At 32.2% G+C, this 72,089-nt stretch overlaps 8 protein-coding genes across 9 annotated transcripts in view; 6 read left to right on the top strand and 2 right to left on the bottom strand.

The window, feature by feature from the left end:
• Positions 1-1,927, bottom strand: part of LOC132718504 (corepressor interacting with RBPJ 1-like) — a 5,792-nt gene extending 3,865 nt beyond the window's left edge. The window contains exons 1-2 of the mRNA XM_060702203.1: positions 1,858-1,927; positions 185-268 (exon numbers count right to left, since the gene is read on the bottom strand). Coding sequence (XP_060558186.1) covers positions 185-268; positions 1,858-1,867 — 94 coding nt within the window. The 5' untranslated portion in view covers positions 1,868-1,927. The remainder of the gene's footprint in view (positions 1-184; positions 269-1,857) is intronic.
• A 758-nt stretch (positions 1,928-2,685) lies between these two features.
• Positions 2,686-5,501, top strand: LOC132718496 (uncharacterized). The gene is made up of 7 exons (XM_060702193.1): positions 2,686-2,926; positions 3,306-3,491; positions 3,675-3,764; positions 4,236-4,289; positions 4,576-4,644; positions 4,940-5,053; positions 5,278-5,501. Exons 1-7 carry the CDS (start codon positions 2,749-2,751, stop codon positions 5,499-5,501), a joined length of 915 nt encoding a protein of 304 aa, XP_060558176.1. The 5' UTR covers positions 2,686-2,748.
• Positions 5,502-8,356: 2,855 nt separating this feature from the next.
• Positions 8,357-10,717, top strand: LOC132718495 (cysteine-rich motor neuron 1 protein-like). Its single transcript, XM_060702192.1, has 5 exons — positions 8,357-8,480; positions 8,869-9,018; positions 9,576-9,725; positions 10,023-10,067; positions 10,527-10,717. Exons 1-5 carry the CDS (start codon positions 8,357-8,359, stop codon positions 10,661-10,663), a joined length of 606 nt encoding a protein of 201 aa, XP_060558175.1. The 3' UTR covers positions 10,664-10,717.
• An 11,751-nt stretch (positions 10,718-22,468) lies between these two features.
• Positions 22,469-33,527, bottom strand: LOC132718502 (UDP-galactose transporter senju-like). The gene is made up of 6 exons (XM_060702201.1): positions 33,375-33,527; positions 29,794-29,911; positions 29,204-29,250; positions 27,164-27,303; positions 25,181-25,348; positions 22,469-24,409 (listed from the first exon to the last, which is right to left on the bottom strand). Exons 1-6 carry the CDS (start codon positions 33,457-33,459, stop codon positions 23,930-23,932), a joined length of 1,038 nt encoding a protein of 345 aa, XP_060558184.1. The 5' UTR covers positions 33,460-33,527; the 3' UTR covers positions 22,469-23,929.
• A 4,290-nt stretch (positions 33,528-37,817) lies between these two features.
• On the top strand, positions 37,818-41,394 carry LOC132718484 (uncharacterized). Its single transcript, XM_060702183.1, has 3 exons — positions 37,818-37,970; positions 39,021-39,426; positions 41,016-41,394. Exons 2-3 carry the CDS (start codon positions 39,137-39,139, stop codon positions 41,359-41,361), a joined length of 636 nt encoding a protein of 211 aa, XP_060558166.1. The 5' UTR covers positions 37,818-37,970; positions 39,021-39,136; the 3' UTR covers positions 41,362-41,394.
• Positions 41,395-44,720: 3,326 nt separating this feature from the next.
• LOC132718483 (uncharacterized) lies at positions 44,721-46,161 on the top strand. The gene is made up of 2 exons (XM_060702182.1): positions 44,721-45,366; positions 45,795-46,161. Exons 1-2 carry the CDS (start codon positions 45,014-45,016, stop codon positions 45,991-45,993), a joined length of 552 nt encoding a protein of 183 aa, XP_060558165.1. The 5' UTR covers positions 44,721-45,013; the 3' UTR covers positions 45,994-46,161.
• Positions 46,162-48,813: 2,652 nt separating this feature from the next.
• LOC132718500 (uncharacterized) lies at positions 48,814-51,402 on the top strand. Its single transcript, XM_060702198.1, has 2 exons — positions 48,814-49,389; positions 50,482-51,402. Exons 1-2 carry the CDS (start codon positions 48,974-48,976, stop codon positions 50,684-50,686), a joined length of 621 nt encoding a protein of 206 aa, XP_060558181.1. The 5' UTR covers positions 48,814-48,973; the 3' UTR covers positions 50,687-51,402.
• Positions 51,403-51,443: 41 nt separating this feature from the next.
• On the top strand, positions 51,444-55,297 carry LOC132718501 (uncharacterized). Of its 2 annotated transcripts, none has more exons than XM_060702200.1 (3): positions 51,444-52,352; positions 52,693-52,831; positions 54,741-55,297. In XM_060702200.1, exons 1-3 carry the CDS (start codon positions 52,297-52,299, stop codon positions 54,867-54,869), a joined length of 324 nt encoding a protein of 107 aa, XP_060558183.1. In that variant the 5' UTR covers positions 51,444-52,296; the 3' UTR covers positions 54,870-55,297. The 2 variants fall into 2 exon arrangements, with proteins under 2 accessions (XP_060558183.1, XP_060558182.1); XM_060702199.1 differs by adding an exon at positions 53,452-53,479 and having other exon boundaries at positions 51,469-52,831.
• The last annotated feature ends 16,792 nt before the right edge of the window (positions 55,298-72,089 follow it).

Below are 72,089 nucleotides of genomic sequence, written 5' to 3'. Positions count from 1 at the left end.
ACTAGGCTTTATCTATATTTATATGCAATTTATTGAAATATAAAAAGAATAAAAGAATTAAAAAAACCTGTGAGGATTCAAATCCATAGCAGTGAGGGGCAAATGATTTCAAGTCAACAACCTTAACCACTGGGCTATGGATGCCTCATTATAATTGTATAATTTAAAAAAAAAATGCAAATACCATTATCCTCATCTTCAACATCTACAGAATATTTTCTCTTTTCTCTATTTTCAACATGATGTCTTTTTGTACTCTTCTTCCCATCTGTAAATGAACAGGATTATATTAATAATACTTCAAGTGGCATTTAGTTCATGAAAATAAAATCTACAACTGAAGTAGTATGTCTTATTTAGGTAAAAAAATCCTGAACAATGTTTATCTTTGACAACATTTATCATAATGCATCAGTCATATGTAATCATGACTGTCCCACCCAAGGGCTAACATCTATGTTATATTTTTCTGCTATCCTGCCCACTTACATATTCACTTCCATCTTGCATACATTCAGTTGTTTTTGTTGTTGGTGTTGTATAGTTGATTTTTAGTTCATAGGACCCCATTGGAAATAAGCTTTCTAGCTTAATGGGTTATTCTTGTAATCATAGATCACTTTAAACAAAATCATTGTATTAATATTTTCTGGCTTTTTGTCATGATAATCTTATCTGTATTTTTTTATAACTTAAGACTACATGTCTTATATCACAGTCTATAATTTCTTTTATTTAAATAATTTTTTGAAATGACATTTTTATGTATATAAAATAAATGTTTGTTTATGTTAACAGTTTATGTCTAACTGTAATCTATGATGTTGCAAAAAAAATAAAATATTTACTTATTTTTATTTATCAATATCTTAAATTATTCTGGATATTAGATGCATTATATTTTTGTGCTATCAGCTGCACACCCTGCTATTTTGTCACAGATATATATACAATATATTTAGCTCCATGATTTTGTCAAGTTGATTGATGTCAAAGTTTTGTTGTTGTTTTTTGTCCATAGTAAATGGTGTCAATAGGAGGATTTACAGACAGTTCACCCCTCAGACACCTCTTACTGATTTTTTTTTTTTGGGGGGGGGGGGGGGGTGAACTGTCTTCAAAATTTGAGAAGTGAATTGTCTGGGGGTGAATTGTCTGTGAGGGGGAGATGAAGTGTCTGGGTGTGAAATATCTGGGGTGGTAACTTGTCTGGGAGGGGGATGAAGTGCCTGGGAGATGAAGTGTTTAGGGAGTGAAGGGACTTGGCGTGAAGTATCTGGTGGTGGTTAAGAGTCTGGTGGGGGTGAAGTATCTGGGGGAATGAAGTGTCTTGGGCGTAAATTGTCTGGGAGGGATAGGTGAAGTGTCCCGGGCTGAAGTGTCTGGGGAATGAATTTTCTGGGGCGTGAATTGTCTGGGAGGGATCTGAAGTGTCCGGGGGGTGGGGGTGAAGTGTCTTGTGCCCAATTAGAGAAATATCAGCTAGGTAGCTGTTGTTAGGAAAAAATATCAACGTATTTATTCAGAGAACTGTTATCTAAATATGATTTAATATTAAGTTTATCGATTATCGCCTGTCAACTGGACACCATGGCAAAACCGCTTATCTAGTCAGTAGTTACATGTATATACTTCTCCCGTTTTACATGTAGTCTTATCGTGTAATGATGCACTTTGCTCAAACATCCCACTTCCGGGTTTGGAAAATGGATTATTCAGGCTTGTTGCGACATTGATAAAAAGCATCACGGTTATAATGATATATTTAACTATGGGAACGCCTTAAATAAAGCTAAAATCGAGTAGATATTTTCAAATAAACCGATTTAATGTTGAAAAATAACAAAAAATACTAACCACTTGACATTTTGTTTGTGATTCATAAGAACCGTCTATGCGTGCAAATCACTAAAGCCTGAGGTATGATACCACTATTTTTTGCGGCTGCATTGTTTATTAATTGCCTTACCATTATGTATCTTTTTAATATTTAACTGTGAAAGGGCGGGTAGTAATTCAACAACAACTGAAAGAACCAATAATATGTATTATAAGTCTTTTGGTGTTTAATTCTTGGGTACAATAACTTATAAGCCGCTTTGAAATATTTTGTCATTTCAAGAGACTTATGATTATAATACATATTTTATGATCTGTGGTTTCTTTTATTTGCTGTGATAAGTACTGCCCGCCCTTTGACAGTAAAATATGGATGGACTGGCGGAAATAAACTATAGGTTGTGTCAGTGAAGATATGTAGAAGAACTGTCTGATAACTCTAAATTATCGTGGATATTATCAGGGAGCGTCCATTCAAACAACAACGTACGCACCTGTCCATTTTTACGCATGATAATAGATTATTTCATTTTAACCTAACATTTAATTAATATTGCAATATTATATTTAACATTTAACATAATGGAAATCTTTTATTTTTCACTCTCTTGTGTACTTTTGCCATCGCTACTTTGTGACCTTATTGGTTTGTATATTTTTTTTCATAACGGCATTTAAGATTTTTTGGAAGACACATTGCGAGAGAAATTGTTAAATTTGAGAATCTTTTGATTCCCTTAATTTTCCTATAAAACGTATATATATACGATTACAGCATGGGCCACCCATTCTTAATGACTTACGCATTGATATTGATATTCATATCCTTACATCGTAGAAACTATTGCAACACATGATGGACAAACCAGCAGACGCCATTTGAAACAATATTCACGACCTCGAAGAAGCATGCAACATCCGGCTTTCTCCATGATAATGGGCTCACCTATGTCATTTCCGGGTTTCTCGATGCACGATAGCTCCAGGTCTGAGACAATGGCTGAATGTATTACAGACGATATTGTATGTCCAGCATGGTGTTTGATGGAGGACGATTGGGGATGTAAATATTGTCCTTGTGGTCCAGGTAATTCATTTATTGAAGTTTAATTATATCTACATGTATACATGTACCTTTTGTATTAATTTGTCAATTCCTTAAAATTAAAAGGTACAAACAATTTGTCAATTCCTTGAGAAGTAAAAGCAATGTCATTTCCTTAAGAAGTAAAAGAAAAAAACTTTCTTTAATTCCAAATGATTTGAAACCTTTTTAATGATTATAAAAACAGTTAACAACAAAAAGTTAATTATTCTTATTAAATGGAATTAAAGATACAATTTGTATACATGAATTAAAATATTTCGCATTCTTTAATTTTAAAGAAGTGCAATCTCAACTCTTTGTGATTATAAATCGGTTGTAAATATTCGTTAATTGCTTGCTGCATTTCATCATGCTACAGCAAATGGCATGTCACCACCAACTATATCAGAACACAGACAGACAAAGCCGCGACACGATGAAGATTGTATAGGGACTTTACTATGTATGCTCAGTTGTAAAGAAGGATATAAATTAGGACCACGTGATAGTGAACATGGTTGCCAGTCTTGTACGTGTGTCAAGAAAAATGAGACAAAAACAGACAGTAAGTTGTTTCGTTTCACTTAGAGAAAAGCTGAACTTTCTTCGCAGTCCTAACATGTTCTTCAGTTGCACATCAGTTGCTTTTATATGCATGTATTTTAAGTTAAGGGGTCAGAGTAACATTGCTTTAAACATTCCCTAACAAGAATGATAAAGAGTAATATATGTGATACTTCTTTTCAAGACAGCATGAGCAGTTATAATACTGGAAGCAACAACACAGGAAGTCACACCAGTAATCAACCGTGTGCATGGCCATTGTGTATGAATGGCAGTAAGTTGTCATATTATGTTTCAATTTAACTCGTTACGATTTATGATTTTGGCGGCGTTTGGATATTTGGTTATAGTTTTGTTTCCGTTCTTTTGTAGAAGAGAAAGGAGATAATGCAAGAAGCATGAATCGTTCTTTAACCTAACATACAAAGGATTTATTTCTCGATTCAAGGGACAATACATCATTTTAAGTCGTTTCCTGGGAGTCGAACTTAATCATTGCAACAAAAAAGACTGATTTATAAAGAAATGTGAAGTCCTTTCTCATAAGTTCAGAACCGATCGCTTATTTTGAAAGAACTTGGGCCAAATCCGTTTGCTAATTTTTAATTAAAAAACCTGTTGTTTTAGTGTATATTAACATGTATATATGAGCAATTAAATATGATTTAATATTAGTGCAGACAAAATTAATATAATGGAATATAAGATATGCATATATAAACAAGCATTTATTCAATGTTTATAGACGGACCGAATAACGGACCTGGCAGCGGAGCTTCGATGACGTCACTTCCAATTGGTAAGTTTGATAAGTCAAGAAATACAAATAATTGCAATATAAGAATTTCGAACATGAGTTCATATATATATTTTTAATTCATGCAACTAAGAAGTAAAAATTCAATTCAATTAAGTATTTGAAGCAATGTGTACCACAAAAATCAGAAGTATAAACGGACTACTATAATGTTTTTATGAGTGAATTTGCATCTACATACACGGATTTATATTGTAATCTAAATCCGTGGTTTATATATAAATATTTATATACTGATACGTTAGCTATAATTCATATTTAATAACAGGGGGCGTTAAAGCAGGTGGCTCATTACCAGGGGTTGATTGTATAGGAGCAGCCTGCTCCGCAAAGAATGGTAATTCTCTAGTCTTATAATTGTATGTTTCCAATTTGCTTGTCATTTCGGCTATACATTATAAAGGTAATACATTGTTGTTTGTTGTAACCTGTCTTTAAAACATTTTTCTGCATGATAATTTTACATGAATTTCGATTTCAAATAATTTTTTCCGAGTCAATAAACTGAACTGTTTTCATTCCGCAAAGATATAAACTGTAAAAATGTAAATGATTATGTTACAGGTTAGAGATAGTTTAATCATGAAAAACCTCTAATGGTACCTAATGAAAGACATTTTATTAATTATCAGGAATGCAAATGATGAACCATGGATCCCTTCCTATAACACCATCAATACCTCAACCCCTACCTATATCGACACCATCTCCATGGCGACCAACTACAAAGAGATCACTTGCAACAGGTTAATTTATGTTGTATTATTAGATCTTTAAATAAAATGTTTCGGATATGTTTGAAACGACTTTGCGCAGCTCTCTAAAAGGCAAGATATATAGATCTTCGTTTTTTTCACTTCTAAACAATGGTCGTTTCATCAAACCGATATTTATTATAACATTAAAATTGTGATTGGAAAATACGCTCATGTATAATAAATTTCCAAAGTTTTGTCTTTTTATTTTACAGTTCCACCGAAGAAAACACTGCTTCTGATGTCGCCTACCAAGCCGACTCGACATTTGTACTTGGTACCTTTACCCACGGAGGTACCAAAGAGAACCTGCTCGTCACTAGAATACTGCATGAACAATTGCCATCATGGGTTTCAGGTACAAAACTCAAGGAATGAATGCCCAGATTGCACCTGCATTTTACGTAAGAACATAGAGAAATACTTTGTATCATTATGAAAGTAAAAACTGCATTAATTCTTTTTAAGCAGTGCACTAAATAGATGAAATTTAAATCAAAACTGTAGCGAAGATTTTTACCATGAAGCAAAAATTGTGCATTTTTCATCAACTGACAAGACACCTAGCTCAAATAATGCCCTGTTTTCCTATACATGTAATGATTTTTGATTTGGTTAAGATGAAAAACTAGTCGCAGAAAGTTTCTATGCGTTAAATTGCGATTTATTGCAAATTCACTTAAAATTTCAATTAAATAATTGCTTTGAATTTCATGAGGCAACACATCAGTAATATATCCAAAAATGTGTTAAATATAGTATGATCCAGGTTAAATGCGGTAAAAAAATCAAAAGATGTAATATATATATATAAACACACGGGAAAGACATACCAAACTCGTGTTTCAGACAATTTTATCATAAGTCAATTCAAACACCACTATCATTTTAGCAAGGTCTCCTCCAGTACCAACAACTTCTACACCAAAACCTGATTTTATCGCCATAATGCGCGTTTGTCCTGACGCCGTACATTGTATGAAGACATGTAAACAAGGATATACATTATCCTCGTCTCACACAGAAACCTGCCCGATATGCACGTGCAATAGAGGTATATTCCTCCGCTTACTGTTATAACTTTGAACTGTTCATAACTTGATATATATATATATGACAAAAAATATTTCAAACTTTTTAGGCTATATCAAAACTTAGTAGGCGATAAAACTGTACATAAAGGTTTTCATGCTTCAGTTGGTATTTAAGGATTCAAATGAATAATTTCAATTATATATATAATATTTATTTCAAAAATAAGAAACATTCTCATTTTCTACTATAACATTCTAATGCTACCGACAATATATTATTAGTAAGCCTGAAGTGGTGGTTACGTGTTCGATTTTTTTTTTAAGAGCCGAAGGTGTTATTGCTCTGCGAACGGCCCATGTCTTGTCCAAATGGTTGCACCGTCGGCTATAAAGGGGACAACATTGGCTGTCCAACATGCAACTGTGTTTCACCATCAGGTAAACCCTTAACTTACGTCCACGATGTTCCTCTGTGAAGTTATGCCAAATGGTTGGAATATTTAATTTGAACATTTTTCTGCATCGTGATTTGAAATTAAGTCCTTATCATTTTAACGAAAACATAGTATCTTTGAAATGCTGCATGTTGTTAATACAAATATATGGACTAGAAAACCCATCAATTTTAACTTTTTATTACACATGTACAGTATACAATATTACGTCAGTATAATACATGGTTTGACTGCATATATTTCTTATTAAGCGAATCTCTTCATATTCTACTAAGTCACCAATGGTGTTTCAAATTCTATAGCAAGTTTATTTTTATACTAACCAATTAATGTGTCAAAAGCGTTATTAAAGTATTTGTTATAAAACATTTTTAGAATAATGTATGGTGATATCTACCTAGCTATGCATGATATGATTTTATAACAATGTGTGTTAAAAACTATTAATGTAATCTATATTTATTACAGAAACAAAGCTGCAAGTAGACGTTCTGACTACTAAAATTGACTATGCATTAACATGTAACCGGTTGTTTTCATGTGTTGATAAGTGTAACCTTGGTTACAAGACCGGTGATAATGGTTGTCCAACTTGTGTCTGTCTGGAACCTGTGACAGGTAAATGTAGCTTGGTGTTTGTATTGAGGTTATAGTTAACTCAGCTTCCTCGTTCTATTAAGGTTATATTATGAGGTTATTATACATTATTGAGTGCAATATTACATTTTATTGGACGAGTACAAATCTGTCAAACCTATATTGGCCGATGTGCAAGCCTTGTAATCGAATAAGTATTTTAGTATTTTTCTGTATAATATATACAGTAATGACCTCTTTCACACCACCATTTTTTACCTTTTTGTCTGAACGTTGTTGCTTAAGTACAAAGATTTGATATGATTTTTTGGGCTCTGAAAAAGAAAGAGGCTAGTAAAGTACGATATTTACTAAATATATATAGATATCGTGTGTTCTTAGGATGAAAACGATATGATATTATTTGATATGGATTGAAGTTTTGGACTCTAGAAATAGTTCTAAACGAGGCTAGATTAGATACAATAATGGAACATTGCCTGGTTCAAACAATACATGTATATAAAAGTTTATTTGGTTATATGGTGTGAAATAAGTATACTTATCCATAATTTAGCTTTTCTAGATCTTTGTGAATACATCTGTGGAAATTTGTGAACAAAATACTGTGGAAATAGCTTCTATAATTGCCTTACAATTTCACATTTTTATCCAATATTTGGCAGGTCATCATCAGATTGCGGCACCAGTGATTATTCAACCTTCAAAACTAAACTGTATTGGACCACAATGTTCAGCAGTACACGCTGTCCGTGAGTAACTTAAATTATTTTGTCCAGCGAATTGCTGGAGGTATTCATTTCAGTTTTTAACGATGTATGTGGAAAAAAAGAACTGTTTCATAAGTATTTCTTGCTCAATTTATTTCACGTAAGACTTCAAAGGCTTTGTCGCTGTCAGCAAGTAATGCGCATGTATAAGTCAATATATTACAGTAATTGGTTCATATTAATAGACTATTGCAACAAGACAAACCTTAAGTAAAAATTATTTGTTAATTTTAAAGTAATATTTGTCTGTTAAAACTCCTCTTTATTGCAAAAAGTATCAATTACTAGTATTCACTTTCAATGCATTTTGACATAACTAATACATGTGATAAATCTACATTATTTTATGAATGTAACTGCTTACACCATTGTATTTCCGTTAATTGTTAATGCTAAATAAACATATTTTGAAATAGCTATGATAATAGTTCTTTAAACATGCTTTTAGCACCACGATTGAGATTACTTTGTGAACAACCCTTATCATGTCCCTATGGGTGTACAGTTGGATATAAGTGTGATAACGAGGGCTGTCCAATATGCAGTTGTATAGCGCCATCTGGTAAATGTGACTTTTTTTATATCAATCTTAAAATCAATAAAATAAAGGAGAGTTTATATTAAGTAACATTATTCATGAAGGAATTATGATGTTATATTTTAATTGCGTTTAAAGTTGATTCAAACTAATATACTTATTAAACTTAAAGTTCATTCAAAAGTTCAATATTTCATATGATGTAATTTTAATAAATTCTAACTTAAACCATTTTATAATAAGTGACTAAATATAGATATATACAGATAACTTCAAATACAGAAAGAAAAAAACCGATCCATTAGTAAGTATTATCTTGCTACAATGTCGTTGAGTTTACATTTTTCAAGAACTTAGTTAACGCCAACAATAACAGTTTGAGAATACTAAAATATAGCATTTTTATTAACAGAGACAAGTTATAAAGTTGAAGTGCAAAGAATTGTTGTAGAAAAGGTTTTGAGTTGTGGAGAGCAATTTTCATGCCAACAACGATGTCAGTTTGGGTTCAAAACCGGTACAGATGGTTGTCCAAGCTGCACGTGTCTGCAACCGATATCTGGTACTTAGTTCGTTCAAAACTGTCATTAACATCATCTGTATATCTTAATTTAAATAATGTTTTTTCTGTCATAGTAGTCTATAATTAACAAAACGTAATGTCGGGCACTTTTATGTTTCATTATATTTCGTATGGTGTTCTGTTTTCCCCGCCTGCCTCAAAGGGAAAATAATGTATCCATCATTACACCAAATGCACGTGCATACGGTGGATAAAAAACAACACGTTCTCAACCCTGAATAAACAAAACTGTTGTCTCCTTCGCATATTCGAACTGCTTAAAGAATTCTTACAGATTATATACAAAGTATTTTATTTATAAAGTAATGTATATACATGTTCATTTTCATGCAAAACATATTTTACCCAAATCTTTGTTTTGAATGCCATTGCTCATAACTATATAGACATTGCTTTGAATTAAGTATTGCCAGTCTTCATATCTGTGTAGACATTGCTTTGAAATAAATGTTGGCAATTTTTATAACTATGAAAACAATGCTTTGAAATAAATGTTGGCAATCTTTATAACTATGTACATATTGTTGTCTTTGTAGGACCTACAGAAACACCGGACACACAAAACAAACTCACGGCCATGGAGGCATGTCCGGATACTGTCAAATGTATAATGGATTGTAAAGGAACATACAAACTGGCACAAAAACCTGGAGAAGGTTGTCCGGACTGCCATTGTGTCAGTAATGGTCAGTCATAATATAAATAGCTTTACTATGGTTGAAATTCGGATATTTTGCTTTAAAGTTTTGTAACTATCGGTAACTTTTAAATGTGATAAAAATATTAAACAAGTCGACGTATCAATTTCCAAAAAAAGTATCTTTTGGTAACTTTTATACAGATGATTGGCGACAAATGGCTATACAAATCGTTAAAGACATATTTTCAGAAGCCATGTATTTGTACATAGACATATTTTTCAGTATGTAACATGCATAAATCGTTACTATGCATCTCAGTATGTATATCATGTATTTTTACAGGTCCCGGCTGCTTTGGACCATCTTGTTCTGCGCCTGGTTCCAGATGTTAGTATCGTCTGTTTATGTAACTTATTTAAAGTGATTTCATTCTTACAAACTGGTATCTTTTATTTCAACGTCACGGATAAATCTTGATAATAATGTAATATAGTTAAAAACAAATTGTGTGTAGATTAAGAAACAACTTATTACTACTAGGATTAAAAGTTGAGCAAAGTTAACGTTGTTTTTCGTTAAACTAACCAGAAACAATCATGTGTTAAGGCGGTCTGGTCGAGTGTATAACGCGCCGGAATAGTCATTAAGAGATTCAAACCACGTTAGCTTGTTCAAGGAAGCAAGTCACTTTATACTTTTTGCTTAGTATAGCTTGGCTCCAGGAACGGATCTAAGCGTGTATTTATAAATACAAAGCTTCGTAAGAAGCAGTAAACTAGTATTGATCATTTAGATGACAATAAAAAAGCATTAAAATAATAAACAATTTTGTATTTTTATTTTCAGACCCGGTGTTAGAAACTAGTACCCCTGCTCCTGGAGAATGTGTGGCTATATTACATTGTGTTATGACATGTCAATCAGGATATGATATCGGGGAATATAGCAGAGATGGGTGTCCAACATGTACATGTGTTCAATAAAAAACAAACCTATATACCATATTAATTCGTAATGTTTATCGTGCATAGTTCATTACCATAAAAACTCAACATAAAGTTAAAAATTTATTTCTTGGGTACTTTTTGTACATATTTCCGGTCATTACACAACAAGCTCATGGCTATTCTTTGTCTACATTCACGCCCATTGCAAAGTATGTTGGCTTTAGTGTGACAAGAAACGCATGAATGATTAAAAGATTATTTAAACGCAAAACAATAATGGCATCAAAATTATATGAATGTTTAATGGCGACGAATGAGGTTTCTCGGGTTGTTGGCAGGTCTAGCCGTTCCATTCGAAACCATTGGTAACGTTCTCAAGCAACAGGGCATACGATATAGATTTACTACGTAGTGGACGACATTACGCCTGGTCAAGACAGCTATATCGTGAACGAACACACACACACCTACATTATTGTTTTCAAACTGTCAAACTGCTACTCCTACTAACATCCCTGGTTTACATAATAACCGAATATCGGCCCAAACTGTACACACTCGTCTGCGTGAGGGTGGTCTACGTGGACGTCGTTCTTACATTTGCTGCGAATTGACGCGACGGCACCGCGTACATAGTCTTAATTGTTAGACACCATCGTTCGAGGTGGCAACAATGGAATAGATTTTTTTCTCCGACAATTCGAGAGTTTCCATTTATCAAAGTATCGGTAGGGTTCGTGTATATCGTCGAAGAAATGAACGTAATGCCGCCTGTTGTGATCTTGAATGAGATTGTTTTTGTGGGTCGAAGGTTCTGTCTTGGTCTTGCCGGGCAAGGAACACGCCCGTTTTTAATTTGAATACCTAACGCTACCGAAATGGGATTCATGTACGCAATCCCTCTGTTTAGAAATAATGTCACTGTTTCAACAAGATAATGCCATAAGCCATACCGCTACATATGAAGATACAGTAAATTTTCTCAAGACGAAAATATTGCTTTCGTTAATGATTGGCAGCCAATAGTCGAGATCTGAATCCGCTCGAACACGTGCCGGATAATTTGGACCAGCGAGTCCTACCACCGAACATCAAAGAACTAGCACAAGCCTTAATCCAAAGTGGAATAACGTTCTACAGGCCGAAATCTGAATACGACATTGTATCAAATAAGGAATTTTCTGGGACACTGTAGCAGACTGTTACATATTGAATTATACAGATACCACTCTATAATTGTAAATGTGACAGCATAGAATTGTGTATCGGCTAACTAAAGAAACAAGACTAAAATCTACCATAATAAAGATTTATTTGATACATAATGAAAGTATTTAACATAATTCTGAGAATGTGTCAACACAACAAAAAAAGAGCTGTCAGAAGGACAGCGCGCTCGACTTTTTTAGTGCTTGCCTATAAAACAAAACTTTGACAGTTAAGGGCACACAAGACTTTAACTAGGAATTTCTAAGTACAAATCAAGAAACATTTTCACAGAGTTATCTTCTCTTGCTTACAGATAGGTCTCATGATGGCACATAAGAACTCCAACTTCCAAACTAATATCTCAAATGGTTAAGTCAACAAGTGGACAAGAATGAAAATTTTAACTGAGTTTCTAAGTCAAAAAGGGCCATAATTCAAATAAAATCCTTAACAGAATTACCTTCTCCTGCCCATGTTTTGGGACCATGATGGTAAACAAGTATTCCAACTTTCAATTTAATATCTCAACCAGTTCAGTCAAAAAGTTGACTGGTACAAAAAAGTTAACCAAGATTCTAAGTCGATAAAAGGCCTTAATTTTTAAAACAAATCCCTGACAGAGTTACCTTCTCTTGCGTACAGATGGGGGTAATGATGTGAAATAGCATTAAAAGTTTCAAAGCAATATCTCAAAGGGTTAAGGCAATAAGTGGATTTTACCCATATTCAATGTATTTTCTAAGTCAAAAAGGGGCATAATTCTGTCAAAAACCTTGACAGAGTTATGTCCTCTTGTCTGTTGATGAAGGTCGTGATGGTAAACAAGTATGGTCAGTTTCAAAGCAATACCTCCAATGGTTTTGAAATAAAGTGAGGTGGTACAAAAAACTTAACCAAGCTCAATACACTTTCTAAGTCAAAAAAGGGCCATAATTCTGTCAAAAACCTTGACAGAGTTATGTACTCCTGTCTGTAGATGGAGGTTATGATGGTGAACAAGTATGGTAAGTTTCAAAGCCATACTTGTAATACTTCTGAAATAAAGTGGGGTGGTACGAAAAACTTAACCAAGGTGTGACGCCAACGCCGACGCTAACGCCGACGCCGACGCCGGGGCGAGTAGGATAGCTCCCCTTTTCATAGAAAAGTCGAGCTAAAAAGAGTCACAATCAGATATTTATCGCTCACCTGAATAAATAGAAGTTGATTATCTAGAGTCAAAAGTAGAATTTATTGATCACACCAATAAATAAAATGTTCTTCTGGACCCAAAGATCCTAACCTATAAAAGTTTTTTATAAAAACCAACTAGACGGCACTGCATATCAAACATTTCAGCTCTGGGACATCTATTTTTTCTAAGCTTTTACCATAAATATCTCAGAAAGCTATACATGTACCTATATAAATCTATATAACGGAAGGTACACCGAAGCTCAGGTTAGGTCTATATTTGTTTTTGAAGGATTTAAAACCTAAAAACATAACATTTGAATTTGTTATATTATTAAATGAGCTGGGGCACTTTAAACAGAAATATATGCAAAGATAGTTTAGAAATATAATTTGAAATAAATTGAACGTATTTTCATGCTTTTTTAGCCCGATTTGAGTGAAAAGCGTTTAAACGCTTTTCATTTTGGGTCATCTTTTTATAGTTTGAATAATTATTCTGGAAAAACGAAGTGCGCGAATGATCTGAAAGTTTGCACAAAGATTAGTGGTCTAAAACTACATCAAATGGTACATTTATCTGGAAAAAATATTTTCAGTCCCATCATGTCAAAATACCTCAGTGGAGTCCCTTTAAGTCACAGTAAAATGGTTAAGTCCACTTTCCAGCTTTACTGATGGAGGACGACCTGGGCACCCTATCATGCATTATTTCAGGCACAAACGGGCACCCAAGTACCCAGTATAACCATCAACTTTCTCTTAAGTATGCTTACATACCTTCCCCAGATGAGAGAATCCAATGTCCCTAATTCATATTTTAACGGGGTTGTAGCATATCAAAAGTACATGTAGTTATTTGAAGGTTGATTTTTCTCTCTATTTTTGTATGTTTACAGCAGATTCACATAATAAGTACATCAATTATACAAAGAGTATTCTGAATTTTTGCAATACAAACATTGCTTTATAGTAACTTTAACTATGTATGCACAACTTTATTAAAATAAAGAAATTTGTTCCTCCCTAACATGTTCAACAGGTTTCTACAATCTTAAATAAATAAAATTACCAACCCAAGAGCTATTAAATATAAAGAACATCACACAGTGAATAAAGTGTCAATGGGTTATTTAACATGGAATAATGATGAATAATATGATATCACATCTCAAATATTTACTATATCGTTTGACAATAATTACACAAGAAAGTTGATTTCAATATTGTCACAAAAAACATTCATACACCAATCAATGATTGTCTATCCCTTTCTGAAATATGAATACATTAACGCTTCCTGAAATATGAATACATTAACTCTTCCTGAAATATGAATATATTCACTCTTTCTTAAATATGAATACACGTCTGAAAAACAGTAATTTAGGGAGTTGGCTGCCTCTAAAAAATGTTCAACTTTAAGAACAGATATATAATTATATACTGTAAGTAGTGGTTAGAAAATCATATCATTAAATGTTTATAATTACACAATAAGCAGTCCGATAACAAAGTAAAAAAGTGCTGAGTGAATACAAAAACAACACATTAGACTAACAAACCTCATTCACACTTACTAGAACAAAACGAAGCATAAAAACATCCTGATTTCATGTTTAGTAGTCTATTTACAATTTTTTACAAAGAGTTAAGGGACGGATACAACTTAAAGTTGCCCAAATAATACTAGTACTAAGGAAGAAAAAAAGCAAAATATTGTATATTTCATATTAAATTAATTTTGTAGATAATTTTTTGTACATGTATATACAGCTACAAAGTTATTGGTCTTTTTACATGGATAGCAGTATCAAACTACAGCTATCACTGTGAAGGTGATTTATGCCCCACCCACCACTTTAACTATGTGTAATATTAGTGGTCTATAAACAAACTTAAGCTCCACCTCTATTTCTCTAAGGTCTCTATTGGACCTTAAAGTGATCTCAAAGTTCGGTCTCACATACATGTAAGCTTGCTATACACCAAGTTTCAGTACAACATCTCATCATTCTTAACTTATCATCCAGAAACCATGAAACAGAACAACAAGCCCACCCTTATACACCTCCTAAAACTTCATTTGGTGGGCCAAACAATTTAATATTCTAAAGTATTAATTGAAAAAGAAAAAAGCGGTGTAAAAAATAAAATAAAGTTTTGATCTTTGGTCTTACTAATTCCCTGTCATATACTCTTGATACAGAAAATTACTTCACTGTCTGTTTCACTTGTATACCTAGCTTCTTAAAACAAATTCACATAATGTTCAGAAATAGTTAAAAAAATATTTGATGTCCTTGGTAAATGTCTTAAGGTTTTAAGACAAACCAAGATAGCATTGGTCATTTACAGACTTTTACTGACAAGAGGGGGGATCCTGTGATGATACTCACTGCATTATTTAATACATGAACATGCATCTTGATACAACACAAGCTGGCAGGACAGTTTCACAACTTAAGACCCCTATGTCTCTACAACAATTCAAAATTGCATAATTATGTAAGTATTTCGAAGCAAACTTAAACATTCTTTACAAATTTAATCTAATCATGACATTTTTGAATTCATAGAACACAAACATACATGTTTATGATAAAACCTGGATTTCTTAGTACAGAGTAACATTTTCTTCTACATTTGATAATATCAAATATTCACAATAAAGACATCATTATTCAAAGCTTAAAAAATAATTATCATTATGATTCATATGACAATAAAGGCTAAATGTGAAACTATTTTACACCTTATATTATGAATATAAATATATACTAGTTTTGATTTAAGTCCCTTATTAAATTCTATAAAATAAATATAAATGAACTATGCCATTTTGGTTGATATTACAATAGTAACCTTACCAATATATGAAAACACATCAAGTTGAAAGGAAAAGCATGTGATATACTATATGTTATGACTTAAGAATATAAATGTTATGACTTAGATATGTACAATACAATGTGTTGGTAGTATAATAATTTATAAATTGTTTGCTTGTTCAAGTGACATAGACAAATTACTGGTCATACAAGACTGAACACTGTTCAGTTTTCAATTTAAAAAAATAAACAAAAAACTCACATTTACACCATTGTATTCAGTCATACTGTTCAATGTATCGTGACACAAAAATCAAAGTATTAATTGTTGTTGTTGTTGTAATAAGTAGGCCTAAAACGAGTTGGTGCAAGTGAGTAAGTTGAATCTTAGAATACAAGTTTGTCATCAATTAGGGTTTTGGATGAAACTGAGGCAAAAAGTTAATTACTTGTTATATGAATGTTGGTACTAAAAAATCATTTTTTTATTGCATTCTAAATATGAACTAATATACATTGTATCATGCCCTAAATAAGTTACAAACTACCCTGACAATATTTCTTAATACTTAACTTGTTGAATGTGTGTAAATGATTTCCTTGGTTTAAATTTGGAACTGTTAATTCAAATTTTAAGGGATATCAATATCAAAATAAAACAAGATTGCATTTGTAAAAAATGCTATGCCACCGCATAAATACTAAAATAGTAATGTAGGAAGACATTTTTTTTGTTTTGACCCCAGGGCTTTAATTTGAATAATCTTACTAAAGGTTCACTACACAATGTTTACTGCAAAATGTCTCACCTCTAGCCTTTGTTAATTCGAGAAGATGATTTTTTTACTATATACCTGTAAGGAAAACCTTTGACCCCAGGGCAGGGCTAGTTTTGACACTAGAGGCAAAATTTTAACAACTTTGGTAGAGTACCTATAGATGATATCATATACCAAATATCAAAGCTCTTAGCCTTGTACCTTCAGACAATAAGATTTTTTAATTTTTTACTATATGTACATAGTGAAAATCAATGACCCCCGGGGGTGGGGCCAATTTTGACCCCAGGGCTATAATTTGTTCAATCTTGCTAGAGGTTCACTACACAATGTTTCATGCAAAATATCTAACTTCTAGCCTTTGTCAATTTAGAGAAGATGATTTTTTAAGTTTTTACTATATACATTTGAGGAAAACCTATGACCCCCGGGGCAGGGCTAATTTTGACACTAGAGGCAAAATTTGAACAACTTTGGTATAGTACCTATAGATAATAACACATACCAAATATCAAGCCTCTAAGCCTGGTACCTTCAGGCAAGAAGATATTTTAAGTTTTTACTATATGTACATATAGTGAAAATCAATGACCCCGGGGCGGGGCCGATTTGGACCCCAGGGCTATAATTTGAACAATCTTGGTAGAGGTCTACCAGACAATGCCTTATGCAAAATATCTAAGCTCTAGGCCTTCTTGGTCTTTACAAGAAGATTTTTTAAATTTATTCTTATAATTCCTTTTGGTTGCCATGGCAACCAGAATTCAGCATGGAATGAAATTCTTTGAACAACTTTGAAAGGCCTTCACCCAAGGATCAATCCTGCCAAGTTTGGTTGAAACTGGACTAGTGGTTTTTCACAAGAAGATTTTTTAAGTTCACTATATAATCTATATAACACACACACACACACACACACACACACAAACAAACACACACACAGGTGAATCGCTATATGCCACCGCATCGCAGATGCTGCGGTGGCATAAAAAACTTGAGCTACAAAAGACATTTTAAGGTTAATCATAATGGTTAGTAAAACTTGATTCTCATATATTTACTCCTATTATACTATTATTATGCTTTTAGTAATTTTGAATTTGAATTACCCTAATATTACAACTTAATGAACATGTTACTCACAAATAAAGTATTTATTTGCTAATAATATTTTAAATATTTGTTAAATATGAACTTATATATTTCTATAAAATGTGAAAATCAACATTGGCAAGTAGCTTTATTGCACTTTTGTGACAAAATGTTAACAGGACTTGTCACAGAAGTTTATTTTAGAATTAAAAAGGCAAAAAATAAATAAGTTGTTCATTCTGTTCTATTTCTTTTTTAGAATACTTTGTTTAAAAAAGCACATTTTAGTTCAATGCCAAACACTGGATTCAACAAATAAACTACAATAAAAGAACTTAACACAATATGAATAAAATCCAAAACATTAAAAAAAAAAAAAAACATAAACAAGAGGGCCATGATGGCCCTGAGGTCGCTCACCTGTATATAGCAGCACCTGTAAACTCTAGCTATTTGGGTTTTTTCAAAGAAGATTTTTTAAGTTTTTGCTATACACATATAAGGAAAATCAATGACCCCCAGGGCGGGGCCAATTTTGACCACAGGGCTTTTATTTGAACAAACTTGGTAAACACCTATTAGAACATGTTTCATGCTAAATTTCTTAGCTCTAGCTCTTTGAGTTCTTTAAAAGAAGATTTTTTAAGTTTAAATATATGCATATAGGGAAAATCAATGACCCCCTGGGGCGGGGCCAATTTTGACCCCAGGGCTTTTATTTGAACAAACTTTGTAGACACTTACTAGAAGATGTTTCATGCTTAATATCTAAACTCTAGCTATTTGGGTTTTTTCAAAGAAGATTTTAAGTTTTTGCTATACACATATAAGGAAAATCAATGACCCCCGGGGCGAGGCCAATTTTGACTCCAGGTCTTTTATTTGAACAAACTTTGTAGACACTTTCTAGAACATGTTTCATGCTTAATATCTAAACTCTAGCTATTTGGGTTTTTTCAAAGAAGATTTTTTAAGTTTTTGCTATACACATATAAGGAAAATCAATGACCCCCGGGGCGGGGCCAATTTTGACCCCAGGGCTTTTATTTGAACAAACTTGGTAGACACCTATTAGAACATGTTTGATGCTAAATATCTTAGCTCTAGCTCTTTGAGTTCTTTAAAAGAAGATTTTTTAAGCTTTTACTATATGCATATAGGGAAAATCAATGACCCCCTGGGGCGGGGCCAATTTTGACCCCAGGGCTTTTATTTGAACAAACTTGGTAGACACTCATTAGAACATGTTTCATGCTAAATATCTTAGCTCTAGCTCTTTGGGTTCTTTAAAAGAAGATTTTTTAAGTTTTTTCTTTCGGTTGCCATGGCAACCAGAGTTCTGCATGGAATTAAATTCTTTGAACAATTTTTAAAGGTGACCACCAAAGGAACATTCCTGTGAAGTTTGGATGAAATTGGCCTAGTGGTTTATGAGGAGATGTCATTTAAAGTAAAAGTTTACAGACGACGGACAGACGCCGGACGAAAAGCGATCACAAAAGCTCACCCTGTCACTTTGTGACAGGTGAGCTAAAAACACAAACAAAAATTGAGTCAGCAAAAAATCAGTAAAAACATTTGCTATTGCAAACATTCATCTAAATGACCTTTCAAAATTTACGATATAAAGCAATAAATTAAAATGTCTTTTAAACACTTTAAATCTTATCTTTAAAAGAAAATGACACACAATGCTTCTAAACTTAAAGGGGCAACATTCGCTGCCGCGGCAGCGAGTATTTGTGGGTGTGACTAATCAGTGATGTAAAACTGTCTGTTATAAACCATGAGCTAAAAATAGAATGCAGTGTTAACCTGCAGAGAGAGCTGATTTTACACAGGAGAGGTTTAATGGATGTTTTATATAACTCACAGATTAATCAGATTAATTAAAAGACATTATCAAGCCATCTTGTCCAGATATTACTTTTGAAGTCAGTTGTTTTTCATCAAGTCAGACAACTATGTCCAAATCCAAAGGATGTGCCTTACATGGGACATTTCTTTTAAAGAAAAACTGCTAAAAATGATCTTGAGCAGGAATTTAAAATATTTTTAAACTATTAATATATAAAAATTTATACAAATGAATAAACATTTGTGAAATGTAATTTTGACTACCCAAGATATTTACAAAAAATAAGTATAGTGTAAATGAAATATACCTGGGAAGTTACTTTTTACTGTTTTCATGAAGTTTTAAACCATTTAAATACACGTTGAATCAGTACTTTGAAATTTAAAAAAAAATCATAGATTAATGGATTATTGTAAATTTGTTGGATATAAATACTTTTTGATAAAGTAAGATCAGTAAAAGTTATTGTTTTTTTCTTATCATGTATTCAGCATTCGAATGTGTCGTCTGCTGAAAATCTCCTCCCTGAAATATATATCGTCTGCTACAAATCTCTCTCACTGAAATAAACACTGCCGACGTGCATCTGTTTACTACTGAAGGTTCATGACCTGTAATGATCAGTTGGCTCCTCCCATGGAAATTCAAATTTCAAATTTGACAGCCAGTATTTTTTTCCAGAAACACACTCAACAAAGTTTTATTTTGAATAATTTTGGTCAATCTATATCAAGAATACCTATGCCTACATACATGCCAAGTGTTGTTTAAATGCATTTGGTAATTAATCTTAAATCTTTGAAAAAGGGTCCCTGAAGTGAAGCATGCATAAAATTAATAAGAAACCTGCCCTAGCGCCATCTGCTGGCTTTTATAGTCCAGTTGGGCCTTTAAGGCTACAAGCCTACAATAGTAATATTCAATCAATTTAAATGGAACCGCACAAGCAAGATTTTCATGTAGTTCACCTGTATTACTTTCTTAACAAAACTTATGCTACATTCTTATCAAAATTTATATTTGTGTTATAGTGATGGTGAACAAGACACATTCTACAACAACTGATTTACAAACATCAATTGCTTTTATCTAGATTTATTAAGTTTTTAAAAACTTAAACACATTGGATATCTGTTTACTTTTAAGTATAGGTTAGTGTTTATTAGTAAGCATTTACAAAATTAAATTAGTTAAGAACACCTGCAAACACTAACCAATTTAGTGCTTGAAATTATTTTTATAAACAGTCAATTTACTAGCTGATTTACCAAAGCAAATGTGTTACGATTCATTTGAAATGCTGTAATCCTATTGGACCACCAATAAGATCAAACATCAACTTCTTTTATGTCAGCTGAAATGTACTAATATACATTATTGTTGTTTTTCTTTTTTAATTGAGCACATTATCATAAAATTAAAAATCAACATCACAGACACTCTTTGTTACAATGATATTTTCACCATCTAATGTAACTGCAGAAGTTTTTTACATTAAAGTGACATTATGCTCAAATTTTCATTGTCAATTTGTGCTGGATTGACCATATCTTGTTAAAATGGTGATTGACCAAAAATTGATATTGGAAAATGTTTAGGATAAAATATAAATCTGCCTAAAATATAAAAATACTGCCCCCCTTTTTTTTTATAAATTGAACATTACAGGTACATTCCGATGAGTATTTTACTAAAATTTCCTTCAACAAGTTGAGTTATTTACTGGTTATGCCAAATAAATTATAAAACTGAAAAAAATAAGGCAAAATATAAACTCATTTTTACTTTCACCTGTTTACTTACCGTACACACTTGGATGGGCATAATGTCACTTAAAAAAGCAAAATGATACCTGAACAATCATAAAATGGTTCAAATAAATGTTGCACAAGATACTACAGTCTAACTTGCCCATGCAACCACGTGTATTAAGCGACTTTTGTCTTAAACAACCACTTTAAATTCCCCCCGATCATTTTCTCTCTATATCTTTAATGTATTAAGCGACTTTTGCTCAACGCGACCAGCGACCGCTAATTAGTCACCTAATTGACATCAATCTTTTCATTAAACGACCACTTTTACCTGTCAAGTAATTGTGTTTTTAGAGAACGCCACCTCGTTATGTCACAAGTGTCAACAATCAAAACACAACAATAAACGTGTGAAAAACTCTATTTCCCATACTGTTTCAGCGTATGCAAATGAAGTTAAGTATACGCGTGACGTCTATTATCCAATAATATCGGATAAACAATGCAACGCTCCGCCCATACTGCGATGGTGTATGCGCTTCGCTTGTTGACATTTAGACTGCATTGAATTGACCTTGAACTTGATCAGCCATTAAATTTATCGTAACAAATAGATGTAGTTTGTTTATTTGAAATGAAAAAAAAGCACAACAGAAAACAATCTTCACTAATAGGATTTTCGCGTTGGAGATAAGGAAAAACAACGGAGAAGTTAAAAAATTCTGGAAAAATGTCAAACATGTACGTAATGGATCTTGAAACTGTTTTGTCAATAAATACCAGAAAGTTATTTTTTACATTTGCATCCATTTAGATTATCGGAGCGTACTTTTTTTCAACATTTATATAAATTTGAAGTTGAAAAACAATCCCACCGAATAAACAAGAGGGCCATGATGGCCCTGAGGTCGCTCACCTGTATATAGGCCTCTCCCCCCCCCCACGGCAGGGCCAATTCTAACCCAAGGGCTTTTATTTGAACAAACTTGGTAGACACCCATAAGATGATGTTTCATGCTAAACATCTAAGCTCTACCTCATTGGGTTTTTTCAAAAGAAGATTTTTTAAGTTTTTACTATACACATATAGTTAAAAAACAACGACACCCCTGGGGCGGGGCCAGTTTTGACCCCAGGGGCTTTTATTTGAACAAGCTTTGTAGACACTTACTAGAAGATATTTCATGCTTAATATCTAAACTCTAGCTATTTGGGTTTTTTCACAGAAGAGTTTTAAGTTTTTGCTATACACATATAAGGAAAATCAATGACCCCCGGGGCGGGGCCAATTTTGACCCCAGGGCTTTTATTTGAACAAACTTTGTAGACACTCACTAGAAGATGTTTGATGCTTAATATCTTAACTCTAGCTTTTTGGGTTTTTTCAAAGAAGAGTTTTTAAGTTTTTGCTATACACATATAAGGAAAATCAATGACCCCCGGGGCGGGGCCAATTTTGACCCCAGGGCTTTTATTTGAACAAACTTTGTAGACACTCACTAGAAGATGTTTGATGCTTAATATCTTAACTCTAGCTATTTGGGTTTTTTCAAAGAAGAGTTTTTAAGTTTTTGCTATACACATATAAGGAAAATCAATGACCCCCGGGGCGGGGCCAATTTTGACCCCAGGGCTTTTATTTGAACAAACTTGGTAGACACCCATTAGAAGATGTTTCATGCTCAATATCTTAGCTCTAGCTCTTTGAGTTCTTTAAAAGAAGATTTTTTAAGTTTTTACTATATGCATATAGGGTAAATCTATGACCCCCTGGGGCGGGGCCAATTTTGACCCCAGGGCTTTTATTTGAACAAACTTGGTAGACACTCATTAGAAGATGTTTCATGCTAAATATCTTAGCTCTAGCTCTTAGGGTTTTTTAAAAGAAGATTTTTTAAGTTTATACTATATGCATATAGGGAAAATCAATGACCCCCTGGGGCGGGGCCAATTTTGACCCCAGGGCTTTTATTTGAACAAACTTGGTAGACACTAACTAGAAGATGTTTCATGCCAAATATCTAAGCTCTAGCTCTTAGGGTTTTTTAAAAGAAGATATTTAAAGTTTTTTCTTTCGGTTGCCATGGCAACCAGAGTTCTGCATGGAATTAAATTCTTTGAACAATTTTTAAAGGTGACCACCAAAGGAACATTCCTGTGAAGTTTGGATGAAATTGGCCAAGTGATTTATGAGGAGATGTCATTTAAAGTAAAAGTTTACGGACGGACGGACGACGGACGAAAAGCGATCACAAAAGCTCACCCTGTCACTTTGTGACAGGTGAGCTAAAAAGATGTCATTTATAAATTTTGACTTTTATATCATGCTGTCTTAAGAGACCGTTTCATTAAGCGACCGTTTTGGGTGCTTCCCTTACCCGGTCGCTTAATACACGTTTGACTGCAGTGTAACTGTACATTCCCAAATATGAATAAATATACATAAATGATAGAAAAAAGTTAAAGCCCCCTCATCATAAACTTCTCCTTGTTTATGTTATATTTCTAATAGAATTTAGAGCCCAAATTCAATAAATAAAGTTTGTTCAGTCATTATACCACATTATTTTACATGTCCATTGAAACAGAGTTCAATTCTAAAAGAACTAAACTGTTTCAGATTTCCCATTTGCCTTCTCTTTGTCTTGAGTTTCATCTTTTGGTACATTTACCACAGGGTTGTGAGCATACAGGAAGGTGGCTGCCGACACAATAACAATAGCAATGATTGTATAAACATCTATAGTTATACCAAATAGGAACCAACACAATACTGCTGTAAACATCAGTTCTAAAGCACTAGCAAATGTCTTGAGAATGGAGTTGAGAGATCGTAAAAATAGACTCACGACAATACCAATAGCTGCGTTGTTCAGCATTATACATATAACATTAATTTGGAAAATTGAACTAAGGCTTGATGCAGTGAATGCGTCGGTAAGCTGTCCTTTGTATGCAAGAATAAGCCCGTTGCAGACGATCGAGTCCAAGTACATAAATACATTCTGCATCATGATATGAATGTCTACACCACGTCCCTTCAGTAAATATTCATTGTACACACCAGCAAAACATGAACAGAACACCTGAAATACAAAAATGAAATGATTACCAAACAATTAAATTACAACAAATGCCTCTCAAAAGTCACTGAAAACTAGCATGTAATGTAAAATTATGTAACAGTGGCTCTATAGCATAAAGTTTAAACAGGGTTCATACAGACATTCAATGCCAAAATTCAAGCATTTTTAAACTCTTTTTTTTATGATTTTTCAAGCTTTTGTGTCAAACAAATATCAATGATCAAGTAACTTATAATGGTACTGTCATACACACACTAGCTGTAACCAATAATTGTGAGCAAACATTTATTTTATTTTTTAACTTTAATACTAAATGAGATTGTTTGTTGAAACTATATCTTTTCTAACCAAGAATATGTCATCCTTTTCATTTACAAGCACCTTTTCAGATATTAACTAAGTACTTTTCAAGCACTTTTTTAGAAATAAAGCAAATTGAAGGATATTATTTTTCATTTTTAAGCACTTTTAAGAAAGGGGCTGACATTTAAGACCTTTTTAAGACTGTATGTACCCTGTTATATAATTTATATGAAATTTCAAGAAGGCGCTAGAAATGAAACTGAGCCAGACTTTCATGATATGAAAATTCGTAATCAAATTAGTACATTAATACACTTTTTATTACACTGTTTGGTTGTCTTGATGTCCTCATAGGCAAGAGACATAATAAGGATGAATTTTATTCTTTTTTTTGCTTTTTCTTTTGGGGAAAAAAAAACAGTTATGAAAACCCATTTCTACATTTGCTGAAAAATTTATAAAATTTACCTGAACAAGGATTAAGAATAGATGTAGATTAAGGAATGAAGTTTCTTTAGTTGCATCAGCAGCTGTACCACTACCAGTTAGTCTACCATACTCCTTTACTATACAGCCAAATGTGAGAAATACTAGAGATACCCACTGTATACGACTTAACTGTTTCTGAAATACAATCTGGAAAAAAAAAAGAAAAATTAAAAAGATCATCATTTCAACTTTCTCACATATATGTGTTATAATCATATCAAACATTCCATCTTAGCAAATCTCCAAAAATAACACAGATTGAAACTTTCTTATATAACATGAATTAACATGAAGCCTTACCATGTTGGATGGTTAGGTTTTATGTCTCACCAACAAAGTATAGGTCAAATAGCGAATTTCCAGCATTACTGGTGGTGGAATACCTCAAGTGCCCTTCCGTGCATTAGTTCAGGCAGGAACGGGTACAGTGAGTAGAATCACTGACATTCCCCATTTTAGTTGGATAGTTTCCTCACATCAAAGAATCCAAAGTACCTATCGAGAATTCAAAACCACAGTGGGCAGATGCAAGTGGTTTGAAGTGAACAGCCTTAACCACTTGGCCACGATTTTGGAAAATTAAAGCTTTGATCTATGTGTACTACAATCTAAGTTTTTTTCATGAGGGACTGATATATTTTGTTACGAAAAAAACAAGAATAAGAAAAATTGAATAATGTTGTCCATAATCACATGTACAAAACTTACTTAACAAGCATTTGATAGTATTGCGGGCAATACAGTAGTCCCCTACCGGTCCCTCAAAAAGTTCTTTAATTGTCATACACTCCTGTGTATTGCCATTTATAATGAATTTGAGGATGAAGTCTGTATTTGAAAATATCGACCACAAAACATAATAAAATAAGTTTGTCTATATCACAGTAATGTGTTAAGTTTCCATGCTTAGTAAGGAAATTATGTTTATACAACCTTGTCATATTATTACGATGTGGGATTTTAAAGTAAATCCTATAAGGAATGAAGAAGTTGGAGTGAAAATACCAGTTTCTCGAAAAAAATCTAAGTTCAAGGGGGACATAATTCTGGAAATAGTCTTGCTAGAGTATTTAACCTTCTCAAAAATGTTGAGTGTTAATAAGAAACATATATATGAAGTTTGAAGTAGATACATTAGGAAATAAAGAAGTTATTTAAAAAAGACAACATTTTTTCCCCTAAAAATCTAAGTTCAAGGGAGGTAATACTGATATTTTTTGTGCTAGAGTTATAAACCTTGTCACATATGATGTGGTTGATGACCAGAAACTTATATTTAAAGTTTGAAGTAAACACCTTAAGAAATAAAGAACATATAGTGAAAAAGCTGAAAAATTTAAATCAGAAATCTTGAAATTCAGGCTATTTGTTGCCATAGCAACCAGAATTTTCAACATAAGAAGAAAAGAAAAAGATGTGCATAATCTCCAGACTGCCATCTACCCATATTTCAAGTTTCATAGAAATATTTTCAGTACTTTTTGAGTTATCACTGGATCCAGTTTATGTGTTAAATTTGCCATATTTTCAGACTATTTGTTGCCATAGCAACCAGAATTTTCAACATAGGAAGAAAAAAAAAGACGTGCATAATCTCCATACTGCCATCTATCCATATATCAAGTTTCATAAAAATATTTTCAGTACTTTTTGCGTTATCGCGGGATCCAGTTTTGTGGACGGACGGACTGACGGACTGACAGACAGACGGAGGGTAAATCTAAAGTCCCCTCCGGTTAAACCGGTAGGGGACTAATAAGGATTTTTAAACAGGTAAACATATTCACACCAAAAATATAATATAGACACAATCAAACTGTTTTTACATGCACCATTTGATAAAGTTTGATTAAAGTATTTTGCAAAAGAGTCTGCAAAAATAGAAAAGTTTACAGATTATAATACTCCATACTCCTGAAATTGTTCCTGACAAAAAAACAACAAGTAAATAAATTGACTTACCTGAAAGACAACTCCAGTAACAACCACCCTGAACTGTAGAAGAAGGTAGTATGTGGTTGGGTCATAGTTAGCTAGATTCTCAAACTGAAGGTTGTTATATAGACAGTACAGACCAGCTGGTACAAAATAGTACAGTAATGCTGAAATATACAATTACATGTATTTCTATAACATAAAAATCATTAGTGCAATAACAGCTTATTACAAGATGGATGCAAATAGACCTTTCCTGTGTAAACAGTTTTATCAATTGGCTATCCGATTATTTCCAGAATTATTTTAAGGTATATTCATAATAATGCGTCAGTAAATATTTGTGATCTCACAAATCAAGTAATAAAAGGTGTTGAATATTAAAGACTGATCTGGGTGTATGCATTTCTTCAGTTGAAAATATTTTGATCAGTTTCAATCATATAAACTGAAGCACAGGAGTGTAATAAAGACATTCAATAAAAAGAGCTGTCACACAATGACGAATGCCTCCGAAAAGGTTTTTTAAGCATGCAGGTATTATGAAAAGAAATGAGAATGAAAGTAACTAATTGTTGTGAAATGAAGTGCTATTTATAGCAAACTTAACACCTTGGGACAAGGGTCTTGGATGTGACACATCATCTTCATGTGGTAGACATTTATGCCAAGTTATTTTAAAATCCTTTAATCCATGACAATGTTACAGTTTGGAAACTAATGTGTACCTTCAACTTTTCTGATGAGTATCAGTACCTTCAAACTATTAAAGTGACCTTGACCTTGGAGGTAGAACATGGGTCTTACATACACTCGTCATCTTGATGTGGTAGACATTTATGCCTTGTTATTTTAAAATCCTTCGATGCATGACAAAGTTACAGTCCGGACACGAATGTGTGTACCTATTATCTCTAATTGTGATAGCATGAACCTTCAAAAGTAAGTGTACCTTGACCTATGAAGAAGGGACGTGGTTCTTGGACGCGACACAATGTTGTCATGTGATAGACATTTGTGCCAAGTTATTTCAAAATCCCTCAATGCATTACAAAGTTACAGTCAGGACATGATTGTTGTGTAAGTGGGGATACATGGATGGATGGACAGACAGACATGAGCATTAGCTGAGACACATCATCTTGATGTGGTAGACTTTGGTGCCAAGTTATTTTTAAATCCTTCCATGAATGACAAAGTTATAGTCCAGACTTGATTGTGTATCTTCAAACTCTTCTCGAAAGAATGAGTACCTTTAAACTGTAAGTGTGACCTTGACCTTGAAGGTAGGGACATGAGTCTTGGACGATGTAAACATTTAAGCCTTGATATTTTAAATCCTTCGATGCACAACAAAATTACAGTCCGGACACAAATGTGTGTACCTATAAACTCTTATTGTGATAAAGTGAAACTTCAAAATGTTAGTGTGACCTAGACCTTTGAGGTAGGGTCGAATCCTTAGACGCGACAGACACATCGTCTTGATGTAGTAGACATTTGCACCAAGCTATTTCAAAATCTCTCAATGTATGACAAAGTTACAGACCGGACACTAATGAAGTGGGGATGCATAGACAGACAGACAGACGGTGCGAGTTGAATATGCCGCCCTTCAGGGGGAGGGGGGCATAAAAAAGGACCTTTTTTAACACCCTATTTACCCTTCTTAATTTATATATGTGATTATTAGAATATTATATTTGTGTAGATTCAATACCAAATTTATTGAACTTGTTGAATAAAACAATATTATGCTCAAAGAGACTCACATAATATGATTTTATTCAACTTGTCCAATAAATTATGTATTAAACCTACCATCATTCAATATCCTCTATTAAATAAATATAAATTTTGTTTACAGACATGACGATCAAATTATATTTATAATTGATAATTTGACACAATTATCTTACCAGAAAAGTATTTTCAATTCAAAGATTTATTAAAATAATTGATAATTAAGTACCTGAGGGCAGTAATACTATTAACAGGACAAAAAATATACATTAACTTTACAAGTTCTTTATCTCTTTATCAAAGCATGAAATAGCAAATACTTACTTTCTTTATTATTGACAAAGTCACTAACAAACGATGATGGGGATTTCCTAAAATGTTAAAAGAATATACTTAGAATATACTTAGTATAAGTACAATGGTATGACTGTTGTGGGGGTGTATAATAACTAAACAAAATGCGTTGCAGTTTCCAGATTCAACCTTTACTGATCAACAATCATATATAGAGTAAACAACAGAAACAATGTAAAGTCGGAAGTGACGTTAATGTAAGCGTGGAACATCAGGTTATGTAAGGCGCTATAAATGATGATATCAATTCCAGTCAACTGTATCCATTTAACTATTTTTGATCATGGATAGCCTACACAGCCAACAGAAAAGCCTGAGGCTGAAACATTAAAGTATAACTCACTTGCATAACTTCATATCTGAAGTCACTAGCAGAGAAATTGGCAATTACTGGTTAGTTATCAAGGAAATCTGGTTAGCTGGACTGTCTATCAAGATGATCAAAAAGTGGGTAAAAATTGGTATAAAAGCCAGAAACATTTCATTAGTACATGATTTTATATTTTTTGTTTTAAAATAATACATGTATGAATGAAATATTAGTCTAAAATTGTACTTACTCTTTCAGATAAATCAAAATAGCTGCAACCAATTTAATACATTCTGTCAACAGTACCACTGTCACGGTATTGTAACTGTATGTATTGTTCTTTGACTTTGAAGCTGTAACCAGTATACCTGTCAATGAATAAACATAAAAATCTCAAACAAGGCTGCATGGTGTAAAATTTCATTTGTTTTACAAGAATAGAAAATATCTATGTTTTATACAAAAGCATTTGGATATGCCATTATGATACTGTGATAAAACACACTGTAATTTCTCAATATTCAATAAGAAATAAAGAAATTTATAAATATAAAAGAGTCGGATTATCATACATGTATGTTTACCATTGTTTTGACCATTACCAGTGTCAAGTGCATATGTTGTGTTAAGACAATAAATGAATCATAATTAGTTACATATAAATTAAGCAAATTTAATTATAATATATTTCCAAAGTTTTAAATTTCAACTTACATTACAACACACAAAGAAGAAAATAATGGGTGAATAGCTTCCAAGATTCATAACAGTTACTTTACACCTGATTATTTTTTTTTACCTGTGAGTGTTGATAAAATGTTATTGTTGTATTATTACAAGAATATGATCTTAATATGATTGATCATATAGGTCACTACTTATTTTTACCAATTTGTATGTTAAAGATTTTGACTGAGTTATATACTGGTACAATCAAATGCTCACTAGGTACTTCGCTAATAGTAGCACTCACCCAACCATCTACATAATCTGGTTTTGTTATGTAAATTACTCTTGTATTGAGGAAATTGTGTGTATAAGGCCAAAGTATAATATGATCTGTGAATGAAGTCAAGTAGTCTGAGGGAATATACGTTCCTATAGTCATAAGCTTTTTTAGCATCAAAGGTGAAGTAAAACTGTTGCATGTTGTGTCACTAAATTTCAGTGAGTCTGACAATTTGTAGTTTACACATGGTTTGTCTGCTTATTACTCAGTGTGCATAAAATAGAATAAAAGATTTTTTTTTCATATTTAAATAATTTATATATCATGTGAAAAAATGTTAAGTTCTTTTTTTTACTCCAAAATTCCTTCCAATAGAATTTGCCATCTTTAATCATCTCAAATACTGTTGAAAACCCTGAGCCTATGCATTTAAATTAGCAAAGGTCGCTATGACATAGGGTGTAGTTACTTTTAAATATGGTAAGACCAATTGAGTATGTAAAATTTTTAAATTTGCCGATTATAAAGTGGCAGGACAGGTGTCATATAAATTATGTTTAATTAGCTGCAATATTTACATCAGCACAAGGGCACAATGTCCAATGGAGCTGCATATCATGTCACATATATTTTAATTGCAGTCAACTTTTATCAGCAACTATGTATCACCAATCAAGTTTAAGTTACACCCAGAGATGATGACAAGCATATATTCTGTAAACATCTGTACATGTGGTAAGTAAAAGTGAAATGTCATTTCACTTTGATCTTCAAACTAAGCAAAGTTCAGAAACTTTAGGTGACTAAGTCGCTCAAACTGCCAAGTTGCTAGACAGACCACTGTATATACATATCAAAGAAATTATCAGTGCCATTTTCAGTTCATGAGCATTAACAATTAGAAAAAAATCAGGTAAAAAAGTCTGGTGCAACTAATTGTACTACGTAATGAGATATTGTGCTATTTCTGTATATGGACAATATCTGAGATTCTGACCCAGAACAAACATATCTTTATATCTCTAGAATCTTTCATGTCAATATATTTGACTAATATAAAGTCATACAATAATTTAATTTTATACTAGCAGTAAAATCAGGCATTTTTTTATTCTAATTATTTTCTTTTCTAGATAAATAAATTTAGGATGGTCCCCTATGGTACCACTGTTCTTATTATTTCCAGCAAATTTTACACATGAAAAGAACTTGTATTTACTATTTTATTAAATTATGTTTAACTATCGCATCTTGAGTTTAAAATACACATGTCATTCATAGAATAATTCAATGATTTAAATTAGAAACATATATGGTCATTAAGTCATGTTTTGAATGGGAGCTTAAACGGAGAGCACTATGGTACCGTGGTATGTAAATTGATGGCCCATTTTGGAATCAGTAGAATTTTTTCAACAGAATATGACATCACTGCAGTTTCAGAAGACGACCTTTATTTGTCAGAACAGGAAATTTTCAGTTTTACCGGTAAATATGGGATAAAATAAAAAAGTATTTCCAACACACTTGGGCAGCTTTGGATTTTCCTATCAATGACAGAAATTTATTTTAAATGAAAATATTTCGAACATTTTTTATCCAAATTCAAAAAATCAGCACTTCCACTTTCACTTTAATGGTGGAAACATTCGATTGGTCGCGTTCAGTGAATAAAGAAACACATTTTCTGATTGCACCGGAATGGGCAAGGACGCGGGGAAAAGAGTCAACTCGGCCCTATACCAACTCGGCACGGGTCAACTCGGCACGGGTCAACTCGGCCCACTTTACAAAAATATATAGGCCTATATAACGTTTTTACTTTGCTTTGCATGTTGTTAAGGTAAATGAATAATAAGAAATATCTTATTATTATTATTTTTATATAATTATACATTGTACCTCTGCCGAAATAAAGTATATTTAGAAAAAAAGTTATTTATTTGTCTTGCAGATTCGATGAAATTAAAAAATTTGTAAAGTAATTTTCAAAAAAATATGAAACAAAAACGTGTTTACTTAATAGCATTAGCTTCTAATTAATTGCAGGTGGTCTAATCAAATTTGAATGAATGAGTCAATCATAATTATCACCTAATTAATCGGTATCCTTAACATACACATTGATTGATAATAATACCCCTTGACAATAGGAGTCCTTTGATGTCTTTTACCCATATTTAAAAGTGGGCCGAGTTGACCCGTGCCGAGTTGGAATAGGGCCGAGCTGACTCGGGGGCCGAGTATGTTTTAGGGCCGAGCTGACCCGGATTCAGGACGCGGTACCCGCGGGGAGTACTATATATAAGAAAGTAAGAAATCTAAAGGTGTTTATTATATCTAATTGTCTCGCATGTTAAGGAAGGAATTAAGGATGTCATCATTCTATTGAAGTCCACTCTGTATCATTAAAACATGCACAGGAGGCAAACTCCTCACAGTGATTTGATTGACAGAGCTATTGTGTGCAGCAAAGTAAAGGGAGTCTGAGACCAGTTTGTTTGAGGGAGGGAGAATGCAAACATGTAAATGAATTATGATACATATTGGATTTTTTTTGATGCAACAGGTTAAAATTCTATGCTGTTTAAACATTAAGATATTCTGAGTTGATCAGTCTACAAACATTTGATTTCAGTTTTATTATTCACTTTCCCGTTGTTGCAGATTTTGCATGTACAATTGATCAAGATTAACAGGAAATAAGACTTTAAACGGGTAAGTACCGGGTGCTTTGATTTTTTCATTGTAAGTCACCTCGGCAAATGCTTAGCGTCGCAAATCTCTGGTAGCATAGAATATATCATTTTTATTCAAAGTCCTAGTAACCAAGAGAAAGACAAAACGAACATCGCGGAAATATGTTACTTATGGAAACAAACCTTGATTTATAAAAAGTCCCATATAAGATATGAAATAAACAAAGCTCATCTTTGTAGGAAACAGGTCTTTCGAACACCACGCCATTGTTTTGTGTCGTTGCTACAGTTATCCGTGCAAATTTCTTCTCAAAAGTGAAGTTGTCGACCTGTCAACAGGTACCTATGGAAATGACCAAGTTTGCCGAATGTTATATGTTTATGTTAAAAATTACGACTGGATAGTTGTTGAAATCGTTGTCATCTGCTGTCAAAAAAATCTTAAATAATTCTATCAAACATAACAGGAAAATGAATGCACATGGGGTCATTTCTGATCATCTCCCAACCCAAAACCAGCAACAGCAAGGTTTACCAAAACAATATGATAACATTTTATATATTTTCTTTATTTCATTTTACTTTACTTTAAAACCGATTGATGGATTAATAATTAAAGGGTCTACAAAATCGACCCATATATTGCACAAAACCCATATTATTTTCAAGGAATTAATTAATTAATTCATCATTCATTCATTCGTTCATTCATTCATTCATTCATTCATTCATTCATTCATTCATTCATTCATTCATTCATTCATTCTTTCATTCTTTCATTCTTTCATTCATTCATTCATTCATTCATTCATTCATTCATTCATTCATTCATTCATTCATTCATTCATTCATCCATTAACTAGTTGAAAAAGAATTGTGTTTTTATAGGACATATCAATCTGGGAAAACATAAGGCTCTAACCTGCTAATAAACATAATTTTAAACGAATATCGATTCATATATGATTATACAACTACAATAGACATCACCACAGAGCTATGATTCTATATTATAAGTATCACAATAATACCCGATGAACTTCAGAGGTCATCTATTAAGTTATTTAAATTATCATTTCGTACAAGAAAAATGACAAATAAATCATTCATTTCACTCATAAAACAGAAAAATCTCCTAGAATAAGTATTTATTCAGGGGTGTAGTGACCGAAATTGGAATAAAGCTGAACACTATTTGGGAACATGAACTTTTTCATAATCAGATATGTACAACTTATTCAGATAAAGCAATTTATATTAAGTATTGAAGGGGATGCAAAACTTGAGACAAACTAGTTTTTCATCTGGCGACAGAATGTTGTAAACATTGAGTATGTAGCCAAGCACTGGTGACTGCATTACTTCTTATACATCTAGTCAGGGTATTTCAAGTAGAATTTGAGAAAAAAAAAACTGATCTGCATAATTATATTATATTATATTATATTATATGTGTCTTTATAACAATCAAATATGATAACCACCAGTTAGTAACAGTGTCAGTTGAATTGAGGTGTAAAATTGGCAATGTTTCAAAAGTCATGTAAAACTTTATATATTTAAATCTTATCATAATCTTGACAAAATCACAGAAATAACAAAAGTTGACCGTCTTGTTTAAAAAATATCGGCAATTTAATCTAAATTTGTGCATCAGTTATATAGAACAACAACGGCAATTGTTTTCATCAGTTAAACCTAAGTCTTACTTACACAAGAAACAACCACGGTTTTGAAATGCAAACAAAACCAAAGAAAAGTATATCTCAACAAAAGAACAATGAAAAATTGAGGCATATTGAAACAGGTGTTTGTCAGATTTGATATAACAGAACTGCTAAGGGTAGTTAGATATATAAACTTTTGTTCAAAACAATGCTTTCTTTGTCCTCGAGAAATATTGTTAATTCCCAATGGATAACATTTGTAAAAGAGTTAAAAAAAGACCCTCTTAATGATCTTGTTATTTCAGAATATTTTCATTTGCAGAAAGTAGATAGTATTTATCACTTTAAAGGTATTGTGAAGCTTTGACGGCATGGTCATGATTTACAAGAGTGGCATAATACTATAGATATATCTTCTAAGTGCCTATAGTTAATATAGTGTACCGTACAAAATTTAGCCATAGATTGTAATCGAAGATTCTGTATCTTATGTCCACATCTAGCTATTGGTGACGAACTTCACCACTTATTTGAATGTACGGATTTTAATGACATAAAACGTAAATCTAAATATTAATCCCAATATTCTTAAACTTGACAGATTAATGAAAAGTTGTGATAAAACAATACTACTTTAATTATCTCTTTTTTGTAAAAATATCATATTAAAATACTTCTCATTCTTCGTTTCTTTTCCTGTTTGTAAATGAGTTTTGATCTCTTATTTTTGTTTATTTTAGCAAGTCATAATTGTTTTCCTTTATATGTGATATAAGTTGATTTTCTTTTATGGCCGTTATTTTTCTGTTCAATGGCTTGTCATAGTTTGTTATAACCAGTTGAATATTACATGCCTTGGTTAAATAATCAAAGCACAGAAGGCGCTGAATTTGTTTGGGTCTCAGAATGTCAGAAAGGTGAAGGTTGTGAGATTATAGATCAATTTGTTTTTGTATAGTGTCTATATATATATAGCTGTAGTAAATTGGCAAACAGGCTAATTGCAACACTGATTTTCAATTCAATGTTTATTTGACAATTTAAAAAAAAAAGAATAAAAAGAGTTGCCTTATCTGGGATTCGAATCCCAGACCGCTGGTTTGTGAAGTGAGCGTGTAACCTCTGGACCACAGGGAAGTTATAAACAATCAGCCTGAAGCAAACCATATTATTCTTAATAAGAGTTTTTAATCATTATTAATTTCAAGATATTTTATTCACGGTAAACCTGTTGTTTAACATTCATGTAAATAATCATGTCCCTGTACTAGAGTCAACATCCTTACTTTATTTTTCAGGAAGTTTAAATAACAAATGTTCATTTAGGCGATCACAATAATCCGAAGCTTTACGAAAATAGCCGAGCAATTTTCATTTATCATCCGCGTAACAAAATTATTTGAATCTATTACCGGTACTTTGCGGAAATATTAAAGAATTACATAATATTAGAAATCAATCAATCAATCAATCAATCAATCGGGAACTACCTTTTTATTCCCTCAGAGGTTAGAAAATTAATGCGCCTGCCATTTGCCAATCTTTACGCAGTGATCTCTCCTTAATTTTTCAGCGTTAGTGTACTTATAAAGGGAAGTAACCGCATCGAGGAATTCGTGATGGACTACTTTCGGATTTTGCAAATAAGCATATCAGGGTATGAAAATTCGCTACGACCCAAACAAATAAAAACTGAACAGAACTGGTTTTACACAAAACGAAAGAAAAGGGCATTGAATTAGACCCTCTATTTTTGCAAAATATCATTGACTACGACACACATGTACGACGTGTTATCTCAAATAATTTCCTGACTAACATGTATTATGTCCGAACAATAGCAATTTATTTGAAATGCTTCGTACACGCGTAATTTTCTGTTTTCACTTTAAACGAAATATGATTCCAATTTAATGATAGAAGATTACTTTGATTATGGTTTATTATCATATTTATTCTGATGACGGCTCAACTGCAGAACCGAAACCGGTAGAAAATAAATTCCATAAATCAAACAGGCGTTGACATGTTGTTTTTCTTCCTTTTGATTTTGTAGAACAGAATTTGGTAAGAGATCGGATTGTATATATTTTTAATTTTATAGATTAGAAACGGATGTATAAATTACACAATTAGAACAAAATGATTTATTAATGATGATGGTTTGTGCTGCTCTAATCTGTTCTAGAATATATTAAGCAGGGACTAATTAATAAGCAAAACAATTTCGGTAGAATGATCTATGGAAACTTTACAGAAGGCACAATACGTCAAAACTTAAAATGTTGTAGGTTCGGTGTGATTGAGAGTAATGATAAAGGTGTGATTGAGAGTAATGATAAATGCAAGCTTTCCGAATCATAATTTGAGCTCTCAAACCATTTTCTCTATTTATGCTGATGATTGTTAATTAGGTAAAATGTGAGTACACATGTCAACAGGCACTAGCGACGTTCATAGAACGCAGCAGGCGTTATCAACAACCTTTCATTTTCATTGTTTAGTGTCAAACAATACTCTCAAAGTTTGTGTATAAAATAATGTACTGCGTGCTATTCTGACGTAATTAATATTGACAAATAAGCGTTCTTTAACGCCAGGTGTAGTTTTCCTTATTTAGCAACAGATGGGCTGATGCGATCGATTCTCAGAGGAAACTGCGTAATAATGTTCAGGTGTTATTGAGTGAAAAAATATAAAATGGGGGAAGATGGTTTGTTATTTTAAAACGGGAATTTTGGTACAGATTTTGCCTTGGGTTTAAAAAAAAGAAGGGGGATTAATTTTTTAAATTTTTTTTGAAGATAGTTAAAGGGGTTCATTGAGAAATTTTTTTTTCAGAGTTATGAGCACACAACAGTTTAGTATGAAAAAAAATAACTTTAAATATAAAAATTTTTGAATATCAAAAATCATAAAAAATTTATAATAATTGTCGCATGAATTATAACTAATTAACGCTTTATTTTTAGTGTGTCTGCAATGTTCAAACCAGGATACAAAGAAAATCTCAGTAATATTGTGTAAAATGTTACCATGGTTATAATTGACAATATAATAATTTCGCAGCCACACCCAGGAATATATTAGTTTATTCTCATCGTAATTGATGGTAAGATATTTGCTTGCTGAATGTAGCTTTATATTTCGTTCTATTTATACAATTTTGCCGAGGTATCAACATTGTATTTATTTATTTTTTATTTATTTTGTTTTCAACAATCACTTTTATTAGAAGCAACGTCGCAATAGTAACAATATGACTGGTTAACATAAAATAATTAAAGAGTGGGTTACATGATACTTAATACAAATTCTACTTTAAACGTTATTTTCAGTACATGGGGACAGTGATTATAAACCATTATAAATTATTAACATTGTATCATACATTTGTTTGTTTTATTAACTAGTGTCTGTTAGTCAAGTTCAATGATTTGTATCACGCTCCAATGTAATATATTGGCACATTGTATAATTATGTTCTTTTCTGTCTTGCCAATTATTCATAAAGTACAGTTTATCGCGATGGTGGTCATGTTATCTTGATTGGTTTGAACATTTGCATTTACAATACTGTTTAGTTTAAAGATAACATATAAAAAGTATTCTTTATCTCTAGATCTTGACTTTAACAAATAAAACTTGAATGCTGTTTATGTTATAGTTTGATAAAGATTTACATAATGTATGTAACATTTTAAGCAGTATGAAAACATTTAACTGTTTCCTTATACATTTCCACATATTTCCTTCCTTGTTGAAACGTTATAGATAACCAAACCTCGTGTTCCCTAAGGATTAAGATCAAGATCAAAATACAAATCTAAAAAAAAATACATTTTTTATTTTCATAGATTTAATATCTAATGTGGTAATGAATAAAGTGAACTTGAAGTAGCATTTTTATGATTTTTTTAGAAGAACTGAATATCTTCATTTTATTCGACCCGGTAACGTTTTTTTTGTATTGTATTGTTAGTCCTGGTTATTATCCCAAAAATAAGTTTCTCTGCAAATCTGAAACCATTTAAAATATTTATCCCAATGTAAACATATGCAATATACCTACGTTGATGATATTTAACTACATGTATATCTACTCAAGAACCTATAAAATAAAAAAAGAGTAATACTACTCGATTTATCTTTAATTATACAGAACCATCGACCATATAATTGAGATCAACAAAAATGGCACCACTCCTGCAGTACTAGTGAAAGCCATATCTTCTTACAACATTTGTGTATGGTACCTATAGTGTAACGATATTTGCTATGGATTATGTACACTCGTGTTCTTGTACCACTGGCGGCGAGATTGAAGACATGTTGCAGTGTGCTCCTTGTCCTCCACCGTTTTTGTCCTATATTCAACTGAAAATGACAGCCATAGGAAAGCTGTGCAAGAGGGAGGTCTGCAGTATTGCTAGAAGATGCAACATGTCAGAAAGTTCAGAACTGACTACGGACTGCCCTGTACACGATACCCAAGCCGAAGTAGGATGTAATTTATTTTGTATAATCATCATTGCATCTGTGTTAAGCGTTGCTCTTCTTATTAGCATGTAAGTACATGTATATTTTGTCGTGTTATAACAACTCTTTGAATGTCAAAGAACGAACATTAACATTTATATTTCTTCTTTATTTATTCTTTTATAAAGCAATGTAAAGATTTACTTGCAAATTCATGCACATTCATATAAATTCATGTAAATCATAAATATTTTTCAAACATTTTGCATAATCATCAATGCAAACGACCTGTTAGTTAATAAACAATTCTCGTGGCGGTTGCATAGTCTCAAAGCATTATTTCTGCAAAATGAGCTAACTGTACACATGAACGAATACTCTGAATACAGCAACCGGTAGAGTGAAAGGGCGATTTTGTCTATTTCAATGCTTTGGTTTAAACAGTATCTATTTCTTCTTCAATATTTACAAACAAAATGACAATGCATTAATTGCATTAAATGATTTAATGATATGCCATGTGAAAAAATTACATAAACAATTCCTTAAACGTGTGTTAGGGATTCACAAAAAACATGCAATGATGCTGTTTCCGGTGAATTGGGGAGGTTTCATTTATATTTTGATTGCATAATCGGTTTAATTAAGTATTATACAAGATTAACTAAATCTACAGTTAGTGAACTTTTTAAAACAATGCTCATGTTGATTGCGAAATGTTTTACAATTGTAAAAGAAATAGTTGGTTATTCAGTGTATTCTTTATACTAAAATATTTAAAAATATCTGAAAATTTATATAAAGAATCAATATCTTATTGTTCAATACAATTTATTGATAAATTGAAAAATGGTAAAGATAATGATTGAAAACTACGTACTTATGTACAGATTTTTGTAGGCAACCTTATTTAGCAGAATCAAAGATAAAGATATTATAACTTGTTTTACAAAGATAAGGATAAGTTCTAACACACATTGCAAATAGAGATTGGTGGATATAAAACAATCAAGTCTGATAGAAGATTCTGTGAGGAGTGCAACTGAAAAGAAGTTGAAGACGAGCTTCACTTTGTAACTGCTTGTAATGCTTTTACTAGTCAACGCAGCATTTCATATAGTGAAATAAAAGATAGGAATTTGAACTTTGAAAAAATGTCTCAGATCAGCAAATTTATTTTTGTAAAATGCTTCATGGAATGTAATTTAAAAGAAAACCTACAATAAGATACTATATACAGTTATTGTGTTTTAAAGTATCATTACATTTTAAATATGGTGTTTAGTAGTTAAGTTTGTAAACTTTAGTTTGTTTATCAGTTATTTTCTCTCTATTGTTACTTTCTAATACGAATCAAGCTTTATTTTCGTTTACATTTTTAATTGATCGTTGATCTCATTATTATTGTGATTTATATGTCATTTTACAAAACCTTTGACTGGAAATAAAAGTATTCCATTCTATAAATGTTACTAACATACGTATATGTTGATTAATTCGACCCCCTTCCAATTGTATACTCCTTGTTTTTCGGTAATACTGTTGGTGTTGAATTCCAAAGGAATTTAAGCATGTGACTTTATTTGTAATCTTTTGTATGTTGATTGTCGTTTTAGAATGTATATTATATCGAAAAATCTAGTAACATATGAATTCAATTTAACTTGTTAATTTTCAGATTGATAATTGTAGTATACAAAAGAAGGAGTGGTGATATTAAACAAGATGCGATCAATGTCGTATTTAACGATACAGACAGTGAAACTAGCGGGAAATCTAGTGACCGAGGATCATCTAACATTCTTGAAGTTCACGCTGACTGTCACTATGAAAATGTTACTACAAATGAAAAAGTTAAAAGTAGTCCAGACGTTATTGAACATTCACAGTCAACTAAAGAAAATGATGGAAATTTTACAAGTTTTAAAGATAATGACCCAACCGATTCACCAGTAATTAAAAGCGGTTTGCGAAGTCGTTCAAATGGAGAAAAGAATGATACTTGTATTGTTGCAAAATTATAAATGCGTGTAATTAATGTTTAGTTCCATTATGAAGAGAAAAGTCTACATTTTGCACAGTGGTTCTTATACACGTATTAAATATTTGAGAAACATCGAAACAACGCGCTTGTACAATCGTTGCCATCGTTTTACTTATAAATGCATGCACGTCAAGTTTGTGCACAGCATCAACTTAAAAAAAACACTGTCGTGAGGCTTAGGTGTCGAGAATTGGTGAAAATGTCCTTGCTAACGTGTTAGTGTTATTTTTGTTTGTTTGTATCTTTGTTTTTTTTGTGGGGTTTTTGTTGTTGTTGTTTTTCGCTCACATAATATATATTTTTTCAACTCTTTCAATAAATTCAGTATTGAACATACACTCGTTCAGTATCCTCTTTTTCATAAATAATTAAATACACGCCCGTTTAACTCACAACGAGTGAAAAATGTCCATCGGTAAAAATGTTGTGAGCAACTTCCGTTCCTCGTTGTGAGCACCCATCTTTGACGTGTGACACGATAAACAAGGTGAGTGTTTCATAATTTTTGAAGATTGCAGACATTTATGTAAAAAATATCGAAATGCAGTTAGCTAGCGATGTGTTTTCCGAGTATGCACATGTAAAGATATTGCCTGTTGGTGGACAATTTGATGGAAAATGCCGTGCGACGCAGTGACTCGGGGTTAGCTGGAAAACTGGAGACAAACTTCTCTTGGGGACCTAATTTTTAACATTGAAAACGTCGATTCTGGTGACGTTTTGTGCATTCTAACCTAAAACAGATACCCACAAAGTCTTCAGCGTAAATTATTATCTGAAAGTCTTCATAGAAACAAGATTACCTTTTTTTGCTTTAAATCCTCGTTGTGAGCACTATAACCTCGCTGTGAGCAAGACAAGCGCAGTGCGTATATGGTTTTAATAATGTAATCTAGATGGTGAAAAATATAATTTTCAATCTACCCACAGCAATTAAAACGTTTTTGCACAGCAGCATTTCTTTGCAAGACCTTGTGCATACCCCAAAGGGAGGCATATTAGTTTTGAACTGTCCGTCTGTCCAGTCCCTCAATCTGTCCGAAAACTTTAACATTGGCAAATAACTTAAGTAAACGGATTTGATTCATATTTTGACACAACATCCCTTAGCACCTTTCCTACGGACCTGTTTTTTTTACCCTTTGACCCCTGAATGGCCTTTACCTTTCAAGGTCCAAATTGTCCAAAACAAACATTTTAAGATTGGCCATAATGTCCTGGCATAATGTTTAGACACAACACCATCTTTGGACAAGGGCCTTTCAACTATCCTATATATATTTTGACCTTCGACCCCTGAATTACCTTTCACTTTTGAAGGTTCAAATCGTTCCAAAAAACTTTTAAAACTTTGTTCATTAAACTTCCTTTATTAGTATAACGGACTCCCTACTATTTTGAAAAACAACACCCTTTTGAGGCAAGACCTTAAAACTGATCTGTATTGTTTTTTACCTTGTAACCGTGAATGACCTTCTAGAACATCCAAAAACTTTAACATTTGGTCACAACTTCTTTAGGTAAGGGTAAGTGGAATTAATTTCATATTTGGGACACTCAATGCCCCTTTGGACAAAGACCTTACAAACTTGTAATAGAAGGAAATAATCTTTACTGGGTCCATAAATCAAAGACAAAGCCCACCTTCAGGGGCATTGTCAACTTACCGTGATAGTTCTTGTTTTACATAACTTGGTCAGTCTTCAGTTCAGGATAAACACATGTATGTGTGTAACACAGATTGTGAAATTGTTGAAATATTTCATAAACACCCTGTGATGTTCACTCGTGCCACACTAGAGTATACGAAAATAAAATACCTATTTTACCTCCACTGATTAGTTCTTTCTGTTAATCTGATGACTTGTGAATATGAAGAATAATTTTTCAAAAAAAAAAAAAAAAGAAGAACTATTGCAAAGAAAACTATAATTGTACAAAAAAACGTTTTTTTTTTTTTTGATTTTGCTTTTGGTAGATTGAAAATTGTAATGCTTGCCATTTGAATTACATATTAAAACCAGACAAGCACTTGCGCTTGGTCCTTGCTCACAACGAGGTTATGGTGCTCAAAACGAGGATTAAAAGCAAAAAAAGTAATATCTTCGTTTCTACGAAGAACTTTCAGAATTAATATTTACGCTAAAGACTTGTGGGGCATCTGTTTTATGTTAGAAAATGCACAAAAACGTCACCAGAATCGACGTTTTCAATGTTAAATTAGGTCCAAAGAGAAGTTGTCTCCAGTTTTCCAGCCTACCCCCGAGTCACTGCGTCGCACGCGACGTATTTCCATCCAATGTCCACAACAGGCAATGATCTTTTTACATGTGCATACTCGGAAACAACACATCGCTAGCTAACTGCATTCCGATATTTTTACATAAAATGTCTATAATCTTCCAAATATTATGAAAAAAGTCCACCTTGTTTATCGTGTCACTCGTTTATAGATGGGTGCTCACAACGAAGGAACGGAAGTTGCTCACAACATTTTTACCGATGGACATTTTTCACTCCGTTGTGAGTTAAACGGGCGTGTATGTCTTTCATTTATATTAATATTATAGTGTGCTTAAAGCAGAATTTTTTATAGCACTTTTGGATGTAAAATATTGTATTTGTCCAGGTTGTTTGATCTATTGACCTTGGAAGTTATTTACATACTCTTTTTATTTTATAGTCCAGGAATTAAAGTTACTTTAATGATTTGTCAAAAGAAATGAAATAGTTATGGGATGACGTTGGTGGTTTCGAACTTTCTGTAAAGTATAAACAATTGTATATTATACAATATATACAATATACAACAAATTTACAGTATTGTGAGACAACTTTTGCTTTCATTGCTACTATTGTTAACTATTGTTATCAATTTACTATCCTGCTAATGGTTAAACTATTTTAACTGAAATCTTAAGTGATCGTTTATGACTGTACTTTATTGTTATGGTTTTTACCAAGTCACGGTTGTATTTTGTTTTACCAGTGTTATTGTCACGCAAATACTTTTAATTGTAAATAAATGCTCCTTAATTTATCACATTGTAAATTATTTTGCTACCTGTATCATAAAACTGCTTTTTTAATATCCTTAACATAACGCAGTTATTGTGGAGATAGATGGTTACTATATCACGTGATTATCTTCTGTTGGTTAAATGACTTATGACAATTAACTAATAATTTAACGGTACATTTTCTCAACAATAAAAATGAAAATGAGTGCACTTATTCCGGATTTTCACATCATTGTTTAACGCCACTGATCACAATTGTGTGATTTTATAAATATCCTACTTTGGTAAACTTAAGATCATAATATATGACACGTCATAATATATGACACGTCATTAATAAAGTTGCATGTTGATATATATATATATCCACAACATTCAATTTTAATAGCTTACCATAAATATTGTTACTTGTTAAGACTTATCTGCGTATAACGAATAATACGATCTATTTGCAATGAATCAAGTCATGGAATATAAGTGAAAATGGGAAATAGCGCGGCAAAAAAACCCAAATCTTTAGATATACAGTATGAAAAAGTTTGATTGGAATGTTACCATGTATAATGATTTAAAAGTGAAACAATAACTCAGCAGAAACATACATCTTTTAATATGGAATATTTTGGTCTATGTAAACTGACGTCTAATATCACATACACGGATTTTCTTAATTCCGCACCTTGTCCTCCGTCGTGGCTTAATTATAGAGAATTCCGAGACCATGCATTAAATCAAAGTTTTTGTATGCATGAAGTTTGTAACTTAGCAAAACGATGTGGTCTAACTGGTTCTGAGATTGACTGCTCGTTAACATCAACGACTGCGACAGCAACTGATTTATCCAGCGTTGTTACTGGTAATAACCAACCATTTGACGACGTTAATAATGACGATGACATTAAAATCATACTCAGTGTGGTTTGGACTATTCTTGCAGCCATTATCATGACAATCATGACAATCATGTGAGTATAATTTGATAATACACTTATTAGGCACGTTCAAGGAAACCTAAATGTATTATTTAGAAAGATGTTCCCGTTGATACACTGTTTCTTTTTAATATAAAGTAACATTTTTTGACTTCACACACAATGGATATGTTATGTTTAAAATTCTACACACTATAGATGGTCACAATATGCATATATAGTGTCATTAAGTGAAGATTAACTTTACCTGACCTGTAATAGAAAACCCCGCTTATTCATTCTTTTATTTATCGACATATTCCGTAAGAATATTTTACTCAAAGATGGGCAGAGTATATCTTTAAAAACTTAATATTCTATAACATTTGCTTAGATATTGCAGCCAAAACATAGTATAACAAAATAATAAAAAAAAACATTTCTTCTTCAGTTAAACCCATGTGTTATTCGTTATATTTCAGAGGAATATCACTCTACAAGGAAAGAAAGAAAAGGGCTAATACAACAAATTCTCAACACACTGTAAAAGAAACACCTAGAACAACAAAAGAAGACCTTGAATTGCAGTGCTATTCAACGATTAAAGAACCTGTTTCAGAAAATTCTAGTGAAGGAAATTTAGAACAAAACCTACAAAATATTAAAACAACAACTGCGTAATTCAGTTATACGCGGATGAAAGCAAATAAATAAAAATACTCCGCTGTCGCCACTAACAACACGTTTTCATTTTTTTTCAATGACGCACGTTAATGGTAATTAAATGGAGTTTGAATTCCTGAATTATTCATATTTCTATCTGAATAACATCATTGCTTATTATTATCTTTATGTTCATACGGCAGTTTTGTATTTCTGTCCTTATCGGTTATTAAGATGGACAATGATAAAAACTTTATTTCATACCAAATGATCATAATCAGTAGTAGTCATAACATGCATAACAATACCAAAAGATATCCACATCAAGCTGGTAATTTGAATTGCATGTTTCATAATCCCCCCCACCCCCTATCATCGTTCCTGCCATAGTTTGACTGCTTTATCAAAATCAATTTAATCAGACATCTATATAAACTAAACACTCTTTGACATGGAAAGTAACTTTAGAGAAAAAAAGACATAACCAAAAAGGTATTTGAAAACTTTTATATACAAAGGCACAGATCTAAACTTGTCGTCCTTTCAACCACCGCTTAGGTCATAAAGAGTCAGTGCATGCGTGCGTGCGTGCGTCTGTACGTGCGTGCGTGCGCGCGTGTGCGTGTGTATGTGTGTGTGTTGGTGCGTGCGTGTGTGTGTGTGTGTGTGTGTGTGTGTGTGTGTGTGTGTGTGTGTGTGTGCGTGTGCGTGTGCGTGTGCGTGTGTGTGTGTGTGTGTGTGTGTGTGTGTGTGTGTGTTATACCGAGTAGCGACCTATATACGTTTCTGTTGTCTTCCTTGAGCTATATAACCAGTGACGGTGTCAAATGAAGAAACACGATCGCGAGGTGATATCGGCTCGAACCTACGTTCTCTTGATTCATACAGGTACGGTAATAAATAGGTTCTCGTTTCACCTTATTAGGTTACAAGAGTTACTAGAAATCATTTCATCTAACATCGTTACAAAAGCATGATTGATATAATGACAGCAATACAGTAAGTGTTGCTAGGTATTTTCTTATTTACATATTAATCTCATTCAGACTATGAGTATCCTGGTGGCTGACGTACGTTCTAGTATGTTATTCTGAAACTTCTTCTGATTGCTCCTTAAACCTAAAATAAGCTGTCATGCCCCTTAATTTAAAAAATAAAAGCTATATCTTTTGAAATACCTGGAAAATAAGATATATATGTTATTCAACAAATATGAAAATTGTATGTACACAGAATAAAATGTTCAGGAACAAAATGTTATTCTGCTATTCTATAAGGGTTAGCACTTTAAGAAGAAAAGGAATAAACCAAATCAAATGTACTTTCTTTTGTATTACATTCGGATGCAAAATGTGAAACACTTTCAAATTAAATAGAAATTGTATACATTTATACAACTGTCGTCGAGTTAAGACTTTAGTGTTTTTGTTTGTTTTATATTTGTTAACATATTGAACTTAGCAAATTTTCCTTTTTGTAAAATTAGCAAGATATTTCTTATAAAAAACAAAACTGCAATGCGACTTTTGAGACGAATTGCTTTAATTGACGAATAAAGGAAACGTCAATAAGTATGATAATGAGTATGATAAAAAAAACATAGGTCAGTTGCTGCCAATGTTACAGTATTATTAGATAAAAATATTGTTATTTCATTGTATTAGATAGCTCTGCTCTTTGCGGAATTATCTTCAGACATTTTTCGGTTAACTGTCGCAAGTTTTTAGCATATTAATGCTGGTTTTAATCAATCTCATACGCAGTGATCTCCCCTAATCAGTACAGATATTACAATTCTGCCAAGGGAGGTAATCAGTGTGAGGAGTTTGGATTTTAATGTGTCATTTACCGACTTTATATTGCCGCAGTACGAGGAGTGTTCAAATATGATTGCATCTAGAATTAAATTGTTTAATATTGCGGAAAAAATCCGTTCACTTAAGTTGTATTCATGGCTCGCTATACATTGTCTACTCAAATACTGTAATACACAAATGGTTGGTAGAAGACCAGAGTATGCCATTGAAATGCGGTCTTATATTAGGAATCGTTGTCTCATTTGCATAGTGTCAACACATTTTTAATGAAATCTGTTCTGTATATGAACACAATGAAATGTATTTTTCATCATTTATTCGTTGGTTTTATAAATTCAAATGTGAGTTAATAACGACTGAAGATGTACAACATGCCCGTCGGATTTAAACAGCAACGTCTGTCAAAAAGGTTGCTAAAGTGAAAGAATAGTTAATGCCGATTGAACATACAACCCTCTCTTTTTTAAAACATGACTTGAAAATGAGATTGATTTGTGCTAGATGGATATCCCATTTACTGGCAGATGGGCAAGCTCGCGTGCAATGCAATGAATTATTGCTTAAGCAGTATCCATATTACAATAAACTGTCTTTGATTACTATCGAAGTGAAATATAATGACAAGTCGTCTCTGCTTTTTGTTTGACTTTACATGCACACCAGTTATAATTCATTTAATAATCAAATATGTTTGTTAATGTTTTATTACATAATCAAAAACACATAATACATTATATTTATTATTATCTTTATTACCTCCATCCCTGAAGAGCATTTACATTATATATATTACAGATAGTACAATTGATATTCGTACTTGTCTTTTTTCTTGCAACGAATAATATTTTGTCCAAAGTTTATTTATCGCCCTCTGATTGCATTATCATTTTATGTAATGGTGTAAAAATAATTTTACATACATGTTATGTATCATTATCATTTAATTTGCACCTGCATGCTTAGCTATATAATTACATAGTTTACCATATTTATCATATACCTCATGCAGTATTATATTATCACCATTTTATTTGTTCGCTTGTGATATCACGTGTTATTTATCTACGCTGTAAATGCTTTAGATATACTATATGAAATATTTTGATTTGTGCACAGTGAATATACTTATGGAATATCTTTTTAATTGAAACTTTTACATAGCAGAGACATACGTTTTTAATATGGATTATTTTGGTCTATGTAAACTGACGTCTAATGTCACAAACATAGATTTTCTGAATTTTGCACCTTGTCCTCCACAATGGTTTAATTATAATGAATTCCGAGATCATGCACTAAATCAAAGTTTGTGTATGCATGAAGTTTGTAACTTAGCAACAAGATGTGGTTTAACTGGTTCTAATATTGACTGCTCGTTAACATCAACAACTGTGACAACAGATGATTTATCTAGCATTGTTACTGGTAACTCATCTGCAAGTACGATTTCATCGACGTATCAGACATCGTCTACAGTTCGTACATCTCTAAGCACAGTGTTATCCAGTGATTACTTACCGATTTCACAAGCTAATTCCGAAGATATTGGTATAGTTATACTAATCGTACTTTTGTCTGCTATTGCTGTCATCATCGTGTGAGTATGGTTTGGTAATAACTTACGACAAAAATCATACAAATATTCACGTTTCAAATGTTTCTCTTGAAGTAATATCCTCCAGTTTTATTACTTTTTTCGGACGAAGACGGTTTGACCTCCTTTGAAATTTACAGGGAATAACTGAATATTAGCAGAATTTGTATTTGTCATTTTAAAATTACAATCTTAAAGAGGGAATTTCATAAAATAAGTAAAATAATCTAAAAGATCTTTCTGAAACATTTACACTAGATATTTAGTTAATCTAAAGGAATTTCGAAAATTAATGTTCTTGTTGAATTTCTCGCATTTTTGCCAATCGTGCAACCAAAAATTTTACAACGTTGTACACAGCTTTTAAAATGTTATTAATTCTCTAGATAATTTTCAAGATAATAATTTGTTAAGTTAAACTGACATTATTAGTTTTTTCTTAAAATAAATGTATGAAAGAAAACGAAAGGCGTCAACACTAATATGAAAAACCCAAACTTGACAGTTTCATTTTTAAAACATATCTTGCAGTATTTCATTGATTTAATCATTTAATGCTATGACAAAACTCCAGAAAAAATATGTAAGTAAAAGTGCTTTTACCTCGTGCGAGTATCTTTTGTTAAGATGTTGAAACAAAATGTGTTATTTGGATATGTTTTACAGGTGTTAAAACATTTAATGTCGATATGGCTTTAAAGATTTTGTACCTCTTATAAGACCTCATTATAAGCTCTTTATATATCATGTTCGTTTATAAATCTTGTAATCAGCCATGAAGCAAATAAATAAATAAATAAAAATGCATTTTTGAAAATGTGATAACCCACTATTTGATATAACTCATTATTCTATAACTCATGTACTCGTAAATTCGTATATAATTTTGACAACATTACTTACAGAAGCACACAGAAAAACTACATTTTAATGTGATCATGGTTCCTACTTCTTACGTTGCCGGGGGATGCGTTACGTTAGTATCACTCTCCACTGTTGGATCTTTGTCTTCATATTTCTGATTTTGTTTTGGCTAATGTTTGTCATTGTAAATATATTAATTGACGAGTTTGACATTTACCTTCTAAATTTCAGAGGAATGATAATCTACTTGAAATTAAGGAAGACAAAACAAATAAGAATTATTTCTGCTACTCCGGTTACGGAACCACAACGTACTATATATGATGAACATGGACACAAATGTGATCAAAATTTGTCAAAAGAAACTGTACTAAAGCAATCAAGCGTTATATATGTAAATAATGAAACTCAAGGCATAACAATTACAAAATTGTAACACCGCTTCAACGAGTTACGGTTTCCGCATGGAATTTAATGCGAATTAGAAACAATAATAAATAGATGAAACTCAAGTTTTATCTATCAAAACGGGTTTAATATCATCAAGTGGTATAAACTATTTTAATTTTTATGCCATGTAATTAAAATATATCCCGTATTTATAGTAAAACCTTATCATTGGAAAGACTTCGCCTTTAATTTTGTGTGCTGGCTGAAATAAGAAGAATGTAGTCCAGCAACATACCAGTGGAAATACAGAAAATATGCTTAACTGCAGTGAAAATTTATATTTACAGTGAAAATACGGAAAATGAATAAAAAGGATTTTATTTCATCAATATTTCTCAATATTTCAGCAATATTGCATTAACAAATATATGATAAAGAAAAATAATGTCAAAGAAATACATTGTATATGTCTGATTTCATGTACATAACTACATATCACGTTTTGGGTTATGTATCATCACTGCAATAAAGACTTGACATACATTAGTAGTATTTGATATTCTTGTATGCCATTGAGGCTCTGGGTGAACGGTAACAAAACCTTTTATTTACAATCAAGATACGTAGGTATCTATAACATTTTCAAATACATATATACTATTCTCAAAAAAACTTGATATGCTTATAATGCATACGCGTCTTGCAGTGTTTGGGACAATTTTTTGATTAATTTTAAAGAGTAGTAACCTTTAAAGATTTACATTAATAATTTTCTATTTTCTATTTTATTTTCTGAATTCATTTGTATATATTTGTTTGTTTTTTCAAAAGTATTTATATACATATTTTTCGTAGTCGGTACAGTTTAAGCACTTCTGAAATTTAAATCGCCTAGTAACACATAAAAACGTGCTCCATTTCTAGCTCTTGAGTCATACAAATTGCATTTAATTAGATGAAAAAAATAATTTATGAATCCACCTCCTTAAGCTCTAATGGTTAAATTTGACTTGAGGGGAAAATCGACAAAAATTACAGTTGAATTGAAAATTGTCATTTTAATAATAAAATGGCGGATAACGTGAAAATAGTTATATTAGATGAAAACAAATACAATGTGACTAGAAAGAATTCAACTATAAGATGTTTTCATTGAAAGACAAAAAGTGGGGGAAAGAACCGACACAATTGCGAACAATATGGTCTGTGAAAAAAATAGTTTCGTTGTTATCTGCTTTATGAAGTATTCAAAACAAATACAGATTGAAACTGAACATCATATTATTTGATCTTCAGTACCACAATCAAATTTTGTGCAAATATAAAGATGGTTTATCTTTATTTTATCTGAACATAGTTTGTCATTGACCCATGCTTCATGTTAAAGTGCTTTTTGTTATCGGATGAAAAAGAACTTGTAACATTGTGTCAATTTGTTTCCATATGCGTAACCTTGAGATGTAATCTTAATAATATAATTATTTAATGACAAGCAGATTGTATAAGTAAAATAGTTGATTTTCTTACTTCGTAAAATCATCACAAGGCGGACAAGTCACACTCTTTCGGATGATTTCGTAAAAAGCATGATATACAATTCTCCGCGCCATGTTGGATTTACACTGAAGAAAGGTACAATAAAGTAGTGTACAAAGGATGTTTAATCATGACTGGCTAAGACGATGGACAATTAAACGAACGATAACAATACGGTAAGTCTGCATTCTGAAATACATGCGCTTGTATTGTTCATAAAATCAAAATAAGCTGATGAAATATCCTGCAATATAAAGCTAGATGCTTTTCGCATCTTAATACGGAATGTAAATGATAAATTTATGGATTATAAACTCATGTTCACTTCTTTTTACACCGGTTTGTGTTCGATGAAAGGGAGAAGTATTGAGGATGCTACTCGCTCTGCACCGTGCCCTCCCCCGATGATACCATACTTGGAATTCCGAGATCATGCTCTTAACAACAGTTTGTTGTTAAAAGATGTTTGTATAATCGCCAGAAGATGTTATACAAATAGTATACTTTTTGAAACAGACTGTCCAATCATACAGACTCCCTGCACGACAAGAAGTACAACCACACCGACAACCAATCAGACAAGCACCACAATAACAACCTTAGTAGTAATAATTGTTGTAGTTATTATAATTGGTATCTGGATATTATCATATATGTAAGTAAACGTGTTTTCTATATAATTATATAACATTTTTATAAAATTTTGTTCAATAATGAGCAATAATAACGTGATTGTGTACATGCTTACATGGAATGTAATTATTTTTAGTTGAACACCAACTCAACGTCTCTTAATGAGCTAGACGTCAAAACAGCTCACTTTTTTTCTCTGTTGACAATCATCCAGACTTCCATTATAGTACATGTATGTTCAAAATTAAAAAAAAACAAACTTTTTAAATTTTAATGAATAACTGTTATAAGCATACTTATGGACTGTCGAAGCGCTACTGTTATAATTTTCATTATTTGATCACACCACAACTGCGGCGTGTAAGGATGTATTCAGTTGCAATTTAAAGATGCTTTTCCGTCACATCTCCATAGAAAATGCAATTTAGTTAGTGGTTGAGTAGAGAAATAATATTGTTTTTTTCTTGAAAACCAAATAATTTATCACAAAATTATAACAAATGGATTAGTAAAAATCAGAGTATCACCAATTACAATATTGCGAATGGTAACACTAAATTTTGTTTCTACATATTTGTATAAAAATCAAAATGATCTAATTTAGGTATAATTATGAAATCGTTTTACATATTTCATTTTCAGCGCTTATAGAAAATTTAGGAAGAGAAGGGTAATTCTTTACTTGAATGTGTTATTCTTTCCCTTCCATTGCTCCCCACCATTACTTACGTTTCGTAAAATAGTTATATTTATTAGTTGAAATAATTGCAATCGCTACTGATTGCGTCAAACCATATCTATTTTAGGCAGTCAAATAATACACATCTGTTTTCTCTTTTTAGATATAAGCCTCAGTTTTCTTTGTTAAGAATTAAGCATCTTTTACATTATATGTCAACTATCAATTCAGGAAAAGAATTTTGTAAGACTTTATCTTCCAATCTTATCCTTTTTTGTAAGGATTTTTGAAATGCTTTCTATATAATTAAATCACTAGCATGTATATGTATTTTAAAAGATAAATATGTTTAACCAATTCTACATGTATTGTTGTTGGTAGTTTCAGTACAACCTCTTCAACTACCGTTTCTGCCAATGATATTATTGCTACCATCGCTTTTGCTTCTGTTGTTGGTGCAGTCACTGACAATCACTGTCTTGCTTCTGATATAACCATTGTAATTGTAATGTTCGCTACTTGTACTATCGGTAGTATCGTCCCTGATATCTCTGTCGCTACAACAACTAGTGCCACCTATGATAGTGCTTCAACTTTTGCTTTCACAAATATATTGCGGACATTTTTACTTTCTATTATATCTGCAAATCATCATCGCTGCTGATTATCCGGATGTTTTTTGTCACTGTCATTGCAATTGCTTATGGTTCATCAACACTCTTGTCACTTTCATTGCTTATGTCAGTGCTATCGCTATCGCTACTTCTGTTTGTACTCTAATTGTTCAATACTGTCTCCGGTAATCTAAACCTATATTAATTCATTGCAACGAGACCGCGCAAAGATCACTTTTGCTGCTTGAAATACTTGAGACGTTTGTCATCGTTTCTACTAATTATTAAAATTCAGGCCACAGTCACGATTTTTTACCCGTGCAACTGATGTGGTACGGGGACATGCACCCCAGAACACTTTTCGTTCTACGATGCTCCTAAAATCGTTTTTCGGAGTATTTGGTACAGTTTAAAGTCTACAACTAGTGCATGTTATTTTGGCATAGGTCAATACGTTTTTACAAAGATCGGTGCACCGTAATTTTAAAGGGTGAAAGGTTGACTACAGATCGATAACGGATTTAATAAATGTCATTGCTATTTCACTTCCACTTCAAACTCTAACTGCATACTACTTAACAGCTGCTGTAAAAGTTATTATTTACACAAATTCATATAAGCTCTTTTTTAATTTTCAGGCCAAGTATTCAATAAGCAAACATTGCAGAAAAGAACAAACAACTAACGATGACATACAATGTCCAGAAACAAGTACTCATTTATTGGAAAACGATAAAGATATCAATAGGAGTGAATCAGTGTTGTAAATAACTGTCTGAAAGAAAAATGAATTTTGAAGAAAGTTAACAAAATTATGAGCAAAATTTCGGAAATTACTGCAAAAGATTATACAATAGCATGTGTTCCGTTAATCTGCACCAAAAACTGATATCGAAAAGAGGAATGTGAGGAAAGAAGCTCGTGGTAAAGAGGTAAAGGAAACAAATGTTCAAAATAAATGGAAGAGAAATTCATCTAAAAATGAATGATGATAAGGTTTCAAAATGTAAAACAGTTAAGTAAGGAATAGAGGTAATACCATTAATAGCTAATTAGCTATACAGATAACATACGTTATCAAAAGAAAACAGCTGACAACTTTTCGGCCCTTTCGAGATGTTCCGATTGCTTACAATGTTAATATGTACATGTATTGAAACCAGTTCTAAAAATTACCCGCATTTTTCCCTATTGAAAAAAAGGAAGTTTGAAAATGCGACGCTGATATCAGGTACGGTAGCATTTATTTGTTAATGTGTTAGAATCGAATTAATATATCCCAAGCAGTGAATCTGTCGCTTAAATAAAATCACTGTTTATCTTTCGGATGCGCCCCTCATGGTGCAATTTATCGCATCCGAAATATAAACATACTTTTATTTCGAGATAAAATCACTGTTGAGAATACATTATTTCTTTAATATTACATGGCTCTAAACATTGAACTATTATTTTTACAAAATCGTGCACATCGCATAAAATACAATGTGGTATCTTATCTAAAACGGAAGTAAAGCATTTGAGACGCTCCTTGTTATGCCCTTTGTTTGTATTTGTTTATGGCAGATAACCCTTGTATATTTCAGTGAATAATTAAAAAAAAACCATTGTATTCGCTATTTATCATCAATTAAATATGCATGTGGGCAACACTTGTTGGATACAATTTAAGCTTTATTTTGATGTAATGACATTCATCATATTTTTCCTACTTATGTTTTATAGTTAAGACTCCATTTGACGAGTAATTCAAACTTCATACATCAAGCCATAATGAAGCTCTATTGTGAATTCTTTTCTTGAAATACCTTGCAAAATTGACTAATTCTTTAAATTTAGTTTCAATACCTGCTTCCTACAAACTTTTAATCTCATTTCCCAAATACAAAGCTAACATAGCTAAGGCAAAGTCCTCCATGTAACTATTAATGAGTTAAGATTGAGAAGAACTTGGCCATTTAAGAATACATCGAGAAACAACATTGTTACAATTGTCCTTGGTTAAGCTTTTGGTCCAGTTGCTCTTAATACAAATGACACAGTGAAGAAACAGTCTTTTGATACCGACATAGAAATATGGAACAATTCTTTGAAAGTTTACAAAAAAAAATGTTTCCAGCACTGAATAGCTAATGCAAATATTAAGAGGAAAATATCGGAACAATTCAACAACTTAATTAGTGTCATCTAAAAAAAAAACTGGGAGATGTTGTCTGAAATTATCAAATTAAGAACTTTATGGACAGAGTACATTTAATCTAATGAAATTCACCGAATATATACGAACAATTTAATCAATTGAACTGAATACTATCACAATATCAAGTACTGTTAAAATGTCACGTGAAAAAAGGCAACAATTTCGAGCAATCTGCAATAGGACGAACTTGAAATTAGGAGGCAAAATAGACCCTGGCGGACAAAAAAAAATAAACAACAAAAAACAACAAAACATTAGCGTCATTTTATAATTTGTACAATTAGTGCATAAGTTATAAAATTTTCCATCAAATGTGCATGTTTTTCTTTTCTACGTTACTCAAATATCACCTTTTATGTATGATGAGAATCGTAGTTTTTCTTTAAAATTTGCTAAATTTGGTTTGTAGAACATCGTATCTTTAAAAAGTATTGTTATCTTTATTGCATAAAGATTTGTAATAAATAAAAAGGCAATAAAAAGTCCATGTTTAATCAAGATTTACAGTATTTGTCAGGTTTTTGCGCGTGCGTTATTGTTATTCAAATATGATCACTCTGTCATAAATGTAATAAAAATTATCCTACAATATGCCGGAAATCATTAAACAATAAAGCATTAGGTTTATCAGTTTTGACTGCAGGTTATGTGAGTATAACAAACCACCCGTGAAGCATTTTTTTTACACACCTCTATTGTTTGTGACAGGTCTGTACATTTTCGGATATACCTGATTAGACAATACATCAGCACCATGAGGATTTCGTACATTCTTAACAATATTTGAGCCGTGTCACGACAAAACCAACATAATGGGTTTGCGACCAGCATGGATCCAGACCAGCCTGCGCATCCGCGTAGTCTGATCTGGATCCATGCTGTTCGCTATCAGTTTCTCTACTTGTAATAGAGTTGGTAAACGAACATCATGGATTCTGATCAGACTGCGCGGATGCGCAGGCTGGTCTGGATCCATGCTGGTCGCAAACCCATTATGTTGGTTTTGTCGTGACGCGGCTCATTTATCGAAATGCCCGTTGGTCAAGTGGATTGTTGTTTATTTATGCGTAGTATAAAATTGAACACAATCAAGTCATTTTGAATTTTACCTTTGCACTCAAAGTTTACACTTTGGTGGACATAACGTGACTAAGAGCAAAACATTGAAAAAAGGTCTTACCAATTTGAACGCTGTGTTAATTAGTAATTACCAAAAGAAAGTGTCCTTCAACTCAATGACCGTGGCATCGAGTCATGTTTGTGTCCCGTAACATTCATGTTTAAGTAAATTTTCATTATGAAATTAGAAGCGGTCATCTTTCGGTTTTATAATGCTCAAATATACATATACATAGTACGGTTAATGCTAGTGTTTTAAATTTATACTGTGCTCATATTTGGGTATAATATTTTTATAGCAGAAATTTATAGAAAATCTAGGAAAAAAACTTACTGAATATGTCTAATGTGAATATAAGAATGCAAAACTATGTCTGTGAAGTCGCATGTGATGCCCTATTGCTGGTTAAATATATTTGGTCTTTTCTTTACAGAAATGCCAACAATGACAGTCTGTATTATAACTCTGTTTAATTATGTCATGTGCTGAGTTTAAAAGGTAACACAATCTTTTTGTGTTGTTACGAACCAGGCGTAACGAGAAAGAAAAGCCAGCAACAAACTTGTAACAATAACAAATTTATTACAGAAAAATTATTAAAGAAAAATAAAATAACAAATTATCTTTACAAATACCTGAAGTCCAAATAAAAATTACAAATGTCTAGTCTGATCCTGGAATGATCCTTTTTCAATAGCACAGTTAAATCCAAGTTAAATCCAAGAACACTTTAGAATAAATTCCCACAATAAAATCCACAAGAATAATTAATAATCCAAGCTCCAATAAATCACTTAATTTCCAAGTTGAATAATACTCCAAATATATTGATGACTTAAAAGATCACTGATGACTAAAAAGGTAACTGATGACTTAAAGATCCGATTAATGAAAAATGTCTCCTTATATATATTAACTAAGAAGTTTCCAGAAAGGTCTATTATGTTCTCAAGTAATCATAATCTAGCAACTTCAACAATAAAGATCATTCCAGAAGTTTCTATCTAAATATAATGCATGAGTTTTCTACAACAATTAAGAACCTTCTAGTACATACATGTAGTTTATGTTCTAAAAATAGAACAATGATAATATTGGAAATACCAACTGGTCAGATATAAATTATATACATGTAATATGTTGCATACATAACAGTGTATTTAAAAAAAATATCTTTAAATAGAGGCTGTATGGAAATTATCAGTAATTTCAAATATCAAATTTAAGCACACTATATCTGTAAGGAATTTTTTTTTAAATATTTTATTATTTTTGTGTATACTGAGTACATTATGAAATACTTTCGGTGCTAAATTAAGTTAAGAAATATATTTTCTGGCATAATTAAGGATGATATGACTTTACTGACATATCAAAATGATAAAAGGCAATCGCTCGGTGATTGAATGAACATCCATAGTCCATGTAACATAATATTATATTTGTATATACATGTAAAGTGAAATTATAATTCTTTCACTTTTTGTGCAATTTTACAAATTTGTTAAACAAACTTCCCCATTATTCTCAAAGGATTCCTAAACCTTTACAACTCTTACAAACGTGTAAAGAATGTGTAGGGCGATAGGTTCGTTAAGGGATACACCATTTAACATATACCACGTATTATAAATCATACACTAACGCTTGTATTAATCTGTATAAAGAGTAAATGTAAAAAAGAAATCACACATATATTGGTGATTATTTAAATGTCCTTGTGGACAGTTTCTTATATATCGTCTATACATGGATGTTTTTATCGCTCCCAGATCTGCATTGTTTTACCTAATTAATGTCTTCCATGATGTCTTTCATCTATTGGTTTCGTGGTTTTGCTATATTCTTTTAAGCTACTGAATTACTGGATTTTTCCAGAGCTGTCCTTAATAAGATGGTGGCAAAGGGTTATCACTTTCGGGTCCAGCAGGTTAAGATTAATAAAAGTCATCTTTTGAAAGACTTGCTTTTAATTGCACGGAAATATAACAAATAGAACTGTTGTAGCTTTCAGCTGTCTTAAAAAGACTCAGGATCGCCCACTAAAGAAACAAATAACGCACCTATCGTGTTCCAATGTTTAAAATCTAAGATATTAATTAAAGATTTAAACAAGGAATACCTTATTAAAACAAAATTCAGTTCATTATTGTGCTGTTTGTTTTGAAAAAGATATGGATTATCAAATGCTAATTTAACATATTTATAATTAATTTGTATACAGCTTCCATCTGTATACCACCATGCTCTCACTCATTGATTAACTAGACAATAAATTCATGATACTTATTCCTTTAAATTATTGCTATAGTTGCTATGACTGTCCCAAACAAAGTGATTTCCAGCTAGGAATTTTAATTAATCGTCTTTTGATTAATTGTAAAACGTTGATTGTGGCGCTATTTTGAAAATCTTTTAAGATTATGAAATATTGGATAAGCATCGGTAGCATATTAATAAAGTAGTCTTACAGTGCAACAATTCCTGAAATTTCAAGTGCCAAAATCATTAGGGATAAGGGATCCCGGTTAACCTATACATTTACAATCTCAACTGAAAGATTACCATGTTGGTAATAATTGACGAAGTCGGTATCGATTATTTCTCTTGTTGTGATTCATTTATCAAACAATGTTAAACTAAAATTGTTTTCTGATATAAGAAAAAATATCCGTAGGTTTGGTGCACAGTTACCCTTACTCATTGCTGTTGGTTGCAGGTTTCAAAAGTACAAATCTACATTGTATCTGTCGTATTAATATAGAATATCAATAACAACGGTAGCTGACTGTTTGCACAATAATGCAGCATTTACTGTCAAGTATGCATGTAATTGTCAGATATCCCTTTGTGCAAGAAAAGTGACAAAAGCATGTTGGTAATTATAGCCCTGTTTCAATGTTAAATAGGTTCTAAAATTATTGAGAGAGTTGTAAGTTGAGTCTTAACTTAAGGGGTTTGTTTTATCAGTTTCTTTTAGGTTTGGGAAGTGGTTTTTCAACTGACACATGTTTGATTCGTATAACAGATTATATTAAATTACAAATGGACAAAGGCAATATTGTAGTCATGACACTTTGAGATCTACAAAAGGCATTTGATACAACTGACCATGCTGCACTTGAAACTTCAAACATTTAGCATAGATAATGACATTCTTACATGGTTCAAGTCTTCTCTCTGATAAACAGCAGCTGATGGATGTGGCTGGTACTCATTCTACTAATGCTCCCATTACATGTCTCCTAGGAGTCCATTCTATATCCTTTTTTATTTTTATATATGTCAATGACATGACTGCAGTTATAAGCAATAAACTATATGCTGATGACTCAGGTACCCCTGTGTCTGGTAAAAATAAATCTGGAGTTGAAGAAATTCAATCTTATGACATGAGTCTTATTAGTGATTGATAATAAATTGTCTTTGCATTTTGGCAAGACAGAGTCTATTCTTTTGGGGTCCAAGTTAAGACTTAATCAGGATCTTAACCTCCAGGTCACATGTAATGGTTCTGTAAAAAGCCTACATCTTTTGTTTAAGTGCAACTTTGATCAAAATCATTTGAGATATCGACAAATGACAGGTTAAAGTTTTACAGAAAAAGGGATTACCTTAACCAATATACTAAAGATTTTTGCCTATGTCTCTGATACAGTGGTCATTTTGACAATTGGTGTTCAACCTGGTATCATGTTGTTTGTTTTTAAAAAAATAAGATCCTGAACAAGTTAATGAGATTAGTGCTGAACCTGAACAATAGATCCCATATTGGTGAAGGACATTTCAAGAGAATAAATTTGCTATCAACAAAACACCGTGTGGAACAAATCATTTTATGTATTGTTTTTAAAATCAGTCAAACTTGGCTTAGCCTCAGCCCACTTCAGTGATAAATTGAGCCGCGTCACGACAAAACCAACGTAATGCGTTTGCGACCAGCATGGATCCAGACCAGCCTGCGCATCCGCGCAGTCTGATCAGGATCCATGCTGTTCGCTTACAAACCCTATAACAAGTAGAGAAACTGATAGCGAACAGCATGGATCCTGATCAGACTTATAATCTTGACATAAAAACTGCATATCTCATTTCATTTGAGTCAAATAATACAAAAAATATAGTGAAAGAAAATAGTTGTGATTTAACAAACGATAAAGTGTAACGTCTTTTATTAATATCTTTTATAGATAAATCCTAAATATTCATGGATAACTTGAATTTGAAATTATAATTTATTAACTTGCAATCACTTAAATATGATAGCGATCAGAAAAAAAATCAACAACACAGGGACAAGATAAGACAAATATGTTAGTATAATGTACATTCAATGGAGTGAGACATAACATGGCACAAACATGAACATTGTTATAGAGTATGTAAGCGAACAGCATGGATCCTGATCAGACTGCGCGGATGCGCAGGCTGGTCTGGATCCATGCTGGTCGCAAACCCATTATGTTGGTTTTGTCATGACGCGGCTCATATGACAATTGAGGAACAGAACAAAAGAAACAGCGTATTCGGTACACAATCAGTACACGTCGAAAATGTTATCCTGTAATAACGTGTTTTAATGAGATCACTTGCGATGAGTTTAAAATAAGAATGTTTTAATTGCTCAAAAAATATGCACGGACTTTGAGAAAAGAGTAACTGTTGCACATTAAAGTGATGCGACTGTTGCAGGCATCATTGTAAAAGTTGCAATTGATACAATATTACGCATCCTCGAAAGAAAGGAAATGAAAGAGGTCGAAAATTTTAACATAAAACAAATCAAAATTTAATCATTTTTTTATCAATCAATCAGTATTCGTGGATGCACTTTTCTTAAAAATGTCAAATAGCTGTGAAACATTTTTATTGTTTAAATCATAAAATGACTGATTATATATATATCATATATATATTGTATACAAAATTATCTATTAAACCATTTGTTTCACAATCATAATTTTTTTTACAGTTCAGTGAAACAAAATACCTATCCTATATAATTTTGAAAAGTTTGAAAAGTCTCACGACCTCCATAAAACTGAGCGCCTTGTATTGTGCGACTGTTATCTTTAAACAGCAATAAAACACTTGAAAAGAAGAAATATTCTTTGTTTATTTTAACTCAGCTGCTCTCTTTTGCCTTTGTTAACATTTTACAAATGCATATGCAAGACACATTAATTTTAAATACTACCGTGTTACTCGTTATCTCAATCATTCATATGCACACGTATAATAAAGAGAACTGCACGATCGTCTGCATAATCATTGTCTATTTGCTTTTAGCATAAAACAAATTTTTGTGGCTTCATGTGGTGTTTCGCCCGTTATCAAATCATGAAAATCACCTGCATGAATACGATTTCGAAACGGTTAAATTATGTTATTTGAGCTAGCTATTTGCACATTGGTGCACAACAAGTCCTTGACCTATTTAACTCAAGAAATTGATCCTTCGTTTATCATTGAAACATGTTTTATTCAGACTAAGGAACACGTATTGTTTTAATGAGTTTGAGGCCATATTTATAACGAGCTCATGAACATGCTTGCAGTTATTGCTAAGTGTTAAAAATATGAACGTGCTTGCAGTTATTGTGTTTTATTTTTATTGTTTTACAAGCATGAATAAATTCTTATAGCTATCATAAACATGTGCATAAATATTAATACATGTGACAGCACAATGTTTGCAATATAGCAGAATTTAAACAGAATGTTTCTTATCATAGAGCTTTTGTTCGTTTGTTCGTTTGTTATTGTTTTTTTAACATAATTATGTCAACATTTTCAAGCAGACATTTTATAGATTTAATAATTTTCAATATTTTCTTTCCTTATTTATTACTAATTTATCCGTTGAGTTATTTCTAATACAATTACACTAAATTACACATTTCATGAACATATGAGAATTAAGGCCTTAAAACTGTAACAATGCTACCCCCCCCCCCCCAAAAAAAAAACAAAAAACAAACTTCACCCACACCCACACATAGACGCTACATGTGCACACACATGCGCATCCTTTAAGATAACGTAATTTAAGATATGAGCGCAATTATGATGCGATATAATACATTTTGTTTCTAACATTCCTTGTTTATACGACATTTTCTAATGCATCGAAATATATCCGAAGCTTATTGAAATTTCACAAAAACACAGATCTACCGAAAGAAATTATTTAAGTAGTTGAGCATTTAGTAAACTACGAAGAATTTGTTTCATGAGTAATAATTCCTCCATTTTTTTGTCTACAAAGCTTTTGAGTACTTTGGGATTCAACCATCCGACAACATGGGGCTCCCCATTAGTTTTTCCAACATCCTCTTTTCTCTATCTTTACTACTACTTTGTTTACACCTTAGCCGTATTGTTATTGGTGACGAATTTCATTAATGATAAATTGGAAATCTGTCACTTGCCATCGAAGGAGGTCTGTTTAACAAGAATTCCATAATATAACATGTTCTTTCCTGTAAATCTGGTATTAAGTTGTGTGAATTCAAGAAATAGAAGTCACAGTAAGATTCGCTTGTACAACCAAATTTTTACTGGTATGGTACTTATTAAGCGTTAAAAGAAAATAAAAGGCGGGTTATTTTCGCACCATATATCACAATAGGAATGTATAAATGATATAAGTGAAGAAATTCCGAAAAAATCTTACCCATTTTTCATTTATGAAAACATTACCATATAAATGTATAGATAAAATAATAAACAAACATCAAAGATTTAGAAAAATTGCTTCTAATAAATATAACATATATATATATATACCAAAGAGTTATATTCCTGTATTAGCATATTAAACAAAGTTAGATATTGAAATTATATATGTGATGAGAAATAATCAAATATAACAATGCTATGGAAGCCCTGGAGGGACATTTTAGATTAATATTTAAAACTTATTATTTAATTCTTAATATTTAAAATTTAATTCTTAATATTTAAAAATTAATTCTTATTACTTAAAAATTAAGATCAGAAAACATAAGACGCGGGTATTTGAATTCAACGGTCTCTGCACGAAGAAAAACTGGGAAATTCGATGTAGCTGCCTACAGGTAATTGTCATTTTTTATATACACAATAACATTCCCTGAACTATTATATCTCGATTGTTATATTTTTCATGCTAACAGTTGAAACGATTAAGATATGTTAGTTTTATCAAAGACACCAGATACGGTGCCGCTTTACATTTTATTGATTACATGGTGTCAAATAGTCAGGGGGTTAGGTTTGTCTAACGATAACGTTTAGTTGTTGGTGGTGGATAACAATATTACATGTTGACAGCCCCAGCCCTTTGTTTTTATAACGCTATATTTCATTTATTTTTATTTCTTTTAAGGTCGTAACCATGGAGATCCCGTTGAAGTTTGCCTTTATCATTTTATTGACAATGACTCCTGTGTCAACAATTGTGTCATCCCTATTACCACTGAAAACGGAAGCACCAGGTTAGAAGTGAAAACTTTCATGCTGACTTGAAGTACGCAGAAATTGTTTTACTTTGTCGCCACAACATACGTCTTGGTCTTCGTCAGTTAAAGAGGATACTTCGTTGTAATATTTAAGGGCGTCACCGTGTCATGTATACTTCACAAGAAATCGTACAGGTACAGTAGAAAAAGAATTGCAGTTTAGCGGAGACGGCTTATTGTACCAAGGTGGATGAATACATTGAAGGATTTGAGAGCTCCTGAACGAATTGATACGTCAAACCCTATTCATGCAGAATGCTTGCAATTTATGTAACGGATGTTCTTCTAGCGGGACTTTATCGCATTGTATTCACTGGAATTTGACCACAGAAACGTGTAGACACTTGTACTGGAGAAACAGAAATAAAATGTTGTTTAATGTACTAGAACTATCAGGTTCTACTGATTATGGTGTTTATGTTGATTTGTAGGATATTGAATATGAAACAAATACAAATGATTGAACATTAGACAATAATATATATACTTTTTAATGAATAAACATTGATGTTCATGTTTTTCTGATGTTCATGTTTTTTTGAAGTATGTGCTTTTTTATGTTTAACTGCTAGTTAAAATTTCACGAGTTCGCGTTACTTATTGTTAGAAAAGGTCATAAATCAAACGGAAAAAATAATAATAAAATAACTTAAACACGAGACCTCTCTTGAAACATTCTGATCCTACATTGCTGATTGCATGACAAATCTGACTCAGAGTAAATATTACTAGAAATCTAAGTAAACCGTATGTAGGAAATTAGAAGATAAACATTTTGAGCTCTTTGAATTTTGCCAAATGTTCTCCAGAAGGGGTCAAATTTTAGGACTTTTTAACCACAAAAGACCAAATTTCAACTTTGACCTACATATATGACCTATGATAAAGTTACAAGTTGTTTCAAATGAAAAAGACCTGTAGTGTTCAAAATGTTTTTCTTTGATTTGACCTATTTACCGCATATGACCCAGCTTCAAACTCGACCTGAAGATTATCCAGACGAATATTCTGAAAGTTGTTCAAGTTGAAAATACAGCATCTAAAGTGTTCCCTATGTTCTTCTTATTTGAACTAGTGACATAGTTTATAACCCCAGATAACCCAGATTAAAAATTAACCTAAAAAACAATTAGATAAACATTCTGAGCAATTTTGAAGAAGATGGGATACAAAATGTGACCTGTATTGTGTTCACAAGGGAAATGTTGAGAAACACACCAACAGACGACAAACAGCGGGCAATGACAATAGCTCACCTTTGAGCTGAGCTAAAAAGGAATCAAGATATATCAGATTTTCTCTTTATTGAATTAATCACAGAGCTTTATTCATTTCTGAACAGTTTTCAATGCATATAGTTACGCATCTAAAATATTGTTTTAAAAAAAAACTGGCAAACAAACTTTTCTGTATTCTGTATTTATCTATTTTTTTGTATACTATTGTTTGATCCATTAAGTCTGTGACAAGCTCTTGAACCATCTATATTTTGTTTATTTTGCGTTTATTGTAAAGAAACTTACTCTTCTGAGCTAAAATGGCTGAAATTATTAATGACAAGAAACCCCAACATTTTCGACATTTTTTAAAAACAGTTGGTTACAAGAAATTGATATCTGGTTACAGGTTCCGCGAAAGAAATAGTAGTACAGAACTTTGACATCTTTGGTATCATCCCTTATGCTAATCTTTTTTCCCTTACTGATGGCGTATAGATAGGCTATAGTTGTTTGTTAAAAAGTATAATTACAGTCCACTTTAAAAATAAGGCAGCAAAGTCAGTGTAACAACTTTTACTCTTTAATTACTGTGACTAATCAAAGTACAAAATCAAAGGTATCTACAATCGCTTCAGGTTCAACTTCCAATTAATAACAATCTGGGGTAACTACTTACTGTATGCTACATCATAAAAATAAAAGGGTATTCATAACACGATTCATGTTTTCAGGTAACGTTAAAAACATAGCAAGTTTTGCCATGTGGGTGAGAAATAAAACAATAATTGCCACTAAAAATAAACATATGCCACAAATGTGCTGTGTGCATTTGGCAGGTACAAAAAACCAACTTTTTACATAGATAAAGGTGTTTAAGAAGCAAACATTATTATAATAATCATAATCACATTATAATCTATATTTGTCAATAAGTTGGTATGCTTATAATTATCACAGGGCTACAGCATATATGTCAGTTGCCTACAATTTCACATGAAAACAGAACAACGATTGATATTACTACAAAATAAATTTCCGTTTATCAACCATTTTTAAATGAATGTAATTATTATCATGAACAATTGTGATTTACCAAGAACCAAACAATTACTATTTTTAACTTAAAAAAACCAAATATTTGATTTAGCACATTCGATACAAAATGTTGCTGCGATGAAGCTTCTGGACAAATATAAACGTTTTCCTCTCTTTCTAGGAAGACTTTGTTCTGTACTTCTATTCTAGAAACCACATACCCATCTTCCTTCAAACGGATCATATTCATGAATTATCTTTTTTCTGGACTCCCAGACCTATTAAAGCACCGCGATATTGATTGGCAAATAGTTCAGATTGTTCTTCAGAATATAATGAGTGCTTGATTTTGCTGTACTTTATGTTAATAGTTCTGTCCACAGGGACTCCATTTATCATGAAACTTTTGTCCTCCTTTTTTATCTCAGGTATATATGGCACTGTGACGCAGACAAATTGTAAGCTGTAAAAATACTCTGTGAAACTGCATGGTTTTTGGTCTACATCAGTATAACTGTTAATTACTTGTCCTGATGCTTAAGCCAATGAGAAGTCGTAGTCCTCCACACTGTCCATGTTACTTTCTCCGTACTAAGCGCTTTATTTCTTATTCTTTCTACTGCCAGACTTTCCCCAAATGTTTAATACATCACTCGTGCTTATCCACCTTTTGATTCAGTATCAACTCTGTACTTTCCATCTCGGTAGTTCTGCCATCCCATTTTCATTTTACATGCACTGCTTTGTCCTTTGCCTTTCTTCACAGCAGTTGCCTAAAATATATTAGAGGTTTTATTAAGAACCAATTTCATACAATTTTGGCCTTAGAGGGACATACCTTATAACTGATGTCAAAAAAAATAACCTCAAAAAACATAAATAACAGACTCTTTGAAAATATTATAACTTAAATTAAAAGTTTCAACTATACATTCCCAATCATTATCGATAAAATCAGCTGTTAAAATGTATTTTGCAGTACTGTAAACCAGTCAATAAACTATGTAGAGTTGTTGCAGTACAATTAATGGATTGATGCAATTATTTCAGAACGCCTCTGACTTTATAAATTGTGGTAAAATGAGGTTTCTTTCAGTATAGATTCTTCTTTGACATTGTATTTGTTTATCATTTCACTTTCATTGAGCAAAAACTTTTACCAAAATCTGTGGCAAGGTTTTTGCAAACTGCAGGCATTTAAAAGCACACTACTACAACCTATAAGACTGATAATGTAAATTTCCAATGCAAATCAATGATCATACTAGTAGGATGATGGTGACCCTAAACACTCGTCTTAAAATCAAGGCTTTTTATTAAGCTTTTTAACTAGATCCCCAAGGGTAGCATGTCCAGCCTTCTTGATTGTTATGCTTATTTTATTGCAGACGCTGTGAACTGCATCAAAAATGGACGACTAGTCAATGTAGGTATAAAAAAAAGACAGCTGAATGTGACTCTGACCTTTAAGCATGGGTCTTACGTTCTACACACCTTGTCATGGCGGTGAACAATTGTACCAAGTTATTTTATATTCCCTCAGCCCAATTTTGACCTTTAACCCCTACAGTCTGGGACGGATAGTCTTTTGCAAAATAAATAAATAAACCCGTCCAAGCCAGTCCTCACCATGATATCAAGTGCGTGTGTGTGTCCTAGCTTATAGTGTGATTCAAAACAGTTTTTCTTGTACATAAAGTCCAACTTACTTTACTTCTTTCGCAACTCGTATTCTCTGTGCCGCTCTTTGTGGCGTCAATCTGTCAACGGAATGGTTTCCCGCGTCCATTTTAATGATGAGATTTAAGTACTAAATATTAAAAACTAAATTTTAAATCTTAAGAATTAAATTTTAAATAATAAGTTTTAAGTTTTAAAAATTAATTTAAAATGTCCCTCCAGGGCTTCCATACAATGCAGCGCTACTTTCATAAACTATGTATAGTTTTAGCTTTACTATTGATTTAACATGCGCTCATACTATCAATGTCGATAACAGACCTAGATACATATTAACTTTGTGATAACCATTGTTGGGAGTTAGAGTGTAATTAAATAATTCAGGTGTTTGTTCATATTTGTTTGTTGGTTAAAATTATAGGAATGTACATGACATGCGGAACGTTATTTTGTGGATTAGAACATGACATGCTAAATTATGCACCGTGTCCACCACCAATGATGGAGTACAGTGATTTTTATAATCATGCATTGACACAAAATCTGAGTCATTTAGAGACTTGCAATATATCCCGAAGATGTCGGCTAAATGAAACTTTAACAGACCAAAAATGTCCGATAATGACAACATCAATATCAAGTATGAACTATTCCACAGATGGATTCACTTCATTCAAACCTACTGGCACTTCCCGTCAGTTTACCACAACAGAAACAAGTACAAATTATTCAGTTGACAGCAGTACTTCATCATCACCTACTGGGACCAACAATCATTATACAACTACGGCGTCGCAGACCACAACGGCAACAAAAATAGCAGCAACAACAAGTGAATGTAGTGACACGTGTTTAATAGCAATTTTAAGTGTTTTGTTACTACTATTTCTTGTAATATTGACCGTGTAAGTGAAGAAACAAAAATAGACACATTGTGTATTCTTTATCTAAATCTCGTTTACATTATCACTTTATATCATAAATTTAACTCAAATGTTATAACAAAGAAAGATAACTATACACATATGATTATCATTAAATTTGAATGAGCATACAAAACGAGAGTACAATGAATATATGAATAATTTCTTCCGATCCGTTATTATAAATATAATAAATCACGTAATTAGAAATGTTAACAAACTGATCCCAGCATCAAACTGATAGAAAAATACTCTAACAGGTCCATTATGTCTCAGAAATGCTATCATTTTTATGTCACAAAAACTGAAATAATTTTGGTATACTTTGTTGGCATTTGGTATAATTATAGTAAATTAGTATTTTGTATGGAAGTCAAAATACTAATTTGTTCACATTTTGCTACCTTTGTGACACATTATTGTACATTCAGTAATACTTTTTTCAGCTTTGAAACATCTAACATTCTCCAAATCCATTTTTTTTTTAAAAAGAATCAAAATATCATTGACATTCCTAAAGAATTTTATTTTTATGGATTTCTGACGCATAATTAGCCTTTTATTTCCCGCATTGCTTGCTTTATTGCTAGATGAAATGTTGCCTTAATTATACAAAACTATACTTTCATTTTAGGATAATCGTGAAAAGAAAATTGAAAACTAGGGTAAGTATCTTCATCACGAAGATTTTATAGTATCTTAAAATTTACAACATTTAATTAAAGCACATGTGTGCCAGTGCTGCTTACATTGAAACTGTTCATTACTTTGTTATATCAAGTGATCCAGTAGCTTAACCATTTAGCAAGCTACTACGGCTGATTTTGTCTTCCTTGAAAATACCGATGTGACCTCCTATGCTAATGTATTTAACTATTTCTATTACCACCGCTGCAGCTTTTTCACTGCCACAGCCATTGTTCTTGTTTCAGTTTCTATCGTTGAAAAAAGCTATAGCTATAGTCGTCAATATCATTTTCTCGCTCGTACAAGCATTTCACTACTGAAGCTGTTGTAATCGTCATTTCACTTTTAGTATCTCAGTAGTTCATAGTGTTTCCCTACAGTCGCATGCTATTGCAAGAAGGAATAATCTTGTGATACTACCGAAACTAATAACAAAATAATAACAGCATAAAAATCACTTCATAGCAAAATATGCTCAAATAAAGTTGTTATATCGTGTATTGTTTCACATTCAGAATGCAGAGATGAAAAGGCAAACATATACTTACAAAGAGGATGTCGCAGTAATCAACTATAGTTGCATTAAAGATGACGAACAAGTACGTTATGATGATATAAACAATTTCTCAATATTACGTGTACTTGCACCGGATTCAATCAACATCGAATTTAATAATTCAAATGATACCGCAAATAAGGAAGATTCCCCTTTTGATCTCGAACAAGCAAGAAGTACATCTTTGAAAAATGGAGGAAATGAACAAATAGATACTCATCTGTGATTGTGACAAAACCTTGCAATAATACTTATCGTATTGTCTATGTATCTTACATGCAGATATACATTTTTGTATTACACGTTATGAACTGACAATGAGATAACTTTACTGGTATTGGTAATCATGATGACCCCTTAGTATTGGCTTCCCTATATGTAGTAGGTTACAATCACAAGAGAGATCTCTAGATCAACATTTTTGGTTGAGGACCACACTTGGGCCTGGAATACTGTTTCTTTAACTATAAATCAGGATAAATACTCACGCATTGTGCATTGTGTTAGAAGAAAATTCTTCTTTATTTTAATTCAGGGCATTATCTTCACAATACTTACAAAAATCATTAAGGGTTTGTATAATTATACAAGCACTTAAGGTGCTTGAAACCAGATAAGTTAACTTAATTTTCTCTCGAAAATCTTCAGACTACAATACGTTTGGTATACATGTACGCGCAGTACCTAGCTAGTGTTGCTCGGAAGCTGTAGAAGTAAAAGTTATACGGGCAAAAACAAGCAAACAAACAAAACAAACACGGTTTATATTCGAACATGTGGACCTCGCTATTAATAGTGATTCTGTAAATTGTCACAACGGTCAGATTTTCTCTCTTTTTTAGACTGCAATATGTATCAATCAGTAAATGTGTGGATTGAAAAGCTTTGAAGAAGCTCACATAGGTTCAATATCATAATACAACTCTGGAGTGAAATACGGGACATTTTCATGTCCAATCATTGAACACTCACATGAGGCAAATAACATGCATGCAACCTGACTTTTCAATCGAAACATCCTCGGCTATTATCTATAATAACCTCTGAAACAATACGGATTGAAA

Source organism: Ruditapes philippinarum, unplaced genomic scaffold (assembly GCF_026571515.1).
Source record: "Ruditapes philippinarum isolate M1 unplaced genomic scaffold, ASM2657151v2 ctg386_1_1_1_1, whole genome shotgun sequence".
Classification (NCBI taxonomy): domain Eukaryota; kingdom Metazoa; phylum Mollusca; class Bivalvia; order Venerida; family Veneridae; genus Ruditapes; species Ruditapes philippinarum.
Note: the sequence above shows the minus strand (reverse complement) of the source record. Positions and strands in the feature narration are given on the sequence as shown.

Excerpts from the sequence above, each read along its gene's own strand:
- LOC132718496 (XM_060702193.1), top strand. The coding sequence starts at position 2,749 with ATGCAACATCCGGCTTTCTCCATGATAATGGGCTCACCTATGTCATTT. Across the intron at positions 4,290-4,575 it reads GATGACGTCACTTCCAATTG|GGGGCGTTAAAGCAGGTGGC; the intron begins GTAAGTTTGATA and ends ATTTAATAACAG. Across the intron at positions 5,054-5,277 it reads AAAGAGATCACTTGCAACAG|TTCCACCGAAGAAAACACTG; the intron begins GTTAATTTATGT and ends TTTATTTTACAG.
- LOC132718495 (XM_060702192.1), top strand. The coding sequence starts at position 8,357 with ATGCTTTTAGCACCACGATTGAGATTACTTTGTGAACAACCCTTATCA. Across the intron at positions 8,481-8,868 it reads CAGTTGTATAGCGCCATCTG|AGACAAGTTATAAAGTTGAA; the intron begins GTAAATGTGACT and ends TTTTATTAACAG. Across the intron at positions 10,068-10,526 it reads TTCTGCGCCTGGTTCCAGAT|ACCCGGTGTTAGAAACTAGT; the intron begins GTTAGTATCGTC and ends TTTTATTTTCAG.
- LOC132718502 (XM_060702201.1), bottom strand. The coding sequence starts at position 33,459 with ATGGCGTGGTGTTCGAAAGACCTGTTTCCTACAAAGATGAGCTTTGTT. Across the intron at positions 29,251-29,793 it reads ATTTTGATTTATCTGAAAGA|GAAATCCCCATCATCGTTTG; the intron begins GTAAGTACAATT and ends TTAACATTTTAG. Across the intron at positions 24,410-25,180 it reads TATTCTTAATCCTTGTTCAG|GTGTTCTGTTCATGTTTTGC; the intron begins GTAAATTTTATA and ends TTTGTATTTCAG.
- LOC132718484 (XM_060702183.1), top strand. The coding sequence starts at position 39,137 with ATGGATTATGTACACTCGTGTTCTTGTACCACTGGCGGCGAGATTGAA. Across the intron at positions 39,427-41,015 it reads GTTGCTCTTCTTATTAGCAT|ATTGATAATTGTAGTATACA; the intron begins GTAAGTACATGT and ends GTTAATTTTCAG.
- LOC132718483 (XM_060702182.1), top strand. The coding sequence starts at position 45,014 with ATGGAATATTTTGGTCTATGTAAACTGACGTCTAATATCACATACACG. Across the intron at positions 45,367-45,794 it reads ATGACAATCATGACAATCAT|AGGAATATCACTCTACAAGG; the intron begins GTGAGTATAATT and ends GTTATATTTCAG.
- LOC132718500 (XM_060702198.1), top strand. The coding sequence starts at position 48,974 with ATGGATTATTTTGGTCTATGTAAACTGACGTCTAATGTCACAAACATA. Across the intron at positions 49,390-50,481 it reads GCTATTGCTGTCATCATCGT|AGGAATGATAATCTACTTGA; the intron begins GTGAGTATGGTT and ends TCTAAATTTCAG.
- LOC132718501 (XM_060702199.1), top strand. The coding sequence starts at position 52,479 with ATGGATTATAAACTCATGTTCACTTCTTTTTACACCGGTTTGTGTTCG. Across the intron at positions 52,832-53,451 it reads ATCTGGATATTATCATATAT|CGCTTATAGAAAATTTAGGA; the intron begins GTAAGTAAACGT and ends TTTCATTTTCAG. Across the intron at positions 53,480-54,740 it reads GAAAATTTAGGAAGAGAAGG|GCCAAGTATTCAATAAGCAA; the intron begins GTAATTCTTTAC and ends TTTAATTTTCAG.